Source organism: Amborella trichopoda, chromosome 8, assembly GCF_054954075.1.
Source record: "Amborella trichopoda isolate Santa Cruz 75 chromosome 8, AtrichopodaSantaCruz75HAP2 v2.0, whole genome shotgun sequence".
In the NCBI taxonomy this organism is placed as follows: domain Eukaryota; kingdom Viridiplantae; phylum Streptophyta; class Magnoliopsida; order Amborellales; family Amborellaceae; genus Amborella; species Amborella trichopoda.
In genome coordinates, this window is record NC_142343.1 from 31,462,497 (window position 1) to 31,534,585 (window position 72,089).

Consider the following 72,089-nt stretch of genomic DNA (forward strand, 5'->3'; position numbering starts at 1 on the left):
TCTGGTCTTGTACATCTTATTGCATATACCAAGCTACCAATAGCTTGTGCATAGGGAACATTAGGTTTTTTTTGTTCTTCTACTAGACAGTCATTCCTAGACAATTTTGCTCCCTTTTCAACAGGAGTAGACAATGGCTTACAATTTTTCATTTTAAATCTTTTGAAAACAGAGTCAAGGTATCTCTTTTGGCTCAATCACAACATTGTTTATTTTCTATTTTTAGTTATTTTTATACCTAGGAAATAAGATGCTTCTCTCATATCCTTCATTTCAAACCAAGCAGAAAGTTATGACTTAGTCTTATCAATCATTTCTAAGTCATTTCCAGCTATTAGGATATCATCTACATATAATGAGAGTATTGTGAATTTACTCTCACTCTTAAAGACCCAATCTATTTATTTCATATCCCATATGTAGGATGACATCATGAAATGTTAAGTACCATTGTCATGAAGGTTGCTTTAAACCATATAAAGACTTCTTTAATTTGTGTACTTTATTTTCTTGGACTTTAATTATAAAGCCCTTAGGTTGTTTCATGTCGTTGGTTTCCTCTAGTTCACCATTCAGGAATGCAGTCTTTACATCTATTTGGTAAAGTTCTAGGTCATAATATACAACGATTGCTAAAATTATTCTAATGGATATAAACGTTGCAACTGAGAAATAAGTGTCAACATAGTTGACTCTCTTTCTTTGGGTAAAACCCTTGGCTACTAACCTAGCTTTAAATTTATCAAGTGATCCATCAGATTTTAATTTCCTTTTAAGTACTTATTTAGAACCTATCGGTTTCCTATCTGATGGCAAAACACATAGATCCCAAACTTTATTTTTTCTATAGAATCTAATTCTTCTCTCATGGAATTAAGTCATTCTTGATATTCTTGTGACTTTATAGCATCATTGAAGTCAAAAGGGTCATAAATTTCATCTAGGTCAATAAGGTTATATGTCTCCTCCCTCATATAGGCATAGAAATCATCAAGGTATGATGGAGGAGCTCTTGACGTCTTTTGACCACTTAACAATGGATGTGTAGGTACTTCAACATCATGTTGATTAGGGCTATCCATATCCACTGTAGGTAGTGGTTCTAAGTTATCTATGATATTAAGTGAATTATCATCATTCACTACATGTAGGTTTTCTTCAATGAAATCTTCTAAGAACTTAGCATCTCTACTTTCAATGAGTCCCTTATCTTTATGATAAAATCAATATCATTTTGATCCTTCGAGGTATCCGATAAAATTACAAATTAAAGTTTTGTTTTCCAACAAATTTCTGTGTTGATAGGGAATTAGGACATGGGCAGTCAACCCCCACTTTTTTAAGTTGGATAAATCAGGTTTTTTACCTGTCCACAGTTCATAAAACGTAGAATAAATTGCCTTAATTGGAACCCTATTAAGAATGTACATGGATGTGCTTATTGCTTCTTCCCAAAAGGTCTTAGGCATATTAGCATGAGCCATAATGGATCTAGTCATTTCTAAAAGGGTTCAATTACGCCTTTCAGCTATTCCATTTTGTTATGGTGTATAAGACATAATAGTATGTCTTTTAATACCATATTCTTGACAATAAGTATTGAAAGCTCCATGTATATTCACCTCCCCTATCAGTTCTAAAAACTTTGATGTTCCTATCCAATTCGTTTTCTACTTCCTTTTTTATATATTTTTAATTTTTTTAAAGCTTCTGATTTATAGTAGATTAGATGAACATATCCAAATTTAGAAAAATCATTGATAAAAGTGATGAAGTATGACATCTCTCTATGAGTTATAATATTGAGGGGTCCACAAATGTCTGAGTGGATCACATTCAATAACTCATTACCTCTCTCCCCTTTACTGAATGATTTCCTAGTCATTTTTTCGGACAAGCAGTGCTGACAAGTTGGAAATTCGACATCATTTAGATTTGGAATAAGACATTTCTTTATTAATCTATTTATTTTATCTTTTCTTAGGTGGCCAAACCTAAGATGCCAAGTATATGCATCAACAACCATTACACAATCAATATAACCAGAATAAGTTAAAATTTTATTATCACCTTTCTCATTTATATGAAAAAGGAACAAGTTTTGGTCATCAACCAAGTGTTCCCAACCATAAATGTTTTCCATGATTTCTGATTGATACTTTCAATGATCGAAAACGGACTTCATAACCCTTTCTAATGAGTAAGGGGACATATACAATATTTCGTCTTATACAAGGGATGAAATATACATCAATTAATACAAGGTCGATTGTCCCTACATACAACCTACAAATTCCTATACCTAATACATCAGAATAAGTGTTGTTTCCCATGTAAATGCGTTTTTCCCCATCTCTTATTTCTTTAAAGTCCTTGAAGAAGCCTTTTGAGCTTGTGATATGCCAATTAGCACCTGCGTCTACCCACCACCCTTTGATGTCATGGTCTGCCATCAAACACTCAGAAACCATACAAACAATTTCACGCCTCTTGTTTCCATTTATGCTATTCTTTGGATTTTGCGGGTTTCTATTCCATTGGCAGAGGTGCTTGAAGTGACCTGGCTAACCACATAAGAAGCATTTTGGTGGTCCAGTTTAGATTCTTGGTTGTCGGGCTTAGTTCTTATGTTTTTTAACCTATTTTTTATTTAATTAAACTTCCCTTGAAATTTCTGGTTGTTAGGTTTGAATTGGCTAGATTTGGGAGGTCCATGAGCAAGCATGAGATCACTTCTTTTATCTTTGTTTAGATGCTCTTGCTCTAAGGCTAATTGCATAAGTAGGTCTCCTAAAGTAAGAGATTTTGCATTCAACCTAAGTGCAATTATTACCATCCTCCATGAAGGTGGAAGGCTATTTAAGATTGTGGAAACTTGCATACGCTCAGTGAGTTCATTCCCAATAATGGCTAAGTCCTTAGCCATAACAAGCATTTTGTTTATATGTTCCACTACATTATTACCATCTTTCATCTTAAATGAGTTATATTGCTCTAATAGCAATTGGAGGTGTGTTTCAGAGGTTGAGTCATATTTAGTTTTTATTGCCTCCAGCATGCTCTTTGATGTTTCATGATGTTCTAAAACCTTAATAAGGTCATATTGCATAAAAGTTAACATAAATTTTTTTGCTATGAGGTCATCTTCTAAAATTTTTTCTACCTTTTTCTTTTCTTCTTTTGTTAGTTTATCACTAGTGGATCTTTTCTTAGTACATATATTATTCTATCTTGGATGAGGAGATATTTCATCTTTCTCTTCCACATGCCAAAATTATTTCCTTTCAATTTTTCAACTCTAGAAAATTTAGCCATTACAACTGCCCATTTGCTAAGTTATGTGTGAGATAGTTCTAAAGAAGCTAAATAGGCCATCAAAATATTTGTTATGTGGTCAATGTATGTATAGAGAGAGCTGCAAATATTTCATAAATAATATCAGCTATTAAGTGATGGCTAAAAAAAAAATTGATGAAATAAGCAAGCTTCCAAACACTACAGTTATCAAAGACAATATAAATTCCCCTATCATTTTATTTGTTTGGGGTGCATGACCAATATCATGGGTGTGTGAGCCCTTATAATAAAACGGAAAATATCAGGTATGTGATTCGACAAATCAATTTCTATGTCCCACCAAGACAGTAAGGGCATTTAAATATCAACAATACTAAAAATGAGCAAAATAAATCTTCTTTTTTTTCTTTCTTTTTTTACAATAGAGATATAAGCAATATATAAGACAACAAAATATATATTCAAAGATGCGATATATGTTCAGAGTGATTGTATCTCTATAACAGATAATCCACCAAAAGTTAATTACATTCGTAGATAAAAAGATACGGCTGCTGCCTGTCGTCTTATATCTTTATGTAATTATAAGCAATCTCTTAAATTAAAATATATATGCTATTAACAGAATATATATATATATATATATAGAAAAAGTTGGGGTTAGCCTACTAGCTCATATGAACATATGAGCCCAATGGCCCAGATTGAATCTGGGCCGATCTGACGATCACGGAAGTCCGATAGTGTTTGAATTTTATTTTATTTTTTATAAATCCAAATCACATGAAATTTTAAGCGTGTGTTTATAAAAAATAGGTAAAACTTCAAAAAATATCAAAAACATATTTTAAAAAAATATTAATAGAGAAAACCAAAGTAACCTTTTGAAAACATTGATGGAAACAAGAGCCTAAAGGGTTTTTCTGGTGCATGAATTATAGACACAATGCAAAGGTTGGACTAATATAAGCAATTGCCAATTTTCAAATTGCAACTCTCAAGCCAAGGGGAACGCCCAAGTAAACTCTCTCTCAAACCAAAGGGCACGTCCAAGTAATAACTCTCAAGCCAAGGGGCACGCCCAAGTAATCTCTCACTTAGGCCAAGTAAGTCAAGGGGCACGTGATAAAGACGCAATAAACTACTTGGGGGGGCCACGAGGCTAGCATGATGATGACGTAATGTGGTGGACCTACTTTTAGATAAGCACACATCAAGGTTAAAAAATATATATAAAAAAGTCTTCTTAGAGACTTGCTTTGTGGCCTTGATAGAATAAGCTTTAGCAACAAGTAGAGAAAACGAACTATACAAACAAAACAAAGATATTATCGATCAAGAAAGAAACCGTATCTTGAGCATGGATGGTCATGAATTTTGGATTCATCTCTTCCTATTTAATTTTTCATTTATTAACTAGAAAATAAAATTAAATAACCTGATCGCTCTGATACTAGTGATAATGAAAATAGATGAAATCAAACCCCAGATCAGAGAGGAGTACGATGAGTTTGGTGATCGCAGAGCCTAGATTTTTTATCCCTTCACTTTTTAGAGAGAGAGAAAAACTGTACGTAATTGTACATCTTTTCCTTGTTGTTCTCATCCTCTCTCTGGGTTCCCATTTTATAGGGAGAAGAAGGGGTAACCGTTGTATTTCTCCAACGGGTTTTTGATAAAAACGAGCGGTTCCCTGATCTCAGGGATATCCAACGTTCATATAGACCTTGGACCATATGACTTACAGTTGTTGTTGTTGTAAGGCCCATTGATCATCAATGCTAAAAAAAATGGTTATTTTTCCTTTATGATTCCTATGCTAAACGATGTAGCGATTTATATCATATCAAATTTTCCCTTTATATGTATTTAATGATAATTTTTATATTTTAAATTTTTTATGACTATTTGAAAATTAAATTACTTTTGTAACTACAATATTATATTTTTCGTAAAGGAATATGTGATGAACTATATATAAGATCTAAATCATTTTTTGGGAGATACTTGAGTAATTTTGATTTTCTAATTATAAATTTTGATCCCATGTCCTCTAGCTTTCTCTTACTATTTTTCATTTGTACTATATAAACCTTAATCCCTCTATTTAAAATAGCATTTAAAATTTTTTAGTCTCCCTATAATCGTATTTTATCACATATAGTATATTTTAATTATATATTTCTTACATGGTTTAAAAAGTTCATAATTATTTCATAACCTTATTCAATTTTGAGGATAAATTCAATAATCTCTAAGAACATTTTTTAGTGAAAATATTTTTCAATGATAATATGTTTCAGTGATTAATATAAAATATCACATGCAATGCATGTGCATATTACTAGTTATATATTAAGCGAGAATGATACCCCCTCTATTTTTGTACCATAGGGTTCCATTTTTTCTCTTTTTTAATAAATCTCTCCCTTTGCCTGGATGATTTTCTCTCTCCTTTCCCCTATTTTTGTACCATATATACCATTTTTTCTCTTTCTTAATAAATCTTTCCCCCCACCCACATGATTTTCTCTTCTCTCTCCCTCCCCTTACACCTTTTCTTAAATCTCTTACTCCTGTTTTGTGCCACGTGTCCTAACTTTCCTCATTGCTAATAAATCTCCCACCACACCAATGTTTTCTTTCTTAATAAAACTCCTCTCCCCTACCCCACACGATTCTCTTTGTCTCTCTCTTACATATTTCTTTAAATATCTTACATTACATCTTTTTTAAATTCTCTCTTGTCACTCTCTTATTTATATCCTCTATGGTTTTCGTTTTTACCCTTTCTATCTCTCTTTCCTTCTTTTCTAAAATCTCTCTCTCATTTATTTTCTTAAAATCTCTTTTCTCTCCTATATTTATATCATCTATCGTTTCCACTCTACCGTTTCTATCTCTCTCCCCCTCTTTCATAAAATCTTTCTCCTATTTATTTTCCTAAATCTCTCCCTCTCAAAGACCTCTCTCTCTCATCGGATTCTCTCTCTCTCTCTCTCTCTCTCTCTCTCTCTTTATTTTATCTATCTTGAAGTAACTCCAAAAAACATGTAATAAAGAAACTCATTATTTATCTTTTTCTACCATATTAACTCTTTTTTTATGTGCTACTCTTTTTTATTTTCTCTAACTTATACTACTTACAATTGGGAAAGGTTTCTATATTTTCCCTACGTCATAGAAGATCTATGCTTCCCCTACCATCTAGCCGTCCAATTTTGATCAAGAGAGTCACTCACCGTTTGATCTTAGATCCGACGTCTCAAAGTATTTTATTTTTAGCTTTTTTTATACAAATTTGATGAATATGAAATTTTGTACGTGTCATCTTATCATTGGGGCGCACCTATAAAAAATATTAAAAATAATTTTTCGATAAAATTAATGACCAAAATATCCTTTGAAACTTTCAGAGTTATTTCGGTCATTTTATTTATGTTTTTATATTTTTCATTAGTGCGAGTTTAATAGAAGATTCGGCGTACAAAATTTGGTGTTAAAATAGTTTATAGAAAAAACATTTAAAATATAATAGTATAGAGGCATTAATGCCTCCATGTGATAACTCCCATCTTAAATCCCTCCTATAATATTTCCTCTATTTCACTCATCTCTTTCTCCTTTAATCTATCTCTCAATCTCTCCTTCCCAAAATAACTTTTTAGAAAAAACCTCTTCCGTCCTCTCTTACCATAAACCGTCACGCCCATGTCCAAAAACTTCTCATGACCCACCTTATCTTATGAAAAAATAATGTATTTATCTCTCTCTGTCAAATTCATTTTTTTACTGATCTCTCACAAAGATTTTTTAGCTCAAAAATATTTTTCTAAGAGAAAAGTATAATATATGATGTCTGTCTCTATTTCTATGTAGTATTTTTCAAATTCTAATATGACTTTTTTACATATAAAAAATAAGTTGTTTGATCACTCTCTCACAAGTCGGGAAACTCAATTAGATTGAAAAACCTAGGATTTAGATTCTTGAATAGTTCTAATTTCTTATTATAAACTTGAACATAGTAACAAAATAGTAGTATATTTTCAAATTGTAATATGATATTTTTACATATAGAAAATAAGTGGTTTGATCGTGAAACTCAATTAGATTGAAAACAACTAAAGATTTAGAATCTTGAATAGTTCTAATTTTTTTTATTATAAACTTTGAACTAGTAATAAAATAGTAGTATATTTTTCCAATTGTAATATGATTTTTTTACATGTAAAAAATAATTGGTTTCATCATCTCTCACAGGTCATGAAACTCAATTAGATTGAAAAAGACTAAAGATTTAGATTCTTGAATAGTTTTAATTTTTTTATTATGAACTTGAACATAGGAATAAAATAATAAATATTATTACTTAATATTAATACTATTATTATTATTTTGATTGTATATAAGTTATTTATTTATGTTATTGTCTCTTCTAGCTGTCATATTACGTCTCTATTATGAAATAATATTTTAATTATTATTTTATAATTTATTTTTATTGTATTAGGTAAAGCCCATGGATCTTAAATGCTAATGGAAAAAAAGATTTTTTTTTCTGTTTTTTCAGGTAATTCAGTGGGATGATGAGGCCCTATCTGTTTTTTGAAATTGTTAGTGGTTTACTAATGTGTTAGGTGAGAATGGAAGCTTAGGCCTTAGCTAGGGCACAAGTGACGCTACCACCACGACCCCAACCCCAACTCCATTCTCATTTTTTTTACCTTCTTGATTCTTAAATTAGATTATATCAATTGTTTCTATCTAAATTTCACCCTTTATGATTTTAACTATATTTTGTTATAATTTAATTTTTTATGAATATTTTAACATTACATTAATTTTTTTATTACAATAATAGCTTTCTCTTGCTATTTTCTAGATTGTATTATTGCCTTTTTTTTAACTATTTATTATCAAACAAAATTACAGAGCAAATTTGAGATAGAAAAAAAATCAATTTATTATTTAACATAAGAATCACAAAGAATGATAATAATTTTTTTTTAGTATTCAATATCAATAGGCCTTACCTTATAATATAAAACTAAATAATAATAATAATAATTTAGTTTTATTATTATTATTATTATTATTTTATTTTTATTAAAATAAAATAATAATAATTTAATATTTTTATTAATATTATTTTATTTTAAAAATAAAATAATATTAATATTAATATTAATAATAGAAAAAAATAAAATGAATAAATTTTTGTATTTTAATTATAGTTTTTATAGTTTAAAAGTTTTTATGATTATTTTAACAGTGCATTAAGTTTTTTAATGACAATACTGCACTTTTTTTAATGTGATTTAGTATATATAAAATTTGATTTTTTGTTTTTCTTGATAATTGAATATCTATTATTTTATAATTATATATTTTGAATTATTAAAAATTATTCATAACTGATATACCGTGATTCCATCTCTTTTAATTTTTTCTTATTTTTCATTTGCACTATGTCCCTCTTGATTCATCTATTTAAAACAATATTGAAAATGTTTTGGTATTTTTTTATGACAAATAATTTATTTGAATTATTTATTCCATTCATGCTTTTTAAATAAATACATTTATTTCTCTCTATCAAAGACCATGTTTTATTGAAATTTTTTTAGTGATAAATATATTTCAGTGATTAATATTAAATATCACATACAACACATGTGCATATTACTAGTATATATATTTATATAGCGAGAGAGAGAAAGAGAGAGAGAAATTGTTAGGGTGCTCATACTATAGAGTATTATTATTTAAATTTTACCTTAATATTATTATTGAGAAAGTGGTTGAGGTCGTGGTAGTAGCACCAACTATACCCCTGCTGAGGCCTAGGCTTTCATTTTCACCTAACGCATAAAAAATCCACTAACGATTTAAAAAATGGGTAGGGGCTTGTCAAACCTACTAAATTATCCAAAAAAAAAACTTAATATTATTATTTTATTAGAATATTATAGTGATAGTTATATAAATTTACATATAACTATACTATTTTTTACAATGTAGTTTATTAATAATTGTTTAAACTAACTACTTTATTATAATAATTAATAGTAGTAGTAATGGTTATAATTTATTAACAATTGTTTAAACTAACTACTTTATTATAATAAAGTAATTGTTTTAATGCTCAGAATCGTGAGAAGTATAGATCAATATCTAAAAATTCGACGATTCTGATCGGAATCACCCAATCTAGAGCGAGAATCATCAACGACGTTCCGGATCCCACAATATATTGGGATCCAGACAAAAACCCCTTAGAACGGGCTGGTTCGAAACAATCCGTACCGATTCTCTGACAAGACTGGTATATCGGGATCCGGATAAACGCCCTTACTACAACGGGCCGGTTCGAACTAATCCATTCTGATTATTTGACAAAATTGATATATCAGCACCTGAAAATTGATATATCAGGACCTGGACAAACCTCCCTTAACTGATATATCGGGATACGGACGAACCTCCTTAACTGGTATATCGACATCAGGACGAACCTCCTTAGAACGTGCCGGTTCGAACTAGTCCATACCAACGGGCATGTTCGAACCAATCGCTACCGATTCTCTAATAAAACTGGTGCATACCGATTATGTAACAAAATTGGTATATCGGGATCGAGACGAACCAACCTTAGAACGAACAAAACTGCCCTGTCAGATTCTCTGACAAAACTAGTATATCGGGATCGGGACAAACTCCCTTAGAATGGACAAAACTGGCATGTCTGTCAAAAGAACCAAATAGAACCATCCAAAACCAGTTTAAATTTTGAATTTTTTGTTTTTCAAGATACAGCGAACCATCCAAAACCTGTTTAAATATTGAAGCTTTTCTTTTTTAAGAGGCATGTGTAGGGCTAGCTGGACCCAATGTCTGGGGATGGGTCCAAAGTGTTCCAAACTTTGGGTCTGGATCCTTCATAATGGACTCAAAGATTTTCGGGTATGGGTCTAAATATTAGTGCACCCGCCCCATACCCAACTCTAAACACGAAGTTTATAACAAACCTATTTACTCTACTTACTCTTCATTTTATAGAACCATCCTCACATTGCCTTCCTAATTTTTTGGATATAAGATTAAAAGATTTTCCCATAGCAATTGCAGCCTCTCACTCGAATTCCAGCGAGAAAGAAACGAAGCTCGAGGAAGGAGGACCTTTTCTCTATGCAGCCCTTTCCCCTTATTATATTAACAAAACAAATATAAAATAGAGAAATAAATATCTAGCGAGAGAGAAAGGAACCTTTTTACATGTAGGGTTTTTTGGTATTATAATAAAAAACCAAATAAAAAATAAAAGAATGAGCGATTAAAACAATCATAGAACAAATAAAAAATAAAAGAATAACTGATTGAAACGTCACAAAGCAGTCCGAATTCCATTAGTGGAAAGTTTTTACCAAATAAAAAATAAAAGAATAAGTGATTAAAACAATCATAGAACAAATAAACAATAAAAGAATAACTGATTGAAACGTCACAGAGCAGTCAAAATTCCATTAGTGGAAAGTTAAAAACTCATTGAGAGAACAGGAAAATGAAGGACTCTCACCATTAGTGAAAAGTTAAAAACTCATTGAGAGAACAGTAAATTGAGGGACTCAGATAAATAAGAGGCAATATAAATGAGGGGCAAAATTCGCATCAAAACTGTCTCCAATGGAGGATTAATATACAGAGAGCGCCATGCAGCCAGAAACTGCTCTACCATCTCATAATACTCATTATCCTCTAAACAAACACAGTTAGAAACTACTCCTCCATTGACCTATAAAATGCTTTGATTTCAGGTTTATAATATTCAGTATCAACACGCAGCCATATTTCAAGCTGATAATAGTCAGTATCAAAGAGGATGAATTCTATAGATACAGGTTAAACAGTATTCAGTATCAGATTTTATAAGATCTCCAACTGGAAGGGTGATGAACTACATTGATACAGCTCTCCAACTGGAAGGGTGATGAACTGGATTGATACAGGTCTCCAACTGGAAGGGTGATGAACTGGATTGATACAGGTCTCCAACTGGAAGGGTGATGAACTGCATAGATACATCTCCAACTGGAAGGGTGATGAACTGCATAGATACAGGTTACGCACATAAATGTTACTCTTGTTAGGTTTATGTGGCGAGAGACTGTATAAAACGTATTTAATAAATGAAATATAAACTCAGTAGCAGTGTGGTCCTTTGTGGACCATTATAGGCAAATGTTATTCACTGATACTTGGATTAGGCTCGACGAGCTATGCCAACCTAGATTCAGAAAAACCGAAGATACCTGAGCATAGGGATCTAACCGAGAAGGGTTTAGTGGGTTAGCTCTTGATGAGTTCGGTGTATGCCTAAGTGAGAGTCGAGGGACCGTGTGGCCCTTGCGTGTGATGAATAGCCTTTAGAGACAAGCTAAAACATCATCGTTATATCATCACCCGACATGTACATAGCCATTCACCAATGAGGGAGAAGCGTGTACATGTGTGAGAGATTACATCTATGTACCGTAGAGTCATGGTTACATCATGGTCTGGAGGACCATGATTTTTGTCTCTAGGGGAGAACCTAAAATCCATAAACTGGGATTGCGTCCCTTAAGCTATTGGGTAACTTTGATAGTCCAATCATGAACCCTGCAGTGGACTGTGGGTCATGGGAACTGCTGGGTCAGTTTGAGAAAGCTACGCGGAAGGTGGAGTGCTCCCATGTATTGATAATTTACTATCAAAATTAATTAATTTTATATTATGTGATTTTTATAATGTTTATTTGAATTTTTGTGAGTCTTCTGATATTTTATTTTTGTAATTTGGATTTATAAATTAAGAGATTAATTTTTCAATGTTTTAAATAAAATATAAGATTTTAAAAATTCTAAATATGAAATAAAATATTTTTTAAAAATATTTGGGACCGTCATAAAATATGGACCCAAAATTTAAAAAGATGTGAATTAGGTGGGGCCCACTCGCTGGCCACCAAAGGGTGGCACGCCCCCACCCATTCGCGAATTTTCTTATGAAGAAGGTTTATCCTCTTGATGGACTTATCTTTCTAGGTATAGTGAACTTATGTGATAAGGTTGAATATTTGAGATATTTATTAATTCTTTGAATCAAGATTAATTAATCAAATAATTAAGGTTGAGATATATTAAAATATAAACTTTTATTATTTGATGGAATAGATTTAGGTAAGGGTCTCTTCGAATCTTGATGGTGGATGAAAGAGATTGATGGCTGAAATCCCTTACTCACCCATCTCCCTAGATCGACGGTTGATATTTGATCATAAGAATTGAGCCAAAATACATAGAAAAGCTATAAAATGAGGTGTCCCCCTTTGAATAGATTTAGGAAATAGAAGATAAAGCTCTAGCTCATTTCTTCGAATATTGATGGTGGATTAAGGAGATTGATGACTCAAATCACTCACCCATTGAGATTGGACATTCGTCTCCCTAAATCGATGGTTGAGATTTGATCTTAAGAATTGAGTCAAAATCTACGACATAGAAAATCTATAAAAGAGGTGTCTCCTTTTATAAAATTAGGTATGTATTCTCTCCTCAGTCTACCTACCTAAATTTAGTTCTCTTTGGATTATCAAAGAGGAGGCATGCCCCAAGTTTTATTATCTCTCTCCAAGTTGTTTCGGGTCTTACGAACTACCTCTTTTCTTTTGGGTACTTCTCTTTGCTTAGGTGGTGTTTTTCTTTTGGGTACTTCTTTGGGTACTTTTCTTTGCGTAGGTGGTATTTTTATTTGTGGGTGGCAAAGGGGCAGAACCCCTTGCTAGCAGATCTCTCCCTCTTGATATCCATCTCTCATCTCTCTAAAATCAAGTTTTTATAAGGCTTGATCAAGATTAAGCTATTGAGTAGATTTTTGCCATAATAGGGAAATCAACATACCGATCACAAATCCCGATTACCATAGGAAGAAGGAGAGTTGGCGTGCGGTGTACTAAGCCCAGTTGAGGTAATTTTCGGCAATTTTATATTTTTAAATATTTATTTATGTTTTGATTTTCTTTTTCCATAAAGCAATAAAAGTTTAGTTTTGTTTGTTGAAAAAATAATTGTAGTTGAAGAGGTAGCAATTGAAAACCGATTTTATTTATTTATTTTCAAGACTGGTTTGATTGTAATTAGGGATTGTAAGTGATATTGCCGGTGTAGGAATAAAGAATTTTTTTTAAAATATATACACCGTGCCTTATCATAATGTCCTTTCAATTGTTTCTATAATTTTTTTTTAACACAACCCCATTGGTGCATAACAAAGTGTCTAAATTGACTTCCTTTACTGAGGTGACCACAAACTGGGGGATTTATTGGAATATTTTTCGAATATTTTTTGATGAAGTTCTCATTTTGAAGAAACGAAAAACTATTTGCGACTACAGAACGAAAAGTGATGGCGACAATATACCAAGGCAAAGGTTTCTAAAGGCATGGTGGGCAAGTGAGAGTGTGTTTTGGTAAATTCTATAGAAAAGAGAAGTTGTGCAATTGGTTTCCTTTACCGAGGTGACCACAAACAGGGGATTTATTGGAATATTTTTCGAATAAATTGTTTTTGATGAAATTCTGAAAGCTTTGAATAGTTTTTTTTTTTTTTGTAATGAAATTCTCAAAGCTTTGAATGGTTTTTTTTTACGAAGTTCTTAAAGCTTTAAAGAAAGGAAAAGCTATTTGCGACTATAGAACCAAAAGCTATTTGCGCCTATATACCAAGGCAAAAGGTGGGTTTCTAAAGGTAGGGTGGACCTATACACCAAGGCAAAAGGTAGGTTTCTAAAGGCAGGGTGAGGGAGTGAGAGTGTATTTTGGTAAATTCTCTAGTAAAGAGCAGTGCTTTTAAACCTGAAGATCATGAAGATCGTTTCTCTAAAAGTATTAGAAGGATAACATCATTAGGAATATTAGAAGTTTCTTTATTTTCGTTTCTTTAAAAGTATTAAGTGGATAACATCATTAGGAATAGGAATAACATCATTAGGAATATCATAAGAACAATCCTAAGTTTCTTGATTTTTAACGAAATGATTCTTTCTTAATTTCCTCCTTTTGATGAGGCTGATTTTTCAGGGGAATGCTGCTTTCTTCATTTTCTAATTTTCTTTTTGTATATATTTATACATTTTGATGTCAAGATGATCAATTAGAACGTTTTTTAACATTAAAACAACTTTTTGCGATGGATTTTTGAAGTGCGTCTGTAATTCTATATTTAAAATTTGTAACCTTATAAAAAACTTTTTCCTTTACTAGCTTTACAATGGATCAAAGCCGAATTATTAGTATGGAAGTAAATCAATATCGTTAATGAATAAAAAATTGTGTTCTAATTTATAAAATGACCAAATCTCTTTCTAATTTATAAAATCACAAAAAATGCATATCCTAATTTATAAGACCACTAATTTATAAGACCAGTAATTATAGAATTTATCACAATTGGAGGCTTACCTGTAGTGTTGGTCTCCTCCGTTACCCTAATTTAATTTAAGACTGATTCATGATCCTCGAATTTCACACCTATTTCAATTTTTTTTTCTTACTCTGCTGAAATATTTTCATCTCAATAACAACGTATGTTACAAGAGTGGGTATGTAGTTATGTAGGATTCATGACATATTCATGAGAACCAAATCATGTAAAAGGCATGTGAATGCCACAAGGCCTAAAATGTGAAACTCCAAAGTGAACATCACAAATTGTTCTCGACATTGAAGAATCTCAAAAAAAAAAAAAACATGTTTTCCTTCAACGAGCAACATATTTAGGTGATAATTGGCATGTGATCTATAAATAAAGAGCAAAAATACATTTAAATTGTTTATATGTGAAAATCTAGAAGTGAGATGCTTGGAATCTATTCCATCTCAATTTGCATTAATTAAAATCAAATTAAAATGTTAGAAGAGAAAGTGGGTTTTGTTGAAAATTACAGATTACAAGAAGTAGGCCTGACGACTTTCCTTTCGTACTTAGTACTTACAATCCATGTGTCGACACCCTACTCTGGCTAAGAGAATTCTCTGACATCCAAAACCCCAAAACCATAGAAGCCAGACTTGTTTTTGCCCCATCCAAATGCCCCTTTCCTAACATAAATAAATTGAACTAGAGGCCATACTAGCGCAGTACACCTTATTACACCATAGTCCCATGTTCCATACACCTCATTAGGCCCCTTGAGCTCTACTGGATTAGCTTAACCCACATCAGTTAACCCTAAAACATATTTAGGAGCCCCTGACCTTTCCTAATCAGTCCCGTTAGCTAAACCTGCTTAATTAGGCTAACCTTGCGTAGAATTTGTCTAGTTAGGTTACCCCACCCATTAAACACATCCTAAATTTTCCTAACCCCATTAAACCCTAATCAACCTTATTACCCAATGGAAAAAGTTCATGTAAGGTTGCAACCTTAAAATGTAGAATTAAGGTGTACCTCAAAAATCTATCATGGAAGGTGGTTTTGATGTTAGAAACCCTCTAATTGATCATCTTGACATGGAGATGTATGAATATGAAAAGAAAAAAAACTTTGAGACCTAAAAATGATGTCTTGCAACGCATTATCTAGACCATCCATTTTCAAGATTTTTAATTTTATAATTAGAGAGAATCTCAAGCCATCCTAAGAATTTTTTACACCAAAATTATATTTATGAAAAAATTTGGAGGTGTGCCTTAATTTGATTGAGCCTAAATCCTAGTTGACCCATAAAAATATATAAAAAAAAATAAAGATTATCAAGTGGGTCATAAGTTCACCTAAAACCCCTAAAGTTGAGCTCAAACCGCCGCAAACAATCACCAGGGGACGTGGGAGATAGGTGGCTGGAAACTACCACATTTGTGGGGTCCCCCAAGGGGCGTCGTTGGAGGATGGACGACTTAGATTGAGCCGCCATCTCCCCGTCGTTGTTATCCCTCCATGTCTATAAATAGGTCGTTTCAAGACCTGCTTCAAAGTGGAATTTGATCTATCTACACCAAATGCCTGTTGGACCAGAAACTCAATCTTTGACCCAAGGTTTTAACAAACACATCGTCGACTTGGATCGGTCATCCAAAAAAATCGGGTCGGATCGGCTAATCGATGATCCGGATAGAAGAATTTGCCAAATCAGTCCGTTTCACCCTAAAAAGCTTCAAAAAAAATAAAATAAATTAAAATCTAGTTTCTTATGTTTCCAAAATAAAAATTGAGGTGTTGCATTATGGTTTTTTATTATTTTAATGAAAATGCATAAATACTGAAAAACGTGTCAAATGTTTGGGCATTTGGTGTTCATTACATTCATTTCACAAATTTGTTGGCATTTCTATAGAAAAAATACCATATTTAATAAAAAGAAAACATTATAGTATATAAATAGTTCCTAGTGAATCCTCTTGTTTTTTCCATTAATTCTCCTTTTATTATTTTCGCTTTTTAATGTTCTCTCTTTTTTTTATAGATTGAACGTTGATGAACCATGCTATTATGTTTTTTGTAAAACTAAAAAAAAAAATCTAGATAAATTATTCTCAAACGAGTGATTCACAATCGGTCCTTGATGATGATTTGGAGTATTTTTTGAGCTCTAGTATTGGTTTGTTTTTAAATTAATTGCGGTGATTACAAATGTTCCGAAAATCTCTTTTGGAAAAGAAATAATCATGAAGCTTATACAATTGAGTCTACTTAAGAATAAATGGGCAAAAAATAACAACTGTTTTAGAACCTTATATGGTTCGCCGTTTTTCGTTCACAAATAAATATCCCACGGGGCAGGCCCTTACAAAAGGGCATATAAGTTGGAAGTCTTTGTTCCTATTCATGTGAAACACGAGGCCCAATCCTCTTAAAGAGGGGGTAATCCCCTAACATTATATATATATATATATATAAAGGTGGTGGGACCACTTTTATATAATAAATATGTAGTAGGGAAAATGAAAACCAAAAATAAATGTGTTAACTAGTAAATATGGGCCGGCCCATTGTAGAACCTGTTGGGAATCGAGTTTTGGATGGAACCGGCCGGATCTCTATTTATGGGATTTGGATTGGCCTAGCTGATATCCGATCTGAATAAGCCGATTCTATGGATCATCGATTTTAAAACATTGCTTTGACCTATTGTCAACTCTCCAGCACTAACCTAGGGCATTGTGTTGAATTTAGTGCTACCCAAAATCACCAACATATAGAAATCCCATACTTTGTGGGATTGATTAAGATTCATCAAATGGGATTAAGATATTGGGATTGATATTAACCAATTAGATAATCTTTAGGAGTTGCTTATTGTGATAAGTTCTATTTGGATTTGGATGACTTGAAGACCCATATTTTGGTTATTGAGATATGTTTTATTTGGAGATGGCCCATATTTAAAGAGATAAAGATTTGTTTCCCATAAAAGAAGGAACACAAGAGGCATCACGTGAGCCTTTTTGGCGAGTCTCCTTTTTCTATATAATGAGATATTTTTAGAGAGAGAATTGTGGTTCCTTTGAAGAGAGATTGTTGAAAAACTTGACGGAAGAGATGGACCCACTCTTAGGATTGGGATCGTGAGACTATCGATTGCAAAGATCAGACAGATCGCAAAGATCAGACAGATCGCAAAGATCAGACAGATCGCAAAGATCAGACAGATCGCAAAGATCAGACAGATCGCAAAGATCAGGCAGATCGCAAAGATCAGGCAGATCGCAAAGATCAGGCAGATCGCAAAGATCAGGCTTTACAAGATTAGGGTCGTGAGACTATCGCAAAGATTAGGTAGATCGCAAAGATCAGGCAAATCGCAAAGATCAGGCAGATCGCAAAGATCGGGCATTACAAGACCTGTGAGAACTCTGTAAATTTCTTTGTACGTCGCCATGGCCATGAAACCTTTATTAAAGAGGGATGGAGGAGGTCGTTCTCCAACGTTCGGCTTCCTCTTGAAATCTTCTTTTTGAAATCTCTGAGAACGTGGGTGGTTATTTTCTAACCGTTAGATAACGACACTTTCTTAAACGTGTGGCTCTGTAATCCTGGGACGTAGGTGGTTATTTTTTAGCTGTTAGATAACGACATTTTCTCTTTCTAAGAAGCCTCATTTTCTTAGTGATAAGCATTAAATTATAAGAAGTGGGTAGTTATTTTCTAGCAGTTAGATAACGACACTTTCTCTCTCTAAGAAGCCTCCCTGTTTTAGTGATAAGCATTCAATTTAAGAGAGAGAAATATTGCACGTTTAAAGGCCCCATGACCATACACACGAACCAACATCTCCTACTTGGCCATGAGGGCCAAATATATTGAGATATCATAAAGTCTTTACCACTTAATGAATTTAACATTTATGTACATATTTTTGTCATGAGGCTTTCACGTAAGTGCGGTTATATATCTCATAACTAAAAATATCCAAAGTCATGTCATGGTTTTTCACGCTAATGAGGTTTTTTTTCTTATAACCAAGACATTAAAAAATATCTTATTTGGGAGTTCCTGACTTAACTATTTGTAAGTCTTATCAAAGCTATATGCTTTGAAAATATTTATGCACTCAATCCCTTTGTTAAAAGGTCTGCAATCATATATGAAGATGGCTAGTAACTTACAATTATTTCATTCTTTCCAATAATATCATAAATATAATGATAATCAATTTCAATGTGCTTACCCTTGAAACTATAAGCTTCATTTCTAATTGATGAAATAGCAGCATGATTATCACAAAAAATTTTAACAGGTTCGTCGGCTATATCCAGCTTCAAATCATTTATGAAGCGTTTAATCTTGACAGCGTAAGTTGTAGCAATGCTACAACCAATATACTCGGCTTCCATAGTATACATAGCTACACAACCTTGTTTCTTACTAGACCAAGAAACACATCCACCTCCAAAAAGGAATACAATTCTTGAGGTTGATTTTCTATCATCTGGGTCTCTTGCAAAATCTGCATCAGAGTACCTAGTAACCTCTAAGTTGTCAGCTTGGAAGCACAACTTGTAATTTTTAGTTTTCTGAATATATCTTAGTATCCTTTTTATAGCATGCTAATGAACCATCCCATGATTACTCTGAAATCTACTTACAAGACCATATGCATGACTCAAATCAAGTCTTGTACACAACATGACATAATTTATGCATCCTACAGCTTGAGCATATGGAATTCTTTCCATTTAAGCTTTGTCAATATCATTTAATGAACATAATTTCTTTGATAATTTTAAGGTGTATCTATGGACTTGCAATTTTTCATCTTAAATATCTTTAAAACACTTTCTAAATAATTTTCTTGAGATAAACATAGAAGTCTTGAACTTCTATCTCCTGTTATCTTAATGCCCAATACATATGAGGCTTTTCCCATATCTTTCATCTCAAAATGGAAACTTGGTCATGATTTAGTATGGTTAATCATGCCAATATCATTATCGGCTATCAAACTATCATCCGCATATAGTAACAATATAATAAAATTGCTCCCACTATTCCAGACATATACACAATGGTCTTAACCTATTGGCTATATAACCAATTTCAGTGATTGCATTATGAAAAGTAAAGTACCATTGCTTAAAAGACTGTTTTAGACTATATAAAGATTTCTTAAGTTTATATATTTTGTCTTCTTGGCCTTTAATTACGTAACCTTCTGGTTGTTTCATGTATATATCTTCTTTTAGTTCTCCACTTAAAAAAGTTGTTTTGACATCCATCTGAAATAATTCTAGATCATAATATGCAACTAATGCAAGGATGATTCTAATAGATGAAAATTTGGTTACTGGAGAGTAAGTTTCCACATAATCTATGCCCTCCCTTTGGGTAAATGCTTTAGTTACCAACATAGCTTTATATTTATCAATGGATCTATTTGCATTAAGCTTTTTCTTTAGGACCCATTTGCAACCGATGACTTTTCTATCTTTAGGGAGGGCAACCAACTCCTAGACTTGATTTCTTTTAATAGAATTAAGTTCATCATCCATGGCTTGAGTCCACTCAGCTGAGTCATGTAAGCTAATAGCTTCACTGTAGCTTCGAGGTTCATCTATTGTATCCTCACTTATTGAGGAGTAATTATGTTCATTCATAAATACATAAAATTCTTTTAAAGTCATAGGTGGGGCTCTAGTTCTTTTTGGCTATACTTGATTCAATTGAATCATTCTCATCAAATATAGAGGGAGTCTAAGAAACAGGGTTTTTCAAACCCTTATCTTTATCAATTTCATGTAAGTCAATAGGTTTATTTAAAATATTTTTATCATCTATATTTTTTAAGAAATGAGCATCACGACTCTTTACTAATGATCTAGTATCATAGTTATAGAATCTATAAAAGAGCATTTTATAGTTTTACTTTGTAATTTATCTCTATTTTGTGGTAGTATAAGTACATAGTAACGTCAGGTTTCCTACCTGTCCATAATTCATATGGGGTTAAGTCTATAGATTTAGTAGGAACATGATTAATAATATATATTGCAGTGTTGAGAGCCTCGTCCCAAAAATGAGACGATAAATTTAAATGGCTCATCATGGACCTAACCATGTCCTTTAGAGTTCTATTTCTCCTTTCAGCTGCACCATTTTGTTGTGGTGAATATGACATAGTTGTTTGGTGAATTATATCATACTCTTTACAAAATTCAGAAAATAAGGCGGAGCAATATTCACCTCCCCTATCTGTTCGAAGAATTTTAATATGTCTACCTAACTGACTTTCTACCTCAGCTTTATATTCTTTAAATGTTTCTAATACATCTGATTTCTTACTAATTAGGTATACATATCCATAACGTGAATAATCGTCTATAAATGTTATGAAATACTTTATACCTCTATGTGTTTTCACATTTAATAGGCCACATATATCAGAGTGAACAATATTAAGTAGTTCACTAGACATTTTTTTTTTAGGGAAATACTTATTAGTTAATTTACCAGAAATACATGACTCGCATGTTTTTAACACAATTTCTCCTAAATTGAAGAGCAAGCCTCTTTTAACCATTTGATTCATTTTGTCTTTATTTATATATCTTAATCTTAAGTGCCATAAATATGGATCATCCATACACATAAAAGCATCAATATAACAAGAAAATGATAAACTTTCATTAATAAGAGATTTGTTCTTCCCGGTAAACACAGCTTGAAAGTATCAACATCTAGTACATCGCAGTTGGTGTCATTTCCCATGTAAATCTGCTGGTTACCAACTGCAATCTCTTCCAATTCTGTGAATCCGTCCTTGGTCCTCGAGACATGTCGAGTGGAGGCTGAGTCAACCCATCAATTTCTCAGGTCATGATCGGCAACTATTGATTCTAGGACTACGCAGATCACGTCATTTATCTTATTTTGATTATTTTGAGCATGGTAGTTATTTTGGTTCATATTTTTATTTTTTAGCTTAGGACAATTAAACTTGATATGTCCAATTTCTTTACAATAAAAACAAGTCTTCTCAACCTTATTCTTTTGATTTTTAAAATTTCTCTCATTTCCCTTATACCTATTATTTTTTTGATAATTGAAAGGTTTCTTGAGGATCTGAGAAGATAAACTTTGGGCAAAGTGGAGGTCATTTGACTTCTTCCTCATTTTTCTATCAGCTTCAATACTAAGATGCATGGGAATATTTAACATGGTTATCCCTTGTGCAGAATGTTTCAATGCAATTACAACAGACTCCCAAGATGGAGGAAGACTGTTAAGGACAATGGACACTTGCATGCAATAGGGGACTGGATTTCCAGTTGCAGCAAGGTCCTTTGCGGGCACTGTCATTTTATTGACATGCTCGGTCATTGAGCCCGTTTCTTTCATTCTGTAAGAATTGTATTTTTTTAACAATATCTGTACATGGGTCTCAGAAGTGGTCCCATAATTTTTAGATAGGGCGCCCATCATACTTTGACTTGTGGTGTAATCCTCAAAGACTTTGATTAAATCATCTTCCATAAAGCTGAACATAGTAGTCCTAGCTATTTTGTCATCTTCTAACTATTTTTCAAATCGCCTTTTGGCTTGACCATTGGCATTAGGCACTAAAACTGGTGGTTTTGTTTCTAGGACATAATCTACCCTATCTTGAAAAAGAATATATCAAAATTTTCTTTTTTACGTAGAAAAATTGTTCCCATTGAGTTTTTGAAGTTTGGATAGTTCTGATATGACTAGCTTAGATGCTATTTTAAATTTTTAGATAATACCTAAAAGTTCAAAAAAAAGTTAATTGTGTTTAAGAAAGGGTTGTCTGTTAGTTAACTCAATAGGTTTGCCGACTCTTTGTGAGCAGAGACCTCAAAAAAAAAAAAAAAAATTTGAACAGTTTATGTTCACATTGCTGTGATGCAACAAAATATTAATAAAGTAAGGCAACAACTACGTTATATCAAATCTTGCATAAAAAGAAGTTTCATAAATATATGAATATGTTTTAGCACAAGAGAGAGGGTCTACAATGATATTTTGATATTTTCAACAAAAATATAGCATTGTATAATCATAAAAATAATGAATTCACAAAATCAAGATCATGAAATTTTCTAACTTAAGAAAGACCCAAGTATCGGATAATTATGCAGTGCAATGACAATTATTATGCAAATAAAATATGCAGTAAATCCCTAAATTATAAGCCACAAAAAAAAATGCATGCAATTGATATTACAACATTTACTTGAATAGTTGTTATGTGCATAACAATTTTCAATAATCCAATAAAATTATGAACTAATTTTCAGCAATAAAATATGGAAGAAAGAAAGGTGCATGCCAACTGATTTTCAGCAATTATGTGTGTATTTATCTTTCTCTCTTTAAAATTTCAGCAACCTTTTATTTATTTATTTATTTTAATTTTTAATTTTTATAACCATCAACAACGATTTCTATTGAAAAAGTTTGCCTCAAAAAAAAGTATTGGTTACACAGCGGCGCACAAAAAAAAAAATCAGCATTAAAAAAAAAATGTTACCTTGATGTTGAGCAAGAAATAAAGGCCAAGAGAGAATAAAAAATATGTGATTTGTTTCTCTCTACCTTTCGATAGAAATCTCCTATTTACAAAGTGAGCTTATCAAAAAGTGCAGATCGTTTAAATCAAAGTGCGTCTACTTTTGTTGCTTTAACAAACTACGTCTATTAACTTGCAAAAGGTATAATAATTTATGAGAGAAAATAGCAACAGATTGATATCAAAGGATTTCAGCTAATTTTACAACAATAAGATAAACCCAACAATGGAACAATTATCTTAGAGATAATAACGAATAAATAATAAATTGACTCACGGTTTATGAAATCAACTTTCTCAGAGATGACAAATTTCCACAGAGTAAATAGAAAATTGATAATAAAAAAAAGTTAAGAGAGATATTGTTCAACAAAATACAAACTCACAGGAAACCAAATAATCGATTTCGATCCTGGGACCTGTGGGCTATGAGCAAGAATTAAATAAAAAATAAAAAAATAAATAATGGAACCTGGGAACCGTAAGTTACGAGCCCACCACGGTTCCACAACCCGCTCTGATACCAATGTTGAAAAACTTGAGCGAAGTGATGGACCCACTCCTAGGATTAGGAGCAGTGTTGTGAGACTATCGATCGCAAATATCAAGCTTTTACCAGAACTGTGAGAACTCTGTAAATTTATGTGCACCTCTCCATGGCCATGAAACCTTCTTAAAGAGGGATAGAGGAGGTCGTTCTCCAACTTTCGGTTTCCTCCTAAAATCTCTGAGAAAATGTAGCCCTGTAATCTTGGGAAGTGAGTGGTTACTTTCTAGCCGTTAAATAACAACACTTTTTCTCTCTAAGGAGCCTCCTTTTTTTAGTGATAAACATTAAATTATAAAATAGAGAGAAATATTGCACATTTAAAGACCCCATGGCCACACATACCAATAGGGAGCTAAAGCCTCCTGTGGATAAGATGCAATTTCTTCTTACAGAGAAGAAAGCTTCATTTGGATAGTAACATTGTGATGTGCCTCTTTTAGACTCCCGGATATTGAGAGCGTTTCTTTATTTTTGGTAATGAAGCGGTTCCCATAGAGATTTTGGGTTGTTCCCCTTTTAGTTAGAGAGAAAGTAAGTTTCTCCTTACTCTTGCGTCTGTATTTGGTGTTGTTGGTAATGGTTCTCAGAAGTAAAGAGAAATAAGGAAGAGTGATTTAAAAGGGTTTGCTTGATTGTATTTTTGTGGAGGTTTGTTCTAAAATATTTGATTAACTTTCATTGGTATAGTAAATTTTTGTCTGTGGTGCCCGTCGATGTAGGCTCCTCTTGGGTGAACCACGTAAATCTTTATGTTCTTGTGGTGTGTATTTCGTGTCCAGATGGTGGGCATGTGGCCGGGCTTACAAGTAGGCCTATAAGATTTTCTATATTTATTTTACATTATTTTTCCTTTACTTTTGTTAATTCCTTCGTGACAAGTGGTGTGTGTGGGAAAGGCCTTATCTACGAATATTTTTCCGAAGATACCCTTGTTTACAAATATTTTACATAATCTCTTGCTTGTAGTACGGTATTTCTGATTTTCTTCTTAGCCAAAAAAAAAATAAAAACCCACATTTTGAATGTGGGTTGTTAAATGATCTCATGCTTCTATTACATAATTTCTGATTTTCTTCTTTGCTAAGAAAAAAAAGAAAAATACTGGTAATTCCTCACACTTTCATCATCTTTGTTAAATATCATATTCTTTGCGTCCTTAAAAAAGGAACATAGGAAATTGTTACTTTATTTGCATCTTGTCGGTACTCTAGAACCTTGCATGTTATTACCTGCCCACTAAAAACAAAAAAATTAAGTAACCAAATTTATGGATACTTTTGCACTTTAAGTATATTTGTTGGCAGCACTTTGATTCGTTTTCCGTGTTTAAGCGAGAGAGAGAGAGAGAGAGAGTCTTTTATGTTCTTTAGGAGGTAGGACTTTTGGTAAACACCTTTGCTTTTTCTCTAAGAAAAGGAACTATTTTATTATTTAGCATGGTCAACCATATTTAACGTCTGTTTCATTTTCCAATAAACAAATCATTCAAATAAATCTATTTTAAGGCAATTTTGTTTCCGAAAAAAGATGTCAAAATGTTAAGGCCATCTTTGTCTTAAAAAAAAAAAAAGACAGCTCGCATTTTAGGGTAACTTGTCTTTAACAAAAAAAAGAAGAAATCACCTTTAATGCCATCTTAGTTTTTAAAATAAACATTTCTATTTTTTGCATTCTAAGGCCAACTTATGAAAAAGACGTTGTGCGCTCAGGTGCGTACTGCTACATTAAACGCCCACGACCCAAATTGAATTTGAGCCGATCTGACTCTCACGAATTTCCGATAGTGTTTGAATTTTAATTTTTTTCTACAAATCCAAATCACTTGAAATTTTATGCGTATGTTCTTCTCATCAATGTGCACCTAATAAAATATAAAACAAATAATTCACGAAAAATAAATTGACCAAAATACACCCAAAATATTAAGATTTACGGTCAAGACCTTTAATAGGTTCGGATCTGTTAAGGCCACCGAGAAATTTAGAAAACAATTGAAATAAATGGGGCCGTTACAGAGACTGGATTCTACTATTCCTAACAAGGAATCAGTGAATCGCTTATGTCTGCTGTCTCTTAGACAGAGCAGAACACAATTATTTAATCATGTTCTTGTCAGAGGGTTAACACATATTTGTACAAGACCGATATGTAAATACTTGTAATCTTTCTTTTTATGATCTTTAATCATTCTTGGCGAAAGTAATTGGAATTTATCCTGAGTTTTCATGACAGAAATACTTTGTTCAATATATGGATTTGTCTTAGTAGTTCGGGGATATAATCATATATGTCCATATCATCTGCTGAGACTTGGTACTCCAATTTTAAAATCCATGGAACCTGATATAAGGCCATAAAATATAAGTGAGTTTCTTTTTAAACTCTTCTTATTATAGTTAGAGAATTTTCTCTGTGATATTTGTAGTTCATTTGGGAGTATTTGGTCTGTGGATCCCCATATGGAGAACCAAATTTTAAACCAATTTAAAAAATCATTTGGTTCAGTTATTTTGAACTGAATATACCAGCTATGGGAATTTTTTGTATTCTAGTATACAAAGACTTCATCTCAAGCCTTTATATATTCGTAGTAGTGGTAGGATCTAATTTTAAATCCTGTTGTATTTATGATCCTTGGTTGTATTTGTCGATGATGGTGACTGGGCTAGGACACGTGTCCCAGATGGATTGGAGTCATTCTGGACCCCCCTAAATTTTATTTAGTTTGAAAAAAATTTAATGTTGTCACAATCATCTCTATTCGTTGGGCTGTAATCTTCGGGTTCCTCACTTTGAGAGGAAGTGGACATTTGTTCTTCTATATTTTCTAAGGCTTCCTAGAGCTTTACTTTAAGCTCTTCTTTAGTCATTTTGGGGTTTTGTTGCTGTAGAATTGCAACATAATCTGAGATATCTATCTTATGAGGTGGTGTGGAAGATATGGATTTCATTTTGATTTTATTTGGATTTAAGGAGTCATTTTTGTAACTATCCCACCATTTGATATGGATTTGTCTTAGTAGTTCAGGGATATAATCATATCTGTCCATATCATCTGCTGAGACTTGGTACTCCCATTTTAAAATCTACGGGACCTGATATAAGGCCATAAAATATAAGTGAAAGTTTCTTTTTAAACTCTTCTTATTATAGTCAGAGAATTTTCTCTGTGATATTTGTAGTTCATTTGGGAGTATTTGGTCTGTGGATCCCCATATGGAGAATCAAGTTTTAAATCAATTTGAAAAATCATTTGGTTCAGTTATTTTGAACTGAATATACCAGCTATAGGAATTTTTTGTATTCTGATATGCAAAGACTTCATCCCAAGCCTATATATATTCGTAGTAGTGGTAGGATCTAATTTTAATTCCTTTTGTATTTATGATCCTTGGCTTTAAAGGATCGAATCCCCATTCTTTGTGGGTAATAACCTTTTTGATTTGAAATTTTAAATATGTTATTTCATTATCGTTATTTTAGAATGGTGAACTATAAAAACTGATCCGGATTCTATCAGGATACATTCATACCATTCTCTGCATCTGCCTCCATTAGTAGGATGTATATGCTGCCTGGGGTATAAAGCAGCTATTTCAGTCGGAGTTTTTGACTGATGCTCATTTTCAATGATCAGCATGGCAATATGTGCTGTCTCTAAATATATTGACTTTGCATTAGGACTTTGAGTGCTTGTTGGAGTTTGGAGAGGAGATATATCAATATCTAGTATTTGCCTCCTTATTAAAGAATTTGGTGTTGATGGGGATGCCAGGGACGATCTTGGACTAGGGACTATTTCCATCATCTGGTTTTGTTGAATCCTTCTTACATCCTTGCAAAAATTCTCGGGTCAATAAGTCATAATTGGTATTACCATTAATGTGTTCAATAGTAAATTCAAAAGCAGAACGAATACCTTGCCATCGCGCGAAGATTTGTTTGGCTACAAGATTTTTGACATCCTTTTGGAGGATATCTTTGGCTGCTTTACAATCAGTTCTTATAAGAAATGTTTGGTTAAGCAAATCACTTTGGAATTTTGTGATAGCATGAACAATTGCCAATATTTCTTTTTTTACTGTTGAATAATTTTGTTGAGCAGGGTTCCAAATTTTAGAGGTAAAACAGACCAATTGCTCTTGATTATTAACCTTTTGTTTTAACACAACACCAAGTCTTATTTCTGAGGCATCAATTTCTACTATTTTAAATGTTGTTGGGCTTGAGAGGGCTAGACATGACAGTTCTTCAGCTTTCATATTAATTTTTCTGATTGCCTAGGTATGGTCTTTCGTCCATTATGAAGGATTCTTTTTTAACCTCTGAAATAGGGGCTTGCATCTAAAGCCAGATCTTTATAAAAATCCGAAATATAATTTAAACAACCAAGGAATCTTTGTAGTTCTATTTTTTCTATAATTATATTTGGAAATTTGGATGCAAACTCTATAGCTCTATCAATTGGAACAATCCTTCCCTGAAAAATATTGTGCCCTAAAAACCTAATTTTTGTTTGGCAAAAATTTATTTTTCTTGCCGAAACTACAAGGCCAACATTTTTAATTGCTTTGATAAATATACTTAAATGTTTCCAATGTTGATCAAATGATTCAGAGAAAACAAGAACATCATCAATATAAACTATTATGAATTTAGTATAGGGATTAAATATTTCACTCATAATGTTTTGAAATTCTGATGATACATTTTTTAATCCAAATGGCATAACATTCCATTCGAATTGTCCTAATGGGACATTAAAGGCAGTTTTGTATTTATCTTTTTCGGCGATTTTTGCCAATAACTTAATTTGAGATCAAATTTTTAGAATATACAGGCATTGACTAATCTATCCAAAAGATCTCTCTTATTTGATATTGGATATCTATTTTAGAGGCCTTTTCAACATAAAAGGCCGAACAACTCCATGGTGAAGAAGATTTTCTGATGAGTTTTTTGTCTAACAATTCTTTTATCTCTTTTTTGCAGATTTCAAGCAACCTATTATTCATTTGAATAGGCTTGACTTTAGTATGTATTTTCCTTCTCGAAAATCTGGTTTATATGGAAGTTCAACTATGTGTTGCTTTCTATCCCAAAAGGCATTGGAGATATCTGCATATATATCTCTTTCCGTATCAATTTTTAAAGATTTAATTTTATTTTGAACTTCTGGAAGAGATAATTTTCCATCAATGTTTTATATTTTATTTCTTCTTTCGAATGATATAAAAATTTTTCTTTAGAAGAAATTTTATTTTTAATATTATTGATTTCATGGACTCTGGGCTCTTTTATAAAGATAAATTTGACCTTATGCCCCTCAATACTGGCCCTGTATCATCATTCGTGATTGGATAGAGCATATTTAGAAATGGAATCCCTAAAATAACAGGTTGACTTAAACCTTTTACCATTATGAAGGGAAACTTAAAGCAAGCTCCATTATTACATACTGCAGTATCTGTTAATTTATAATTTATTAGCATTTTGCTGCCATCTGCGGTATTAAGAATTTGGGTAGTCTTACAGAAGTATTTAGTTGGTACTAATCCTTCATTAATACAGTTTAGGTCTGCTCCTGAATCAATCAGGGCGGTAGTTTGGAAACTGTATTCTTTTTGGACTACGATTTTGGTATTTATAAACCATTTTTGAGTTATGATTTTGTCTACAAGGTCTACATATTTACAATTTTGGACTTTGTTAATGATATTCATTCCATCTTTGGAAGTTTCAGGTTTAGGAAGAGTGACTTCAACCTCAGGTGGTATAGGAATATTATACTTAGTGATCAAATTATAAAATTCACCTTTGATATTTTCTTCTTCAATTGCTTCGTTGATAGGATTCTAGGTTAATTCTAAAATTTGTACCCTAGATTTCAGAGCTATCAACTCATTTATGACTTCATTGATTTCACATTTAAGTTCAGATATTGAAGGTTCCTTTTCTGTACATGTTTTATTTGGTACCCTTTTCAAAATATCTTGAAAACTATAATCTTCTTTTGTTGGGACAAGAGAAGACTTAGATTTTCTAGAAGGGGTTTTGGACATATTGATGTACTGGATTAAGGCTTCTTTTTTAGCATCTAGGTCAGAAATTTTGTCAATGAGGTCTATGATTAGGTCTTCTTCTTTGGTGAGGGTATTAATGCTTAACCCATTCATATCCATTATTGCCTTATAAAAATCACATTGGCAATTTTCTCTTTCTTTCTCTGGGCTATTTTCAATATCAGAGTCTGAATCAGAACTGTTGATAATGATATCCTCATCATTTATCTCCCCAATCAGCATTTCTTCTTTGGATTCAGTGGAATCAGAGGTCTCATCCTCAATTTGGAGTATTTCAAATAATTGCTTTTTGATATTATCATCTATTTCTAAAGAGTTAATTTTCTTTGAACCCTACATTTGTTTTTGTAATGGCCAAACTTACCACTATTATAACAGACAGAGATTTTTCTTTTTCCCCTATGCTTAAAAGATGGTTTATCTTGTAAGAGTTTTTTGAAAAAAAAAATTTTTGCCTTTGAATAATGTTTAACTTTTCTTTTTCTAAATTTTTCATGTTTTCTATTCTGGAAATGCTTTGAAGGGGGTAGAGTATTAAAACCAATTTGTTCACAAAAGTCTCCTAATTCTTCTCTGCTTGTTATTCTCTTCTTTTCTAGCTGTCTTATAAATTTCAGGTCTGTACTTAAAGCTAATGCTTCAATACAGATCAGTGCTGATAATTCCCCTAATGTATATAGAGAATATGGAATAATTCCACCATGCCTATTTTTAAGCCTTGGTTTTACCTTTTCTGCAAAAAGGTGTGGTAGACCAGCTATGAATTTTTCCTTCTAATGGTCTGACTTACTATCCTCTCTTGATAGTAGTCTTGAGAAAAACACATCTTTATACCATTTTTAATGAGAGAGTGTTACGCATCTTAGGTTTAATAATAAATCTTCAAACCTTACTGCTAATAGAGTAGTAATTCCTACAAACTGGAGGGTAATTGTATAGATCAATGTATTAACTGCATCTCCTTCTTGTACTATATTATCTTAGCCATCTTCTTTCTTAACTATCCATTGTTTTGAGGCATTTAATATTTGATTTTTTGATTCTTTATTCATATGGAAATCCCACCATCCTCTCAACCATCCTATAAATCTACATATTATGGCCCTAGCTATCTCATGGTCTTGGTTTCCACTTGCCTTGCAGGCGGTGGCATACATGGTCATATGTTTCATGAGATCTAGGATCTCATTTCCTGCCATGCCATCTATGTTCCAATTTACTATGGATTTTCCTGAATAGGTGGCCGAGGTGGAGATTAGATCTTCCTCTATCTGTAGATCTATTGGTGTAGGTCCAGGATAGTACATTCGAGTTTGGGACACTGGTCTTACTTTTCTTCTATAATCAATTCTATTTATATCTAAGCTTTTAGTTTTAAAAGCTTTTTCCATGTCTTCAATTTTCTTTTCAGGTGTCTTTTGCAAAACCTGAACATTTCTTTTTTTGGTGCCAGAAGGTTGTCCCTTTCCCTTTTCATTGATATTTATTTTTTTTAATATTTTAACCAGCTCATCAATTAACTCACTGTTTTCTTCTTTCTTCTTTATCCCTTGCAGGCTGAAGGTTTGAATAGAACGGCTTCCTTTTGATTATCCAGACTTTTGGGTTCAAGAGTTGGCTTTAATTTGTTTACTACATTTTCTATCCTTGTAGTTTGCTTTCCTATTGTTTGGAGGAAAATATTTGTATAATTATTTTGTTCAATAATGTGAGGTATTCCAACTTTGCCCTACTTTGATCATTTTCTTTAGGTTCTATTTTGAGAGGTGATGCTCTAATTTCAATTTTCTCCCCTAATTTTTCTCCTTTAATCTGTAAACTAGTTTCAGGGGGATGAATGGACTCAACTGTTTCTCCTTTAGTGGTTTGAAAGGTTTGAAAAGATTTTTCCAACATGTTTACCTCAAATTTTGGAACTTTTATGTTATAATCTTTTGCTATGTATTTTAACCATTTTAAAAACTTGACAGTTGCCTTATGTTTTATCATGAAGCGATTAAACTTAAAATGAAAGATATCTCTCAGAGGTTCTTTAAATTCTTTGAAGAACCATTATCTTATTAGTCTGTTCTCTTCAAAGTAGAAGTCTTTTCTGATCCATTCTTTGTCAATTTTAAATTCTTCTTTTTGGATAACATTTATATCAAAGTCTAGATCAGAGGGTGTTGGTACTTGTTCTTCAATTCCTGAAGAACCTGGAGTTTCTACCCTATAAATTGGTTGTTGAACTTGATTAGGAGTTCTATTGAGTCTTTCGATAATAGTTCTCCTATGATTGGATGATCTTTCATGTTCAGACTGTGGGATCGAAGAGGTAGAGCTTCTGGGAGGATCCTTGATGCTAGGTTCAACAATCCTTAAGGTTGTCCTTTTAGAGGATGGGAATCTAATTTATATTTCTCCATCGAAATATTCTATTATTTGTTCAAGGTCTTTATTCTCAGGGGTTTTAATTTGGGATTCAGTTTATAAAGACCATCTTTAAGGTAGTTTTGCTTGAGACCATACTACAGACTTGGGTATGACAAGATTTGATTTTTCCATGTTTGTTTGGAAAAATATTGTTTGTCCTTTTGGATCCATTTGCCTAGCATTTGGACATAAAGTATTCATTACCTTGTAACATATTCGGTAGACAAATTGTAAATTTTGGGAACTTGAGTCCATATCAAAACCTTGAGTTTTAAGATTTAGGGTCAAGACCTTTAATAGGTTCGGATCTGTTAAGGCCACCGAGAAATTTGGAAAACAATTGAAATAAATGGGGTCGTTACAGAGACTGGATTCTACTATTCCTAACAAGGAATCAGTGAATCGCTTATGTCTGGTGTCTCTTAGACAGTGCAGAACAAAATTATTTAATCCTATTCTTGTCAGAGGTTTGACAGCTATTTGTGCAAGACCGATATGTAAATACTTGTAATCATTCCTTTTATGATCTTTAATCATTCTTGGGAAAAGTAATTAGAATTTATCATGAGTTTTCATGACAGAAATACTTTGTTCAATAGTTTTAATAGAAAAACTAGTTTTAAATTCAAATGTTCCTTTACTATAGACATCTGAAACAGGTACCTTAGGTATGTTCCAGTTTTGAATTTGTTTCTCTATATTATCTATTATTATTTCCTCACAGTTATTCACGCGTAGGGTATTACTAGTAGTAGCTGACCTATTAGATAGAGTTTTGATAAAGTTTGCCATTGTAATTCGAGTCAATCGGAAACAGACCTTACACTTTTCTGGCTCTTTCCTTGCCTTAGTGATCTTTGGGTCATGACGACTTTGAACTTACTACTGCAAACTGTTCTCAGAATTTTATTCAATAGTTTAGTTTTCTACTAATGATACAGTTAAACCACTGTAATATAAACCTGGCTCTAATACCATCAAGTGGAACTAAAACAAATGTAGCATATCACATGGAGCATAGCAGGAAATAACTACAAAATACTAATATCAGAGTATTAAAACTTTAACAATTAAAATACACTTACATTTGACAAATATAGAAGCTGGTGAATAGTTTCAGTTGCTCCAGAATATAAGCAGGAACTTCGTCCCAAAAACAATCACACATAACACTCACACTTTTCTAAAAGAACTAAATGAACTAAATGGCTTGATACGCCACCAGATATACAGAAAAAGAACTATAGAAAGTTATAGAGAGAATACTGTAGAAAGTTGCAGAGAGAACACTGTAGAAAGTTACAGAGAGAACACTATAGAAAGTTGCAGAGAGAATACTGTAGAAAGTTGCAGAGAGAACACTATAGAAAGTTGCAGAGAGAACACTGTAGAAAGTTGCAGAGAGAACATTGTAGAAAGTTGCAAAGAGAACACTGTGGAAAGCTGCAGAGAGAACACTTTGGAGAGAGCACAAGGGAGACTGTAGAGAGAGAGAGGGCTGTAGATAGTAGAACTCTTCGGAGAGAGCTCAAGGGAGACTGTAGAGTGAGAGAGGGCTGCAGATATTAAAGCACTTTAGAGAGAGCAGAAGGGAGACTGTAGAAAGAAAGCGTTGCAGAGAGCAGAACACTTTGGAGAGAGCACAAGGGAGACTGTAGAGAGAGAGAGGGCTGCAGAGAGCAGAACACTTAGGAAAACGAAATATCAGCCTGCAAGGGATTTGTCTTAGTAGTTCGGGGATATAATCATTTTCTTTAGTGATAATCTGATCACTGAGTATAATATTCCTATACCACCTGAGGTTGAAGACACTCTTCCTAAACCTGAAACTTCCAAAGATGGTATGAATATAATTGAAAAAGTCCAAAATATAATTTAAACAACCAAGGAATCTTTTTAGTTCTGTTTTTTCTGTAATTATATTAGGAAATTTGGATGCAAACTCTATAGCTCTATCAATTGGAACAATCATTCCCTGAAAAATATTGTGCCCTAAAAACCTAAGTTTTGTCCAGTAAAGATTTATTTTTCTTGCCCAAACTATAAGGTCAGCATTTTTAATTGCTTTGATAAATATACTTAAATGTTTCCAATGTTGATCAAATGATTCAAAGAAAACAAGAACATCATCAATATAAACTATCATGAATTTAGTATAGGGATTAAATATTTCATTCATAATATTTGGAAATTCTGATGGTGCAGTTTTTAATCCAAATGGCATAACATTCCATTCGAATTGTCCGAATGGGACAATAAAGGCAGTTTTGTATTTATCTTTTTTTACAATTTGTATTTGCCAATAACCTGATTTAAGATCAAATTTTGAGAATATACAGGCATTGACTAATCTATCTAAAAGATCTCTCTTATTTGGTATTGGATATCTAATCCACCTTAAAACTTTGTTAAGTGGTTTGTAATTTATAACCAATCTTGGAGCCCTTATTTCTATTTCAGAGGCCTTTTCAACATAAAAGGCCGAACAACTCCATGGTGAAGAACTTTTTCTGATGAGTTTTTTGTCTAACAATTCTTTTATCTTTTTTTTACAGATTTCAAGTAACCTGTTATTCATTTGAATAGGCTTGGCTTTAATAGGTATTTTGCCTTCTCGGAAGTCTTGTTCATATGGAAGTTCAACTATGTGTTGCTTTCTATCCCAAAAGGCATTGGGGATATCTGCACATATATCTCTTTCCGTATCAATTTTTAAAGATTTAATTTTATTTTGAACTTCTGGAAGAGATAATTTTCCATCAATGTTTTATATTTTATTTCTTCTTTCGAATGATATAAAATTTTTTTTTAGAAGAAATTTTATTTTTAATATTATTGATTTCATGGACTCTGGGCTCTTCTATAAAGATAAATTTGACCTTATGCCCCTCAATACTGGCTTCTATCCCTGTATCATCAATCGTGATTGGATAGAGCATATTTAGAAATGAAGTCCCGAAAATAACAGGTTGGCTTAAACCTTTTACCATTATGAAGGGAAAATTGAAGCAAGCTCTATTATTGCATACTACAGTATCTGTTAATTTATAATTTATTAGCATTTTGCTGCCATCTGCAGCATTTAGAATTCGGATAGTCTTGCTGAAGTATTTAGTTAGTACTAATCCTTCATTAATAATGTTTAGGTTTGCTCCTGAATCAATCAGGGCGATAGTTTGGAAACTGTATTCCTTTTGGACTACGATTTTGATATTTGTAAACCATTTTTGAGTTATAATTTTGTCTACTGGGTTTACATATTTACAATTTTTTACTTTTTCAATTATATTCATTCCATCTTTGGAAGTTTCAGGTTTAGGAAGAGTTTCTTCAACATCAGGTGGTACAGGAATATTATACTTAGTGATCAGATTATCAAATTCACCTTCGATATTTTCTTCTTCAATTGCTTCGTTGATAGGATTCTGGGTTAATTCTAAAATTTGTACCCTAGATTTCAGAGCTATCAACTCATTTATGACTTCATTGATTTCACATTTATTCAGATATTGAAGGTTCCTTTTCTGTACATGTTTTATTTTGTACCCTTTTCAAAATATCTTGAAAACTATAACCTTCTTTGGTTGGGACAAGAGATGACTTAGGTTTTCTAGAAGAGTGGACATATTGATGTACTGGATTAAGGCTTCTTTTTTAGCCTCTAGGTCAGAAATTTTGTCGATGAAGTCTATGATTAGGTCCTCTTCTTTGGTGAGGGTATTAATGCTTAACCCATTCATATCCATTATTGCCTTTTAAAAATCACATTGGCAATTTTCTCTTTCTTTCTCTGGGCTATTTTCAGTATCAGGTCTGAATCAGAATTGCTGATAATGATATCCTCATCATTTATCTCCCCAATTAGCATTTCTTCTTTTGATTCAGTGGAATCAGAGGTCTCATCCACAATTTGGAGTATCTCAAATAATTGCTTTTTGATATTATCATCTATTTCTAAGGAGTTAATTTTTCTTTGAACCCTACATTCGTTTTTGTAATGGCCAACCTTGCCACAATTATAACAGACCGGGATTTTTCTTTTTCCCCTATGCTTAAAAGATGGTTTATCTTGTAAGAATTTTTTGGAGAATTTTTCTTTTGCCTTTGAATAATGTTTAAATTTTCTTTTTCTAAATTTTTCATTTTTTCTATTATGGAAAGGCTTTGAAGGGGGTAGAGTATTAAAACCAAATTGTTTACAGAAGTCTTTTAATTCTTTTCTGCCTGTTATTCTCTGCTTTTCTAATTGTCTTTTAAATGTCTGGTCTGTACATAAAGATAATCCTTCAGCACAGATCTCCGCTGATAATTCCCCTAATGTATATAGAGAATATGGAAGAATTCTACCATTCATATTTTTAAGCTTTGTTTTTACCTTTTCTGCAAAAAGGTGTGGTAGACCGGTTATAAATTTTTCCTTCCAATGGTATGATTTACTATCCTCTCTTGATTGTATTCTTGAGAAAAATACATCTTTATACCATTTGTAATGAGTGAGTGTTGGGCATCTTAGGTTTAATGATAAATCTTCAAACCTTGCTGCCAACAGAGCAGTACTTCCTACAAAATTGAGGGTAATTGTATAGATCATTGTATTAACTGCATCTCTTTCTTTTACTATATTATCTTGGCCATCTTCTCTCTTAACTATCCATTGTTTTGATGTATTTAATATTTGATTTTTTGATTCTTCATCTCTATGAAAATCCCACCATTCTCTCAACTATCCTGTAAATCCACATATTATGGCCTTAGCTATCTCATGGTCTTGGTTTCTACTTGCCTTGCAGGCGGTGGCATACATAGTTTTATGTTTCATGAGATCTAAGATTTGATTTTCTGCCATGCCATCTATGTTCCAATTTACTATGGATTTTCCTGAATTAGAGACCGAAGTGGAGATTAGTTCTTCCTCTATCTGTAGATTTACTGGTGTAGGTCTAGGATAGTACATTTGAGTTTGGGACGCTGGTCTTACTTTCCTTCCATAATCAATTCTATTTATATCTAAGCTTTCAGTTTTGAAAGCTTTTTCCATGTCTTCAATTTTCTTTTCAGGTGTCTTTTGCAAAACCTGAATATTTCCTTCTTTGGTGCCAGATGGCTGTCCCTTTCCCTTTTCATTGATATTTAATTTTTTTAATCTTCTGATCAGCTCATCAATTAACTCTCTATTTTTTTCTCTCTTCTTTACCCCTTGCAGGCTGAATTTTCCTGCTTCAATAGTTGGAGGAGGTTTGAATAGGACGGCTTCCTTTGAATTATGAATTTTTTGTATTACTAGTAGTAGCTGACCTATTAGATAGTGTTTTGATAAAGTTTGCAGATAAAAATACCCCCATAATATTTTGGGGGTATTTTGGTCAATTTATTTCATGCAATTTTTTTATTATATTTTTCGTAAATTCGTTTATTTTCAAAGAACACATGCCTAAAATTTGAAGTGATTTAGATTTGTAGAAAAACAATTAAAATTCATACACTATCAGACATCCGTGAGAGTTAGATCGGTCACATAATGGCCCAGATTTAATCTGGGCCATTCACGTATGAGCGTATGGGCATACAACAGTGAATATATATATATATATATATATATATATATATATATATATATATATATATATATATATATATATATATATATATATATATTGCAAAAAATAAATTTACTGGGAAAAAAAATCTAAGGCTAACTTTGGCCTTCAAAATTTTTTATCACATTTAACTTAAAAACCTTTTGTTACTTAAGATTTGCTAAACCAAATCTTTTTAAATTTGAACCAAATAAAAAATTGTGCCAAGTTGGATGTGCTCTAGGGCATATCTAGCAAGATATCTTGGTCATTAAACTCAAGATATATTAAGTAAACAAAGTAATATATGCAATAAATCAGCTTCTTAATATGGGTACACATAAAAGGAAGGAAATAGCCCAAAACTAAGTGTAGACACTCCCCCTCAAACTCAAGATGTGTTAAGAGAGAACAACTTGAGTTTGGACAACTGGAGGTTGGCCTAAGTAATAAAGCAAGAAAAAGAAACTTGAGTTACAAATTAGCGATCATCAGAAATCACGCCTCGAACAGAGCTGTCTCACATAACAACAAATCAACAGGCCTTTGGAACAGACAGGATCGAGTAAGGAAAACTCCATCTTCCAATAGGATTGAGTGACAGAAATCAGTGGCAGAGCATAGTTGGACTTTAAATTCGGAGTTGAGAATAGTAAGATCCAAATCAGATCAGAGAGTCGAAGCACGACTCGGCAGAGAGACTGATCAGAGAGTCGAAAACATGAAACACGACTCAACGACTGTTTTGCAAAGAGTCGAAATACGACTTGGTAGAGAGTCGAAAGATGACTCGATAGAGAGGCTCACTAAGGGTCTAACGTACAGTAGCAATGGTTTACTTAAAGCAATAGTTAATAAAGTATGACTTACATATCTGTTGGGTTTATGTGGCATTTAAAGGCCTTATGAGTGTGTATTGAAATGCTTTCATTATAGTGAAACATAAACTAAGTGGAAGTGTGGTCCCTCGAGGACCATACTAAGAGAATGATGTTTGTTTATACGAAATTGTGCTTATCGATCTAGACCTGACTGTTGGAAAACCCAAGGTACCTGTGCATAAAGAATTACCTGATGAGGGTTTTGGGTTAGCCCTTGATGAGGTCGGAGCTTATGCTTAGATGAGAGAGCCGAGGGACTGTGTGACCCTTGTGTGTGATGGTAGGCCTACTGAGACGGGGGTCAAAACCTCATTCATGTTCCATCACACGCCATGCATATCGATAGATCATTCGGGATAGCCAGATATCCACCTTTGGGTGAAGCGTATGCATGTGCGAGAGATACCCCTATGCACTATAGAGCTGTGGTTGCATCAGGTCGTGGTAACCTTGACTCGTCTCTACGGGAGGACCTGTAATCCACAGACTGGGATTGTGACCTCTTGATTCATCAACCTGACTTTAATGACCCACTAATGAGCCCCTGCTTGGACTGTGGGTTATGGGAAATACTGGGTCGGTTCGATAAAGCTAGTATGGTCTGCAGTCTACATGTAGAGATGGAGTACCCCATATTTACAGATTGAATTCCTAAAACCATATGGATCCTTTTCCCATCATATTAATTTAGTTGTGTTTATTTTATTATTAAAATGAAATTAGTTTTTTTAATTGAATTTTTATGAATCTCTCAATATTTTATTTGTAATTTTTTGTCTTATAGAAATACAGTTACTGATTTTACAAAGTTATAAAAAAAATTCAAATATATGTTAATTTGTTTTAATTTAATTTTAATACTTTTTATAATATTCCATGGGGGCCCAAAGTGCACATGGGCCCACCATGTGGCATGTGGGTGTGGGCCCACATGTGCCACAGAAGGGTAGCACGCCCACCCTCTTTGGATTCTCTTGTTTGCTTTATGTTCAAGTTTTTAAGTTAAGGTAAGTTTGATTCGTGGTATATGGTTAAATCTTGGAAGGGAAATATTGACCATGGCTTTATTTGTTTTATAGCAAGTTTGTTTTAAAGAGATATGTTTAATTTGAATAGATAGTAAATATTGATCTTATCTTATTTATATTTGGTAGTACTTATTTACTTGATAATATTTGACATATTCTTATAGAATATGTGTCATGGATCATACAATTTTATGGAATGTATGATATTTATTTTATTTAAATATATTGATGGAAAAATGATTTAAGGAAAGGAGGATAATATTTTCAAGCATATTCCATAATGTTGATGGCCCATCTATGGAATGGATGACTCAGATCTCTCACCCCACAAGTCACCTTGATCAACGGTCTAGATTCTATCTCATGAAAGAGACAGATTATAGGAAAACTTTAAGAAACCCTAAACATAAATGTACACTATAAATATGGGTGCTCTTCCTCAATCTTTACACACACAACCTCTCTTCTCTCTCTCTCACCTCTCTCTCTACTAGAGGGGCATGCCCCTCTGTCTCTCCTCCATCTTTCTCTCTCTAATTTTATCCCTCCAAATTTTAGGTGGTACTCTCTCTCCTCTCTATACCTAATTTAATTTTGGGGGTTAAAGTTTTAAAAGAGATTTAAGGGGTGGTTACCTAGTTTGGCAGAAATCAGTTATCCCGATTTGAGATTGAAGCTAGACCATAGATCCCGTGTCATGGATGTGATGACTCGGTGTGGGGTATAAAAAGCTCGGTAGAAGTAATCTCCCACATCTTTTATTTTATTTGTTAGTTCTTTTATTTTATATTCTCAAGCACCGTATTAGGTTATATGAATGACATCAAGTAGTTGAGATTTATTTGATGTGTTATTTATTTTTGGAATTTATATTGTTTGTAATAAGACCATATGTGAGTGATCTTGTTGCCAAAATTACAAGGGGTGATTATTATTAAAAAACAAAAAATTCTATTTCCCCGGCAAAAGATCACATAGGTCTTTCTTTCATTGGTATCAGAGCTAGTTTTACTTGATTACCATTAGGATTCTTTTTTTATTTTTTGCTTGAGAATATAATGGTTACTCATACCTTCATCTCTGAAATCCTAAAAACCAAAAGGTTTGATGGGATCAACTTTGCTTCATGGAAAAGGAAAATCAAATTTGTGCTCTATGTAGAAAACTTGCATGAGGTACTCTTTGAAGATCGACCTCGTCGTCCAACTGACGACTCATCTCAAATAATCAAATATGAGTAGGCCAATTGGAAGAAGAGGAACTTGAGATGCAAACACATTCTTTTATGTGCCATGACTGACTCGTATGCTTCTGAGTATGAGTCAATCTATACTGCAAGTGAGATTTTTGATAAACTTGAAAGATAGTATGCTGAACCCTATCTCATGATGCAAACTATAGCCATGAGAAGGTGAAATAATTTAAAAATGACAAAAGGTACCAAGTTTGCAGATCATGTGCACGTGTTTCGTACGCTAGTTAGAGATTGGAAGATACATGTATGAAGCCCAATGAATCTATGCAAGTGATTCATTTAATGAATTTTCTTTTCTAATTCATGGGAGACTTTCATAACTTCCATCTCTGCAAGAAGAAAGGTACCGAAATTGGAGGAACTCATCACGACCATCAAATCTGAATAAGAAAGCAGGAGTTCAAGGCAACCCCCAAGGGATGTTGTGCATATGGTAAAATCTCAACCATATTTTAAATTTAAGAAAGGAAATGGAAGAAATACTTTTGAGAAGAAAAGATATTTCAAAAGAAGAGATTTTGGAAATAAGGGAGCAAAGCGAGAGACTCGAACTTGTTTTATTTACAAGAAGATCGGCCACATAACCAATAGTTGCCGGTTCAACAAATATAGTGGAATTAACAAGGAATTGGCATGTGTGGTTTCTGAGTCCTTGCTAACTGACCCGAAGGGAGCTTCTTGGTGTCTTGACTCGGGGGCTATGGCCCATGTCACAAACACCAAGGAAGGTTATCGTTGGCCAAGACAACAACATATTTGTATGGGAGGAAATCAAAAGACTGATGTACTTGGAGTTGGAGATTTTAATTTGAAACTGAAGAGTGAGAGCACCTTTATCCTAAAGCAAGCACTTTATGCTCCTGATATGAGAAAGTGCTTGGTTTTTGTTCATAAGATGTCTATGGTTGGAATCATAACCACTTTCATTGGGGAGAAAGTGATGGTCAAGAAGAGAAAATATGTGATCATGACTGGACCACTTGTAGATGGGCTATTTTACTATTGAAATAAAAGAGAACGTTGCTTATGTCTCGCTCCCTAATGAATTAGATGCTACCTTATGGCATTTGAGGTTAGGATACATTAATATCAAACGAATGGAAAGATTAAAAAGGGACGTGATTCTTCAAAATTATAAGGGAGATTTATCGAAAGTCTGTGAGCCTAATGTGCAAGGACAACTAATATGGAAAAATACCACCAGGGTAAAAAGAGCTACTAGCACATTGAAAATCATTTATAGTGACATATATGAACCTATGAATATGACCACCAAAAGTGGAAAAAAATATTTTATCTCTTTTATAGACGACCACTCACGATATGGCCATGTGTACCTTATTCATGCAAAATTAGAACCCCTAGAAAAATTCAAAGAATATAAGGCCCAGGTAGATAATCAAACTAACCTGAAAATTAAAGTCCTTAGAACCGATAGAGGGAAGGAATATTCATCTAACCTTTTCAAAGAATTATGCATTGAAAATGGGGATCATCCATCAGTACACCATGCCTTATACTCTTGAAAAAAATGGTGTAGCTGAGAGAAGGAATAAGACCTAGTGGAAATGGTAAGGAGCATGATGGGTTATGCAAATCTCTAATTGGAGTTTTGGGGAGAAGCCATATTAACGGTATGTTACATCCTTAATCGGACTCCCAATAAAGCTGCCCCACTTACTCTTCGCGAAATTTTCACAGGCCGTACTCTATCCCTTGAACACCTGAAAGTTTGGGGTTGCTTAGCCCATGTCCTTATCCCACATCAAAATAGAACCAAATTGCAATCCAAAACTGTCAAATCCATTTTCATTGGTTACTCAGATCATGGTAAGAGGTATCAATTCTACAACCTTGAAACATGTGCGGTTATTGAAAGTCGTGATACTCACTTCTTCGAGGAAGAGTTCCTTGAAGCAATGGTGTGTAGAAAACAAGCTGACTTTTATGAGAAGGCCTAAAACAAAGATGTAGTTCAAGACCCTGAACCTGAAACTTTTAAACCAACCTAACTTGATTCTGAACTCCCTATAGAAAGTGAACCTTTATCTAAACCAAGACGAAGTAACCGAGTTAGTAGACCACCCCTTTACTTAGAACATTTTGTCTACCTTGGAGAACATTTTGATAAGGTTGGGAACGATCTAGATTCAGAACCATAACTCACCATGAAGCCTTGACCTGTTCTGAAAAGGAATTCTAGGTAGAAGCCATGAAAGATGAGTATGCTTCCGTTAACCAAAACCATGTATGGGAATTAGTACCCGTACCTGAAAAACGCAAGGCCATTGGTTGTAAGTGGATTTTCAAGAAAAAGTTGAACTCTAAAGGGAAAATAAAAAAATGCAAAGCTAGGTTGGTTGCAAAGGGTTTCACCCAGAAAGAATGGATAGATTATGAGGAAACCTTTTCCTCTATTGCCAAATTTCCATCCATCCGAATCCTTATAGCTATAGCAGTTTATTTTGACTTTGAGGTTCATCAAATAGATGTCAAAACAACCTTTTTAAATGGGGATTTAAAAGAAGAAATTTACATGACCCAACCTGAGAGATTTGAAGAAAAAGGAAAAGAAAATTTAGTATGCAAATTAAATAAATCCCTTTATGACCTGAAACAAGCAACGCGACAGTGGTATATAAAATTCCAGGAGACCCTTGCTCTTGCAGGGTTCTCCACAAATAATGAGGATTATTGCATATATCAAAAGGTCAGTGGGAGTGATGTGGGTGGATGATATACTAATTGTTAGTAACTCAATTGCCCTAGTAGTAGAAGCGAAAAAATTCCTTGCATAACACTTTGATATGAAGGATCTCTTATGTGTTGGGCATCAAGATAATAAGAAACAAGAGACAGAAGACTATCGAACTTTTCCAAGCAACCTACTGTAAGAGGATTATGGAAAAGTTTGATAAGAGTATGTGTAAGCCCATGTCTACCCCAATTGACAAAAAGATGAAGCTTAACAATAAGATGTGTCCTACCGAAGACAAAGATATAAGAGCCATGGAGAGAGTGCCATACAAGAGCGCAGTTGGGTCCCTTATGTATGCCATGACGGGAACAAGGTCTAACTTGTCATTCGTCATGAGTCTGGTGAGCCGTTTCCAAAGTAATGAAAAGCTGTAAAAAGAATTCTCAGATATTTAAAGGGGACCATGAACTAAGCGCTCACATATAAGGGGGGAACTGAAATAGCAATAGAGGGATATTCAAATGCAAGCTATCTCGCGGATCCAAATGATATGAAGTCTACATCTGGGTATGTGTTTATGCTTGAAGGGGGTGTAGTTTCTTGGAAGTCAAAGAAACAAGATATTGTGGCCTTGTCTACCATGGAATTCGAGTATGTGGCATGCTGTCTAGCAGTCAAGGAGGCCGTGTGGATTAAGAAGTTTCTTAATCAACTTAATTTTCATCCTGTACATTGTGAGACAGTGCAAATTTTCTGTGACAACACTATGGCTATTTGTGTCTATAAGGAGCCTCAGTTTCACAAGAACTCCAAACATATTAAGCCTTATTTTTATCACCTGAGAAATAAGGTAAGATTGAAAGAGATCGAGATTAGCTACATATCTACAGATTTGATGATTGCAGACCCTCTGACTAAGGGAATTGTCTCTAATGTTTTTGTAAGACATGTGAGAGAGATGGGGATGAACGAAAGCAAGGAAGAGAGAATGTAAGGCCTTCAAAAGCCAAGTGGGAGATGTTGGGTTTATGTGGCCTTTAAAGATCTTATGAGTGTGTATTGAAATACTTTCATTATAGTGAAATATAAACTCAGTGGGAGTGTGGTCTCTCGAGGACCATACTAAGCAAATTATGTTTGCTTATACCGACTGTACTTATCGATCTAGGCCAGACGGTTGGAAAACCCACAGTACCTGGGCATAAAGAATTAACCGATGAGTGAGTCAGCCCTTGATGAAGTTGTAGCTTATGCCTAGATGAGAGAGCCGAAGGACTGTGTGACCCTTGTGTGTGATGGTAGGCCTATTGAGACATGGGCCAAAACCTCATCCATGTTCCATCACACGGCATGCATATCGATAGATCATTCGGGATAGCCAGATATCCACCTTTGGGTGAAGCGTAATGTAACAATCCTAAAATTTCAAAAAAAAAAAAAAAAGGAGAAAATATACTTATAAATAGGTGATGTTCTGTTTGAGTATGATGGTCCTTGGGGACCATCACTGTTTTCAAAAAATTTTGCTTTGGATTAACTTTTGCTTTGCCTTTACTTTTTTTCCTTTGCCCGCTTTTGCCTCCTGCTGCTTGCAGCTGGCAGCGTCCTTTAGCGGACGTGGTTTTCGTACGATAAAAGTCTGCTTTTAACGCGACACCTCAAGTATGAGGTAGAGCGTAAGAAAATAATATAATAATATGTTATAAGAATTTAAATAGGGGATGTGAGCACTCCCACCCTAAAACAAAATTTTGAGATCTCTCTTTCTGGTCGAAACATAGTGAACTTCTCTGTCGAACCGAAATTTTTTATCGAAGCTCCCTCTCAAATAATTGTGGGTAAGTGAGATCGTCTTTCTGAAAAATAGTCTATTTTTAATAAATAGTGATATTTCCGTCCAGGATCTTTATTTTATAAGTTTTGTGTGTAAGTGACATCGTCTTTCTGAAAAATAGCCTATTTTTAATAAATAGTGATATTTCCGTCTAGGATCTTTATTTTATCAGTTTTGTGTGTAAGTGACATCGTCTTTCTGAAAAATAGTCTATTTTTAATAAATAGTGATATTTCCGTCTAGGATCTTTATTTTATCAGTTTTATGTGTAAGTGACCTCATTGTCTCGAAAAATAATCCATTCTTTTTAAAAATGAAATAAAATAATTATTTCTGCTTATTATCATGAATTTTAGGCGCGATAAATTTTATGCGCACGTGAACTCATTATCATGAAAAGTAATCTTTTTAATAAAAATTGTGATATTTTATCTATGTTAGAAATTTTGAATGCTGTAAATTAGAAAAATAAATTTATTTTATTTTCTTGTTTATTGTTAGAAATAAATGTGATATTTCTGCTTTTAGTAAAATTGTGATATTTCTTTCTACTGTTTTGAGTATTTAGACATTGTAAAATTCGTGTGCAAATAACTGCCATATTATTTAAAAATTGACATTTTGACAATTGATTATAGTATTGTTGTGAAATGTTTATTTGCAAATTAACATCCCATAAATTGTGATAATTCTGTATTCTTGAATTTTTATAAGAGTTTTTCTATACATATTAAATTGGCAATTATGCTAGAATGCCTTTACAAACTGCTACCTTTCTAAATTTGAGCCCAAGATATTTGATTGGTTATTTTTGAAATGTTATATAGAGTGATTGTTATTAATGGTTTAAGTGAAATTCATATTATAGATTTTAGTGATATGTTGAGTACATGATATTGCTGCTTTCAAATGTTTAAAGAGATTTAGAAATAATTTAAGTATGCAAGTGGACTCATCTGGTTCGCCGGTGAGGTATAAGTGGACCTATCTGGGACGCCGGTAGGGATTAAGTGGACTCATTCGATACGCCGATGAGGTATAAGTGGACCTGCAGGGATTAAGTGGACCTATCTGGGACGCCGATAGGGATTAAGTGGACCCATCAAGACGCTGATGGGGTATATAGGTGACCTACTTGGGATGCCAGTAGGGTATTTTTTGAAATCCTTTGAATTATGTACTGTAGTTAAAAGTGTTATAAACATTTCAATTACTCGGATTATACTTAATTATGAAATTATTGAAAGTGAAATTGTTGATGCATTTCTATTAATAGATCTCATTTTGGAAAATATTGATATCTTTCAATCATGATTATTTTTAGGATTATGATGATCACTTACTGAGTAGCCAAACTCATCAAACTATGGTAAACTTTTTTTTCAGGATAACTACGGATTCATTTTGAGTGCTAGTCAAGATCAACCTTGGAAGACTTTCTTTACTTACTATGTAAGACCTCGCCACTGTAAATTTGTCTTATCAATAGATGTATATATGTTTTGTCTGTCACATCTCAGGAATAACAGTACTGTAAATTCTTGGGGTGTGACAATTATGGTATCAGAGCAATAGGTTTAAGATCCTTAGGAAATTTAAAAAGAATATACTTAAAAATCACATTTATTGTGTGTACAGACCGGGATAAAGTCAAGATCCAGAATAGCTGAAGCCAATATGGAAGGAATTCACAAAACCTTGGAAAATATGGTTGCTTTAATGCAACATCATATGGAAAACAACAATCCATCCAAACAGTCAGTTACAGGAAATGGTGGGAGCAATATAGAACAATTTAAGAAATTAAACCCACCTTCTTTTAAGGGTGCTGTAAACCCACTGGAAGCCGAGGGATGGATTATGCAACTGGAAAAAATATTCGAGGTTATGGAATGTCCTGATGATAGGAAGGTGGCCTTGGCAGTTTTTATGTTAGAAGGTGAGGCACAACACTGGTGGCAATGGCAAAAGGAGTATTGGTAAAAGAAAATAAAACCTTGACTTGGGAAGTATTTCTAGAGGCATTTAATGAAAAAATTTCCCAGATTTTATTTGAGACCAAAAAGAAATGGAATTTCTAGAATTAATCCAAGGAAATAAGACAGTAGCATAGTACGAGGCCAAGTTTACTGAATTGGCCAGGTTTGCACCGCATATGATTAATAATGAGGCAAGAAAGGTGAAGAAATTTGAAAGGGGTCTCAGGCCAGCTATTAGAAGCAGAATATCACTCTTGAAATTAAGAACTTATGCTGAAATAGTGGATCGTGCCCAAATTGTCGAAAAAGATTTTGAAGATTACCAAAAGACGAAAAATCAGAACAGTCATGTTAGACCTACATCATCTAATCGACAACAGTTTGAAAGGCCAAACAAGAAGCCAAGGCCCTCGCCATTTCAAAGCCCAATAGAAACATGTAGAAAATGTGGGAAAAATCATGGATCAAGCCCTTGTTATTGGAATACCGGAGCCTGTTTTAAATGTGGAAAATTGGGACACCAGATTAAACAATGTCCTAACTTACAGACACAACAGCTTCCAAAGCAGGGAGAGATAGCTCCAAAGCCTCAAATGAAGGGAAGAGTATTTGCGATTACCGAGCAAGACGCTCAGGCCTCAAAATCAGTGATCCAAGGTACTCTTACTATCTTCCAAAAAGTAGCTCCTGTTTTGATTGATCCTGGATCTACTCATTCATTTGTGTCATAACACTTTGCATGCCACTTAAAGGTAGAACCAGAACAATTAGAATACATTCTAGAGGTAGCCACACCGATGGGAGATTCAATTAACACCAATATAGTGTACAAATCATGTGTAATAAAGATAGAAGAAAATGAACTGTTGGTTGATTTAATACTCCTGAAAATTCAAGATTTTGATGTAATCTTAGGCATGGATTGGCTTTCTGCATACCATGCAAGTATTGATTGTTATAAGAAAATTGTTACCTTTAGTATTCCGAATCAACCAGTATTTTACTTCAATGGTGTCAAAGAAGACTCCCCATCATATTTAATCTCTTGTATTCGAGCTAATCGCCTCCTTCGAAAAGGGTGTCAAAGCTTTCTTGCCTATATCAAAGAAGATAGGAAGGAAGAAATAAATTTGGATACCACTCCGGTTATCCGAGAATTTCCCGACGTTTTTCCTGAAGAATTGCCAGGATTACCACCTGACAGGGAAATTGAATTCTCCATTGAATTATTGCCAGGGGTAGCACCAATTTCTAAGGCACCTTACAGAATGGATCCTGCAGAACTTAAAGAACTGAAACAACAATTGGAAGAATTATTAGATAAAGGTTTTATCAGGCCCAGTGTGTCACCTTGGGGTGCTCCAGTACTGTTTGTCAAAAAGAGAGATGGGACTATGAGATTGTGTATTGATTATAGGCAGTTGAACCAAGTGACAGTGAAAAATAAGTATCCATTACCTAGGATTGATGATTTATTTGATCAATTACAAGGATCACAAGTGTTTTCAAAAATTGATCTTAGATCTAGATACCATCAGCTTAAGATTAAAAGTGAAGATGTACTCAAGACAGCTTTTAGAACAAGGTATGGCCATTATGAATTTTTAGTTATGCCTTTTGGATTAACTAATGCACCGGCTGCATTTATGGATTTGATGAATCGAATCTTTAGGCCCTTTTTGGATAAATTTATTGTGGTATTCATAGATGATATTTTAATTTATTCCAAGAATCAGAAGGAACATGAGCAGCATGTAAGAATGGTATTGCAAATATTAAGAGAAAATAAATTGTATGCCAAACTTAGTAAATGTGAATTTTGGCTTGAACAAGTGACATTTTTAGGACATGTCATATCAAAGGAAGGTCTATCAGTTGATCCTTCAAAGGTTGAAGCCGTTGTTAATTGGAAACAACTAAGTAATGTGACTGAAGTTCGAAGCTTTTTGGGATTGGCAGGATATTACAGAAAATTTGTAGAAGGATTTTCTCGAATCGCAATCCCATTGACTCGATTGACACAGAAAAATGTCAAATTTGAGTGGACTAGTGAGTGTGAGGAGAGTTTTCAAGAACTAAACGTTCGATTAACTTCCGCACCTATTTTAACTATTCCTGAGGGGAGTGGGGGATTTGTGATTTATAGTGATGCTTCACATAAAGGTTTGGGCTGTGTATTAATGCAATATGGGAAAGTAGTGGCATATGCATCTAGACAGTTGAAGAATATGAGAAAAAATATCCAATTCATGATTTGGAGCTAGCTGCAATAGTATTCGCTTTGAAAATATGGAGGCATTATCTATATGGTGAACAATTTGTAATATACACGGATCATAAGAGTTTGAAATACCTTTTCTCTCAGAAGGATTTAAATATGCGGCAGATAAGATGGATGGATTTCTTAAAAGATTATGATTGTACAATCCATTATCATTCAGGAAAAGCTAACGTTGTGGCCGATGCTCTAAGTAGAAAATCTACGGGAGTCTTAGCTCATCTAATGATTCAAGAAATGCGATTGTTAGAGGAAATAGTGGATTGGCATCCAACTTCGTCCATAAATGGTGTGGTAAGTATGATTGCCAACATTAAGGAGGAACCCCAATTAATCCAACAGATTCGATTGGCACAAAAGAAAGACCCTCAGCTTATAACAATTATAGAAGAGGTGAAGCAAGGAAAGAGAGATGAATTCTCTATATGTAGTGAGGATTTGCTAAGATTCAAAGGTCGGGTTTGTGTCCCGAATGATGAGAGTGTAAAGAAAGCTATCTTAAAAGAAGCACATCATTCTCGTTATACGATACATCCCGGAAGTATTAAAATGTATCAGGACCTGAAGAAAACCTTTTGGTGGAATAATATGAAAAAAGAGGTAGCACTATTTGTGTCTACATGCCTAACATGCCAGCAAGTAAAAGCTGAACATCAAAGGCCCGCTGGGTTGTTGCAGCCTTTACCGGTGCCAGAATGAAAATGGGAGCACATCTCTATGGATTTTGTCTCTGGCTTGCCTAGAACAATTCAGGACATGATAGCATTTGGGTTGTTGTGGACTGGTTAACCAAAGCTGCCCACTTTCTACCGATTCGCACGACGTACACTTTGGATCGACTGGCTCAGCTGTACATTAAGGAAATAGTACGGTTGCATGGAGTTCCTGTCAGTATTGTATCGGACAGGGATACTCGGTTTACTTCTAAATTTTGGGCTAGACTACAGTCAGCCATGGGGACGAGACTCGCCTTTAGTACTGCCTTTCACCCCCAAACTGATGGACAATCGGAGAGGACCATCCAAACCTTGGAAAGTTATGCTGAGGGCCTGTGTTATTGACCTTACAGGAAGCTGGGATGACCATTTACCCCTGATTGTGTTTGCTTATAATAATAGCTTCCAAGCCAGTATTCAAATGGCACCATATGAAGCCCTGTATGGAAGAAAATGCAGGTCACCCATATGTTGGGACGAGGTTGGTGAAAGAAAGCTTTTGGGGCTAGAAATTGTCCAGATAACCACAGATAAAATAACATTAATTCGTGAAAGGCTCAGGACAACTCAATGTCGGCAAAAGAGTTATGTCGATAACCGAAGGAGAGATCTTGAATTTGAGGAAAGTGATCGAGTTTTCCTAAAAATCTCACCAATAAAGGGCATTATGAGATTCGGCAAGAAAGGAAAGTTGAGCCCACGTTACATCGGACCATTTGAAATCCTGGAAAGAATCGGAGGTGTCGCTTATAGACTTGCCTTACCACCCGAATTGGCAAATGTCCATAATGTCTTTCATGTATCTTCACTACGAAAATATCAGCCCGATCCATCCCATATCTTAAAATATGAACCTTTACCGATCAGGAAGGACCTATCCTTCATTGAGCAGCCAATTTTGATACTGGATAGAAGGGTGCAAGTGTTGCGTAACAAGGAGATTCCTTTAGTCCGTGTATTATGGCAGTACCATTCAAGAGAAGAGTCGACTTGGGAACGAGAAGACGAAATCAGAGAAAAATACCCCTATCTTTTTCAGTAATCAGGTACACAAATTTAGAGGACTAAATTTCTTTAAGGAGGGAAGAATGTAACAATCCTAAAATTTCAAAAAAAAAAAAAAAGGAGAAAATATACTTATAAATAGGTGATGTTCTGTTTGAGTATGATGGTCCTTGGGGACCATCACTGTTTTCAAAAACTTTTGCTTTGGATTAACTTTTGCTTTGCCTTTACTTTTTTTCCTTTGCCCGCTTTTGCCTCCTGCTGCTTGCAGCTGGCAGCGTCCTTTAGCGGACGTGGTTTTCGTACGATAAAAGTCTGCTTTTAACGCGACACCTCAGGTATGAGGTAGAGCGTAAGAAAATAATATAATAATACGTTATAAGAATTTAAATAGGGGATGTGAGCACTCCCACCCTAAAACAAAATTTTGAGATCTCTCTCTCTGGTCGAAACACAGTGAACTTCTCTCTCGAACCGAAATTTTTTATCGAAGCTCCCTCTCAAATAATTGTGGGTAAGTGACATCGTCTTCTTGAAAAATAGTCTATTTTTAATAAATAGTGATATTTCCGTCCAGGATCTTTATTTTATAAGTTTTGTGTGTAAGTGACATCGTCTTTCTGAAAAATAGTCTATTTTTAATAAATAGTGATATTTCCGTCTAGGATCTTTATTTTATCAGTTTTGTGTGTAAGTGACATCGTCTTTCTGAAAAATAGTCTATTTTTAATAAATAGTGATATTTCTGTCTAGGATCTTTATTTTATCAGTTTTATGTGTAAGTGACCTCATTGTCTCGAAAAATAATCCATTCTTTTTAAAAATGAAATGAAATAATTATTTCTGCTTATTATCATGAATTTTAGGCGCGATAAATTTTATGCGCGCGTGACCTCATTATCATGAAAAGTAATCTTTTTAATAAAAATTGTGATATTTTACCTATGTTAGAAATTTTGAATGCTGTAAATTAGAAAAATAAATTTATTTATTTTTCTTATTTATTGTTAGAAATAAATGTGATATTTCTGCTTTTAGTAAAATTGTGATATTTCTTTCTACTGTTTTGAATATTTAGACATTGTAAAATTCGTGTGCAAATAACTGCCGTATTATTTAAAAATTGACATTTTTGCAATTGATTATAGTATTGTTGTGAAATGTTTATTTGCAAATTAACATCCCATAAATTGTGATAATTATGTATTCTTGAATTTTTATAAGAGTTTTTCTATACATATTAAATTGGCAATTATGCTAGAATTCCTTTACAAACTGCTACCTTTCTAAATTTGAGCCCAAGATATTTGATTGGTTATTTTTGAAATGTTATATAGAGTGATTGTTATTAATGGTTTAAGTGAAATTCATATTAATGATTTTAGTGATATGTTAAGTACATGATATTGCTGCTTTCGAATGTTTAAAGAGATTTAGAAATAATTTAAGTATGCAAGTGGACTCATCCGGTTCGCCGGTGAGGTATAAGTGGACCTATCTGGGACGCCGGTAGGGATTAAGTGGACTCATTCGGTACGCCGGTGAGGTATAAGTGGACCTGCAGGGATTAAGTGGACCTATCTGGGACGCCGATAGGGATTAAGTGGACCCATCAGGACGCTGATGGGGTATATAGGTGACCTACTTGGGACGCCAGTAGGGTATTTTGTGAAATCCTTTGAATTATGTACTGTCGTTAAAAGTGTTATAAGCATTTCAATTACTCGGATTATACTTAATTATGAAATTATTGAAAGTGAAATTGTTGATGCATTTCTATTAATAGATCTCATTTTGGAAAATATTGATATCTTTCAATCATGATTATTTTTAGGATTATGATGATCACTTACTGAGTAGCCAAACTCATCAAACTATGGTAAACATTTTTTTCAGGATAACTACGGATTCATTTTGAGTGCTAGTCAAGATCAACCTTGGAAGATACTGTTGTTGTGCTAGCTTTCTTTACTTACTATGTAAGACCTCGCCACTGTAAATTTGTCCTATCAATAGATGTATATATGTTTTGTCTGTCACATCTCAGGAATAACAGTACTGTAAATTCTTGGGGTGTGACACGTATGCATGCGCGAGAGATACCCCTATGCATCATAGAGCTGTGGTTGCATCAGGTCGTTGTAACCTTGACTCGTCTCTAGGGGAGGACTTGTAATCCACAGACTGGGATTGTGACCTCTTGATTCATCGACCTGACTTTAATGACCCACTAATGAGCCCCTGCTTGGACTGTGGGTTATGGGAAACACTGGGTCGGTTCGATAAAGCTAGTATGGTCTGTAGTCCACAGTTGGAGATGGAGTACCCCATATTTACAGATTGAATTCCTAAAATCATATGGATCATTTTCCCATCATATTAATTTAATTGTGTTCATTTTATTATTAAAATGAATTTAGTTTTATTATTTGAATTTTTATGAATCTCTCAATATTTTATTTGTAATTTTTGGTTTTTATAAATTATAGTTATTGATTTTACAAAGTTATAAAAAAAATTTAAATATATATTAATTCATTTTAATTTAATTTTAATACTTTTTATAAAATTCCATAGGGGCCCAAAGTGCACATGGGCGCACCATGTAGCATGTGGGTGGGGGACCCACATGTGCCACAAAAGGGTGGCACACCCCACCCTCTTTGGATTCTCTTGTTTGCTTTATGTTTAAGTTTTTAAGTTAAGGTAAGTTTGATTTGTGGCATGTGGTCAAATCTGGAAGGGAAATATTGACCATGGCTTTATTTGTTTTATAGCAAGTTTGTTTTAAAGAGATATGGGCAATTTAAATAGATAGTAAATATTGATCTTATCTTATTTATACTTGATAGTACTTATTTACTTCTTAATATTTGACATATCCTTATGGAATATGTGACATGGATCATGCAATTTTATAGAATGCATGAGATTTATTTTATTTAAATATATTAATGGAAAATTGGTTTAAAGAAAGGGGGATAATGGTTCAAGCACCTTCCATAATGTTGTTGACCCATCTATGAAATGAATGGCTCAGATCTCTCACCCCAGAAGTCACCTTGATCAACGGTCTAGATTCAATCTCATGAAAGAAGCAAATTATGAGAAAGGCTTAAGAAACCTTAAACCTAAATGTACACTATAAATAAGGGTGCTCTTCCCCAATCTTTACACCCACAACCTCTCTTCTCTCTCTCTCTACTAGAGGGGCACACCCCTCTCTCTCTCCTCCATCTTTCTCTCTCTAATTTTCTCTCTCCAATTCTTAGGTGGTACTCTCTCTCCTCTCTAGACCTAAGTTAATTTTTGGGGTTAACGTTTTAGTAGAGATTTTAAAGGGTGGTTATCTAGTTTGGCCGAAATCAGTTATCCCAGTTTGTGAATGAAGGTAGACCACAGATGACGCATCATTGGATGTGGTGATTCAGTGTGGGGTGTAAAAATCTCGGTTAAGGTAATCTCCGACATCTTTTCTTTTATTTGTTACTTCTTTTATTTTATATTCTCAAGTACTGTATTAGGTTGTATGAATGACATCAAGTAGTTGAGATTTATTTGATGGGTTATTTATTTTTAGAATTTCTAGTATTTATAATAAGACCATCTGTGAGTGATCTTGTTGCCAAAATTACAAGGGTTGATTATTATTACCTAAAGCAGTAGTTAGTAATGTGACTTACATATCACCTTCAACGCTGTAACTCAAAGCCTAGCCCTTACACTTTCTGCTATTTGAAGCTTCCTTATCGCCTTGCAGTCAACGTGCTGAAAGATGCTGAGAAAGGAAGAAAGATAAACATGCATGAGAGAGGACAGATATTGGCAGGGGACAAGATAACATTAGCACTATCAATCACCAATGTAACAATATTATCTGAAACAGAAGTTACCCAGTTGATATAATAACTTGCGACCTTTGCTGACAAAGTCCACAAAATCAGAGGCAATGGCTTCTGGGGTCCCAGCAAAATTTACCCTATCTCTTTTTCTTTTTTCTTTTTTGGTATCTCAATTCTCTTCTCAAACATCCATTATAGGAAGCTCCACCACACCCAAATTGCCATCGCACATGCTCACAGCTAAACTGTTGGGTTTATGTGGTTTTAAAGGCCTTATGAGTTCTTGTAAAAATGAAATGATACAGTGGAATATGAACTCAGTGGGAGTGTGGTCCCTCGTGGACCATACTAAGCAAACGATGTTTGCTGATACCGGACTGTGCTTGACGATCTAGGTCAGTTGGTTGGGAAAAATCCATTTTACCTGGGCATAAAGAACAAACCGAGAAGGGTTTTAATGGTTTAGCTCTTTATGAGGTCGACGAATATGCCCGGATGAGTGAATTAAGGGACTGTGTGACCCTTGTATGTGATGTGACCTACAGAGACAGGGGCCAAAGCCTCATCCATATGACATCATACGATATGCATATCGATAGATCGTTCAAGAAAGCTAAAAATTCACCTTTTAGGGTGAAGCGTATGCATGTGTGAGAGATATCCTTATTCATCATATGAGTTGTGGTGGCATCAGGTCTTAGTGACCTTCTAGGGGAGGACCTGAAATCCACAGACTGTGATTGCGACCCCTTGGCTCATCGACCGGACTTTAGTGACCCGCTAATAAGCCTCTGCTTGGATTGTGGGTCATAAGAAACATTGGGTGGGTCTGATAAAGCAAATGTGGTCTGTAATCCACAGTTGAAGGTGGAGTGCCCCATGATTGTTGATTCCTAAACCATTTGGATCATTTTCCCATCAAATTAATTGTATTTTTTTTATGATAGAAATTATTTTACGATTATTATTTGAATTTTTATGAACCCCTGGATATTTTATTTATAATTTTTGGATTTATAAAATTAAAGATATTGAGTTTACAATGGTTTAAATATTCAAATAATATTATAAAATTCTTTTTTATTAATTTTAAATATATAAAAATATCATTGGAGCCCATTGTGCACATGGGCCGACCATATTTCTAGAAGGTGGGGCCCATGAGTGTCTCCCTTGGGTGGCACGCCCCACCCTTATTCTCTTTCTTATTTTTTGGTGATATGGCATGTGGTCATATGGTTGGAAGATATTATCTAAATATTGACTTGATATATTTTTGAAAGATTTTGTGGAACGATTGAGTAGACTTGTGCTATTTTATGCTATGCACAATATTTTGATTAGAATTAATTTATTTAATTTATATTGAAGGGAAAATGGTTTAGGAAAAGGGGATAATGGTTCATGTACCTTCCATAATATTAATAGCCCATCTATGGAATGGATGGCTTAAAATATCTCACCCCACAAGTCACCCAAGATCAATGGTTTATATTCAATTTCACAAGAAGAGACAAGCCAAAGAAAACCCTAAGAAACCCTAATCTTATTCAAAGCCTATAAAAAGATAGTCTTCATCCAAAAATCTCTACACCTTATCTCTTGTACCAATTCTCATATTTCTCTCTCATATCCCACAAAGGGGCACGCCCCACTTAGAATTTCTCTCTCTCTCTTAAGAAACGCTTCTCTCTCTCATGAAAGCTAAAGGGGAACACGCATCACTCTTTCATCTTTGATCTCTCTCTCCCACATTGTGAAAGAACCTAAGGGTTTGGGTTATGCAGTTCTTCTCTCTCTTATCTCTCAACTATGGATTTATGGTTTGGGGTTTTAGGGTTTAGCGAAAAGATACTCCATTTCTCTGAAATTAGGTTGCTGAGAAAATTCACCTAAGGTTTGATTTTGTAATTAAAGGGGTTCATGTTCTATTGGTGTGGCTTGGCTTAAACTTGCTTTCCCGGATGAGATTGAAGGTTGATCATTGATCCCGCGTCATCGGATGGTGGTGACTCGATGTGGGGTGTAATAATATCACAACCTAAGAATTTACAATACAGATAATCTTGAGATGTGACAGTCCAAAACATATATACATCTCTTGATAGGACAAATTTACAGTGGCGAGGTCTTACAAAGTAAATAAAGAAAGCTAGCACAACAACAATATCTTCTAAGGTTGATCTTGACTAGCACTCAAAATGAATCCGCAGTTATCCTGAAAAAATGTTTACCATAGTTTGATGAGTTTGGCTACTCAGTAAGTGATCATCATAGTCCTAAAAATAATCATGGTTGAAAGATATCAATATTTTCAAAAGGAAGATCTATTAACCGAAATGCATCAACAGTTTCACTTTCAATAAATGCATAATTAAGTATAATCCGAATAATTGAAATGCATATAACACTTTAACGGTAGTGCATAATTCAAAAGATTTCACAAAATACCCTACTGGCGTCCCAAGTAGGTCACCTATATACCCCATCAGCGTCCTGATGGATCCACTTAATCCCTACCAGCGTCCCAGATAGGTCCACTTAATCCCTGCAGGTCCACTTATACCTCACCGGCGTACCAAATGAGTCCACTTAATCCCTACTGGCGTCTCGGATAGGTCCACTTATACCTCACCGACGAATCGGATGAGTCCACTTGCATACTTAAAGTATTTCTAAATCTCTTTAAACATTCGGAAGCTGTAATATCATGTACTCAACATATCACTGAAATCATTAATATGAATTTCACTGAAACCATTAATAACAGTCACTTTCAATAACATTTCAAAAATAACCAATCAAATATTTTGGGCTCAAATTTAGAAAGGTAGCAGTTCATAAAGACATTCTAGCATAATTGCCAGTTTAATATGTATAGGAAAAATTCTTATAGAATTTCAAGAATACGGAATTATCACAATTTATGGGATATCAATTTACAAATAAACATTTCACAACAATACTATAATCAATTGCAAAAATATCAATTTTTAAATAATAAGGCAGTCATTTGCACATGAATTTTACAATATCTAAATATTCAAAAACAGTAGAAAGAAATATCACAATTTTACTAAAAGCAGAAATATCACATTTATTTCTAATAATTTTACAGTATCTAAAATTTTCTAACAATAGACAAGAAAAATAAATAAATTTATTTCTAATAATTTACAGCATTCAAAATTTCTAACATAGATAAAAAATCACAATTTTTATTAAAAAGGTTATGTTTCAAAATAATGAGGTAGCGTGCGCATAAAATTTATCGCACCTAAAATTCATGATAATAAGCAGGAATAATTATTTCATTTCATTTTTTAAAAAGAATGGATTATTTTCCAAGATAATAATGTCACTTACACACAAAACTTATAAAATAAAGATCCTGAACGGAAATATCACTATATTTGTTAAAAACAGACTATTTTTCAAAAAGACAATGTCACTTAACTCCGAAACTGGGGAAGCATCAATTTTGGATGTGGGCTTATCATATGTGTCATCGTAGTCTCATGTGTACGGTTCATAGGCCATGGTTAGAGAGTGAGGTTATAGATGCAGAAGGTCCAGTACAGAGAGTAGAGATAGGAAAGGTTTTGAGATGAAGGTCTTATAGAGAGAAAAAGATGAGGAAGTTGTGTAAATACAAGAGAGAGTAACATAGGCCTCTTCGTGAGAGAAGAGAAATGTGAAAAATGCGTTGATGAGTGAGGGATGGATGAGCCGTTGGTGAGAGAGAAAGAGAAGCCTCTTTACCTAAAAACGTAGAGAGAGAGAAATAGAGTCAGACGAGTAAAAGGGAAACACCTCAGATGCAAGGTGTTGTACAAGAAATGTTAACATAAAGCTTTAAGATGGTAGACCTAAGGTCCACCCAAATAAACTTGAACCCTCAAGTATATTAACAATAATATCGTTTATTTGTTGTTAATATAAAAGCAACAATATCCTAACAGTATATTAATATTATTATGATTATTATCATTACTAATATATACTTATTATTTTATATATTTATTTGTATTTATTTCTATTAATACTATTAATATTATATATATATATATATATATTTTTAAAAAAATTTTAGGATTGTTACAAATAAGCCCAGTTGAGGTAATCTCCGACACTCTTCCTTTTGTTTCTTGTAATCTTATCTTTTATTCTCAAGCATAGTGCATAGTTGTTTCAATGACATCACGTTGTTAAGATCTTGGTTTATTGTTATGTTGATTTTATTTGAAATTTATATTATTGTAATAAAGACCACTTGTAAGTTATGTTTTGCCAAAAAAAAGGGGTGAAGAAAAAAAAAAATATATTGTATTCTCTGGTAAAAGACCACATAGGTCGTTCTTTCATAAACAACTCTTGGGATCCTTACAAAAGAAAGTCTGCTCGTGAACAAAGTACAGATACTTCAAGTTGAAGAGAGAGAAAGGAGATGGAACAAAACTTAGGAGGTGGAATGAAACTTCTACTCAAAACCACCCGAAAAACTCAAATCCCGGCCAAAACCAGCCCGATAACCTCCAAATCCAATGTTCTCAGGCAGGAAAAACCACCACAATCAGCCAAGCCCAAAAAAAATAAAAACACTTGCAGCAAAACAGAAACTTACGAGGGGAAGCAAGATCGGGCAAGGTCAACAACAATAATAATAATATAAAAAATATATGTAATTGTAAAAAAAAAACAAATGATAGTTTATTATGCTATGTATACATCATGAGACTATTTTAAACTTTCATTACCCATGTTTTTCCATAAAAATAAAAATATTAATTAATAAAATTAGTTATGATAATTATAAGGAAAGTATGAAGTGATGCGTCAATTATTAAACACTCATTTAACACATAAAGCATGTGATGGTGTACATTTTGATCATGTGTCATTATAAGATGATTATGAGTCATAAGATGACACATGTTTAAGTAAGGAGTTAACATAAGAAAGACACATAAATGGACATGTGTCAAATGGAGAAGTGTCAAATGGAGAATTGTCGTCCCTCACTTTTTAAAACCTATAAATACCTCTTCTCCCCTCATAAGTTCATCATTAAGCTCATCATATTTTTTTGTTCTCTCTTCCAATATGTAAGTTCTATTTTTCTCTCTCTCATGACAATTTCATAATAATTATTTCTCTCTTTCTCTCTTAACAATGACATAATGATTCTTTCTCTCTCACTCTCATAACAATCTCATAATGATTCTTTCTCTCTCATAACAATCTCATAGTGATTCTTTCTCTCTCTCATCATACTCTCATAAAAATAATAATAATTTTTTTTGTCTCTCATAATATTTTTTTGGAAAAATATCTCCATACCCCCATTTTTAAGTTTTATATCTCACTAGATTCAAGGTTTCAGAACATATCTCGAGTCATAAAAATTTTAAGTTTTATATCTTTTAACACCCTAAACTAACTTTATCATCTTTAAAACTATTTTTTTATTTCAAATAAATATAAAAAAGACATATCATTTATAAACATCATCATTTCTCTCTCTTCGCATAACTTTTCCCAAAATCTCTCTACTTATTTTCCCATTCTCCCCCAGTGTCTCTCACTCTCTCACTCCCCATTAGAGAGACATAGAGGGTGAATGTTAGAGAGAGAAATTTGGGAGGAATATATCAGGTAAAGAGATGAAAGGTTTAGCATGACCATGTATGTTTTATATTTGTTAAGGCTAAAAAAATAGTTAAAAGTAGGTAAAATTTGTCAGGGGGTTAAGAAATATATTTTGAATATTTGGGTTTATTGAGATATAAACCCCGAAAATAGGGGGTACGAGGATATTTCCCCTACTTTTTTCTCTCTCTCATAATATTTTTCTCTCTTATAATGAATTCTCATAACATCCACTCTCTCTCTCTCTTCATGCTCCCTCCCTCCATATATAAAACTCATTTGTTCCCTTTCTTCATACATAAGCTCTAGCTAAATGCCATTGACCTTGGTCTCACTCTTGCAACGGTAGCAACATATCCATTTCAAAGTGACGTGTTGAGCCTATAAGTTTTACGCGTAAATGAAATTATTTTTTTGTGACATGATTATTTGAAAATTGGTATTTTCCCATTTAATAAAATTGTAAAATTTCCATCTATCATTAAGGAATTTAGATAATTGAAAATTTAGTATTTAACTCTTGATTTCAATAGAATTCTTCTATTGTCAATAAACTGTGTTAGATTTCAATTTTTAAGAATGTCTCTCATAACTATTACCTTTATGAAGCTATTAAGCCCAAAGTATTTGACTGGCTATTTATAAAAATATCAGTGAAAGTGTTTGCAAAAAATTACTTCATGTGAATTCATGCTAATGATTCCAAAGATATTTTGAATATACGATATTGTTGTTTTCTTCTGATTAATGATAAAGAGTTTCAGAGATACTTTAAGTATACAAGTGGAATTACCCAGTACACCAGTAGGGATTATATAAACTCATCCTGTAGGTCGGTGAGATATGAGTGGACCTACCTAGTACACTGGTGGAGATTATTTGGACCCATCCATAACGTTGGTGGGGTATATGAGTAGACCTACCCAATACACCGATAGAAATTATGTGAACCCATCCAGGACGTTGGTGGGGTATATGAGTGGACTTACCCGGTACGCCGGTAGGCATTATGTAGACCCATCCAGGACGCTAGTGGGGTATATAAGTGGACCTACCTGATATGCCGGTAGGGATTATGTGGACCCATCCAAAATGCCGACCTACTTGGGACGTCGCTAGGGTATTTATAAAATCGTTTGGATTATGTTAAATTGTGTACTTCTGTTAAAAATTTTGAACAGTTCTCCATGTATGATTTTCGTCATATTGTTTCAATATGCATTGTTTAATAAAATATTTACATTTTCTACCCATGATTTTTAAGAATTATGATGGTCACTTACTGAGTAGTCAAACCTCATCAAACTATTATAAATTCTTTTCAGAATTACAGTCTTATTGTTCGAATGAACAATAGGATTTGTGGTTAAATTCACATTTGTAACTTTTATTCTATCAAAATTGTATATATATAGACCTTCATGTTATTATAAGTTGTGAGTAGACTTTGTATCAGTTTGAAAATTCATGAATGGAAAATCAGTTCTAGTAGAAATTTCAATTTATTCTATTTATACAATGAGAATAGACTGTTACACCTCGAAAATATTATAAAACTTGGGGTGTGACAATAAATTAGGGCAACTGAGAGGGAATTAGCAAAAAGGACACATTCCTAATTAAGGATAGAACCTAAATCAAATAGATTATGATCCAGAGATGAATTCCTCCATGAATTTGCCTCAACTACTGTGGAAATTCAAGTCCCAACCAGATACGGAAAATACAATGTTCTCAACTAGAAACCCTTGAACATACCAATTTTGCTTGTGGTTTAAAAAGGATCAAAACCTGACACTAAACCCTAACCAGATGAAGAGAACACAACTATTAGCAAAAGCAAAACCCTAATTCGAGGACTTGAGAAACCAAAAAATAAGTGGAAGACGTAGAGAGAGCATTGTTTGTAAAATCGCCTGATTTAAACGCTAACCGCTAGGTTACCGGTCAGTTTCAGCTTTGGGCGGTTAGGGTAATCAACTGGTATTTAAAAAAATAAAAAATAAAAAAAATGTATATAAATTCTAAAAAATAAAGAATTTGATTTGTAACATATTTTTAAATATTCTTTACATAATGGTAAAGATTAAAAATTGCTTTGGTCATTAATACTCAATTTTATAGTTTCCTATCTTTTTTAGAAAATTTTAAAATAGCCATTGAAATAAATAAAATAGGTTAAAATCCATTTTTTTCATTAATTTTTAACTTCATTTGAATGTGTTTTGTTTTAATCATTCTTTATATGATTTTCATATTTTAGTATATTTTTTTTTATATGTATTTATTTTTTTCACACTTTTTTGACCGCCCAGGACTTACCCGGTTAGAGTGGTTGAATCGGCCGGTTAAACCATTTCCAAGCCCATGTCCGGTAAACTGTTCTGGCTTAATTTTTGCTAACAGAGAGAGAGAGAGAGAGAGAGAGAGAGAGAGAGAGAGAGAGAGAGAGAGAGAGAGAGAGAGAGAGAGAGAGAGAGAGTAGCTACAACTTCAAAAGCTACAATAAGAAGACATTGAGAGAGATGGCCGATGCAAGAAGATGAGAAAAAAAAAAAAAACGTAGGAAAAAAATAACAGATTTGTGCAAGATTGCAGGTTCATGAAAACTGTTTATAGAGTCATAGAAAAATCGATCGAGACAGAACCTTGCTCTGATACTAAGTGAAAAACTATATTTTTGTATATTTGGGTCTTAAGCTCCCATGAGGATGTATTTCACAGAGCTTATCGAAAATATGAGTAAGCTCCCCAATTTAAAGGGTTATAAAGTTATGTACTACTAAAAAAAATAATATATGCAATGAATCACCTTCCTAATATGTATACACATAAAAAGAAGGAAAATATTGTACCAAAAAATAAATACAGATTTCTATAATTTCTACAGTATCGTGGGGCATTCTCTCCACAACGAAATTGTGCCCTGGATTTTGCATGTAAAGGCATTAAATATCTCAAATATAGAAAATTACACAAATATTTGTTATTTTAAGTGTTATTATAATTTTATCTAAACTTTTCACTATAAATATCAAGAGAAAGATCAAGTGCCACTAAGAATTTAGGCAACTAAGAATTCAGTGCGATATTCGAATTTTTGGATTTGATTAAGCATTTTATTGCATTTTATATGAATAGAGAAGTTTGATTGATTTCATGTTTTTATTTTTTTTATTTTTTTTTCTGCTAATATATTTCTGTAGCATTTTGGATGGATCACTATTTGACATAATTGGGTCTTTGTGTTTTGTTTTGGTTAAACAATCCTATACTGAGTGTCTTTTATGTTTTTCTTTCTTTCACCAATAATTCTACAACGTGAGTTACAATGATTGTTATTCACTGATGTAATTCTTGTGTTTAGTATTGTTGTTATTGTTTCATTGTATGCTCCTAATAAATCTTTGATATGTTCTGTATTGCGATTGTTGTTATTGTTTCATTGTATGCTCCTAATAAATCTTTGTTTCGTTGTATGCTCCTAATAGATCTTTGATATGTCTTGTATTCACCATTATTGGTTTTATTGAAAATTTAGACAACATTTGTCAAACATTACTCTAGTGATGTGGGGTGAGGACATAAAATTATTATTAATTGGCTTTAATGTATATATATAGTTACAAATGATATCCCATATTGTGTCATCTTTACATATCCGATTTTTTCACACTGTTTCTTGGAGCCAAATCTAAAATATTCACAATTATTTAACTTGCCCTATCTTTTGGTGATATGTATTTTTGAACAACTTTTTTGGCTTTGACTTTTTGAAATAAAACCAATTTATTTCTTATAAGGTGGACATAATTACTTTTAGCCATTAGTGTTGAATTGCATGGCTTTAAAGCGTCTCACAAAGTTAAAAAAAAAAAAAAGGTTTAAACCTAGAGATAGAACATCATGCTTGCACAAAGTTTAGCACCAGAAAGGCATGACTGGCACTCAAGAATATGTAATTTTTTACCTGTAGATTATTAATTTGTAAAAATAAATAAATTTTAAAAACTAAAAATGATATTTTTTGAAAAAAAATTTGAATAGTTGATTTTACTTTTTCCTTGAAGGACTATTATTTATGATGTAGATCTACAGTTTTTTTGGTGGATAGTGTAGATGTCCAAGCTCGCAGGTGTGGGCATGGATGCACGAAAACAATTCCCCTTTTATTTAACAATTAACATGGCCTGGCTCTTTCATTCATAAATTTCACGGTATTAAATGGATAGATTTGGGAAAAGTTTATATAGAGTCGAGGCTCTAAACAATCAAATTAGAGCCCACCTCAAAAATTTCACTAGAAGATGTTGTTTTGATGTCCAAATATCCTCAAATTGAAATGAAGATTCATGGACTTGAGAAAAAAATGGATTTCAACATTTGGAAATAGTGTATCCTATAATGTATTTTTGGACTGTCAATTTTCAAGATTTTTTAGTTTTTATAGATCTATTCGATCTATACTATTTTTTAAGCTTTAAATTTTATAATTAAAGATGGAAATATATTTTAAGGCTATCACAAAGTTTTTCAGTATTAAAACAATATTTCTCGGCACTATTTGAAGGTGTGCTTTACTTTGATTATGTAGAGCATCGGCTCAATACAAACCGCACCCTTAGAAAAATGGCCATCACTTCTAATAGGAAATATGTCAAGTCTGCCATAACTTTCCAGTTAGAAGTAGGTTCTCTAGTTTCGGTAGATTTTTCTGCACTTTAATTTGCAGAATCCCTCCCTCTCTCTCTCTCTTTATCTCTCGCTTTCTCTCTCTAACTCTCACTAATGGGAGGCCACTAATCAATAAGGAGTGTGAGCAAATGTGTTTCTCTTTCTTCTTCTATAAATTTGAAACCAATGAAGATCTCCTCTAAAAACTTAGCATTTGCACTTCAATTCAACCTCGATGGCCTCTTCTTCTTCTTGCTTGAATTTCTTTCTCCTCCTAATTTTCTCTCTCTGTAGTTGCACCATTGCATCTAAGGTCCATTCCAAGAAAGGGAACTATTCTGCTCTCTTTAGCTTTGGTGATTCACTTGCTGATACAGGGAACCTTCTCCTCTCGGGGCACAGCTCCTTCATAGGGATAGCCCACCCTCCCTTTGGAGAGACATTCTTCCACAAACCCACCCGTTGATGCTCCGATGACCGCTTAGTTGTCGATTTCGTCTGTATTTTCTCTCTCCTCTCTTTTCTTTGTTTTCGTATTCATTAAAATATTCAAAAGGATAAAACAAAGAAAAGTCTTAAGTCATGGTTCATATCTTACTGTTCGGATATTCTCATGTTGACAAATAGAACAAATTAAGTACGGATATTATTGGGGAGGGTTAATTTTCAAATAGGTACTCATTTGTTCAAAATTACGAGCATTACTTTCTTCCTAAAGCAATTTTTTTCCCTAAATTGCCGCGTGTCTGGGTTATGTAATGCAAGTATCAGACAGACGACATTTGTTTAAATTTGATGAATTTGTTGTCTGGTTTTTGAAATACGTTGTTTGGCTTTTCAAAACCTGTGAACCATCTCTCTCTCCTCTCTCTTCCCGCTAGATCTCTCTAAAGGCATTATGTTAGAAGCTTCTACATCTCTCAATCAAGGCCCTTCAATGAAAGAGAAGCCACTCGAAATTGCATAGGCTTTTCATGGGGAAGGGGGCAAAAGAGATCGCAGAAGTTATGGCGAAAGTGAAGCTTGAACCAACAAAAAATGGATTCTCTAGAAAAATGGAGGAAGATGTGGAATTGAAGGTTAAAAAGGGTTCAATGGAAGAGGATATGGAGGAAGCAAAGGTGGATTTGGAGATAGAAAGTGAGGTGTTGGGATTGAACGATTCTTCATCGAAAGGAGGGGAAGATAGATTGGTGAGAACAATTGATTTGTTTATGGTTCCTTCGCCTATTGATCCTCATACACAGGTCGGCTTTTGCTTCTTTGAATATCGTTTTTTCTCTTTCTTTATTTGGTAGAAGAGGCGAACTGTGTGTGAAGCAGGAGGTTTATTGATTAACGTAGTTTCAGGTTTCTATTTCTATAAACGTCGGTTTATGGTTTTTGAGTTGCTGTTTTTTTTTCGGTTTGCTACCTTAAAACTTTATTTATTTTGTTCAGGTGAGAATAGGGCCTGAACAATCCAAGGTGGAATTTGAGTGGACGAGTCCAGGTTTTGGGAGAGCGAGAGGAAGGAAGAGGAGAGAGAGAGAGTGGGAAGAGAGAGGAGAGGAGAGAGGGGCTCACATGTTTTGAAAACTAAATAGTTCTTTGATATTCACTCGATTTAAACGGTTGCCTCATTTCCGGTATTTGTATTGTTGAATAAAGATAACTTAGAAAAAAAAATTGCCGTACTAAAGGAAGTAGTCTTCGTAATTTTTGAGTGTTCATCCGGTAATCGATTCCCCAATAGTATCCGTATGTAATTTGCTACAAATAATTATTACCGTCTCCCAGGAGTTCCCATGCTCATTTTATTTCATTTCACATGCAACCATTTTCTAGCATACTTTAGAAGTTCGTTTCAGAGCTTTTTCAATAACTTAGAAAAACATTTTCGCACTTAAATAGGCATGGAGGAGTTTTCCGATTAAAATACATAGAGCACTGGAGGAGATTCCCGATTAAGCCTTCTTCCGCATTAACTACCACTTTTCAAGATTTAGAATAAAACAAAAGAAAAAGTTTAAATAGAGTTGAGGCTCTAAACAATCAAATTAGAGCCCACATCAAAAAATTTACTAGAAGATGTTGTTTTGATGCTCAAATATCCTCAAATTGATCATCTCGACGTCAATATGCATGGACATAAGAATAAATATATTTCAATTTTTGGAAATAGTGCATCTTGTAACGTATTTTTTTACCCTCAATTTTCAAGATTTTCAACTTTTTGAATATATGTTCGATCTACACTATTTTTGAAACTTTGAATTTTATAATTAAAAATAAAAGTACATTTTAATGTATCACAAAGATTTCCAGTATTAAAACCATATTTTTGAAATCCATTTTAGGGTGCACTTTACTTTGATTGTTTAGAGCCTCGGCTCCACAGAAACCGCTTGAAAAGTTGAAACTTCTAATCGACATGCGGTTCAAACTGCAAGCTTTGAACTTTCAAACTGCAAACTTTCAAGCTACCCTTTTGGGTTCAAAAGGGCAATTGGTTCAGTCAGATGACCATTGGCCCTTGTTGTGGGGCATTTGAAAGTTCAAATTCAAATTGCTCCGTATTCCGTACTATATATATATATATATATATATATATATATATATATATATATATATATATATATATATATTGTGACTCTTTTAGGACGTGTTTGTTTTTTTGAAAATATTTTTTCAGAGTTTAAAAAAGTTTCGCGTTTGTTTCACACTTTACATAAAAAGTTTATAAACTAAGCTTTCAACAAAAGTTCACATTCCTTTGTTAAAAAGTAAAAGATTAAGTGCTTTCAAAACTTTATTGTTGAAGACTATTCACTATGCATAATATAAATACATAATATTAGTATTATTAATATGATATAATGTAATATAATATTATCTTTATAATATTATATTATATAATATATATATATAATATTTATATTATTAAATAAATATTATATATAATATAATAAATAATAATATAAGTATTGTATACATAATATACAAATATCTTATACTATACTATATATTATATTATATTATGTTATATATGTTATATATTTATATTTTTATGGTTAATATGTATATGTTAGCAAATACAGTACCCGGAATTTTCTTAACATTCCTGTAGGTTATCAAACACAATATCCAGAACGTATTTAAACTTTTAATAACAAAACATTCAACTTCCCAGAAGATTTAAAAATATATAAGTTTCCAGAATATATCTTTCAAAATAACAAACGCGCACTTAAGTTCCCCAACCTAGAATTCTCTCTCAAAGAAATTTTATTTAACTTTTGAGTGAAGCTCAAAAGTGCACATTTTGAATGGCATTCTAATTTTCATCAAATTCACACAAAGATTCGAAACTCACACTTTCGAAATGCTCTAAACTTAAAGTTTTTTTTTTGGATTGTCAAGAAAGAGACCATTCATTTTTTGTATAATGAGATCATAACTATTCCCACTCATTAGACGTCGAATTGGATGGCTTGGGGTGAATCATGAAGTCCGAAAAACGTTTTTTTTGAACTGTGTCTAATTAATGATACTCTCACAACCACCCATTTTGAAGTTTAAGAGACAAGAATAATTGTGACCTGATACAAAAAGTAAATAGTATCTTTGTAGACAATCATTCCCCCCCCCCCCCCCCCACAGAAAATATTGGATCGTCAAAATAAGTTAGGACTCTGGAACTTCAAAAGCTCCTACAATTAGGGGTGGCAATGGACCTGGGACCCACCGGGTATACCTGACAGGATCAGGGTATGGGTCCAGCATTTGGACCTGATGGGTCGGGTTTGGGTCCAAAACCTAGACCCGAAAACTCTTCGGGTCTAGGTCTAGGTCCGGTTGAACCCGACCTATACCCATAAATTGTTCAAGATAAAATAATTCAAGCCCCATTCGTTTGGGTGTATTAAGAATTATATACAATAAAAACTCATAATCATCTTTAACTATTAAACAGCAAATAAGATAGCTTGAAATCTAATGAAGGGTGATTGTGACCTTTTGCCAATAATTTGGATATATGATAGTCAAGAAAGGGTAAAAAATAAAGAAGTTCATAGTAAGGGTGGCAATGGACCTGCCCAAACCCGAGACCTGACAGGATAGACCCGAGACCTGATGGGTACGGGTATGGGTAACAGGTAAGGTCCGGGTCAAAAACCTAGACTTGGATACCTTCGGGTCTGGGTCTGGGCCTAGACGGACCCGACCCGTTGCCAACCCTACCCCCAATAAGGGCCAACCCTACCCCCAATAAGGGCCAACATGCATTTGGATGACCATAGTGCCCCTTGGACAGTTCAAAAGTACCAATCCCGAACTCAAAGTTTCTACTTTCCAACCCACGGTAGAATTGGAATAAAACTTCAACAATTTAGGACCTGAACTAGAGAAAGAACATGATCATTTTTAATTCCAAAAAATACTTCATGTCCGTACATAAATTTCTCAATTTCATACCTAAAAGTCAACTTATCGGGACAAAGCAATAAAATTCGAGCCTACCTCAAAATTTCATTAGAAGAGGTTGTTTTGAGGTTCAAATATCTTCAAATTGATCATCTCGACATCAAGATGCATGGACAGGAGAAAAAAATGGATTTCAAATTTTGGAAATAGTGTATTTTGTAATGCATTTTTGGACCGTCAATTTTCAAGATTTTCAAGTTTTCATAGATCTGTCGATCTATACTATTTGTTAAGCTTTAAATTTTATAAATAAAAATATATTTTAAGGCTATCACAAAAATTTTCAATATTAAAACCACATTTCTCGATACTATTTGAAGGTATGCTCTAATTTGATTGTTTAGAGCCTAGGCTCTATGCAAACCACACCTAAGCAAGTGTATCATATGTTCTGATTCAAGGATGGAAACTTGATAAAATTCATTATTTCCTTAGCGAGAAAAGAGATATGGGAAGGCAGAGAGCTAATTAAAACTTCTCAACAACTTGCATTTTTGGATTAATGGAAAGCTTTTAAGGGGTGGATTAATGAAACCATTGATTTACCAAAGTATTTAGTGATTTTATACTATGAAACCATTTACTAATATTATAAAAAGATCACAGTCACTCAGCCTTTAGATGTAAAATTGGGTGGCTTGGAGTGCGTTACGACATAAAATGAATTTTTTTGAACTTCGAGTCTAGTCAATAACATTACTCACAATCATCCAATTTAAAATTTGACAGACGAGATTGATTATGAGTTTCTTGTACTAAAAATAAACGATCTTTTTGTATGCTTTTCATAATATTTATTTGGTAAGTAAAAGAGTTGCATACCTATATTGCATTCATGATGGCTATAACGACATCCGGCACGTAAGTCCGAACTTCCTCAATACTCATTTTTGGTGCAAAGGCATAGTTGTCGTCATTGCCTCCAAGCTCGCCAACCAAGAACAATGACTTGTTCAAGAACTTTTTACAATCTGCTGCATCAAAAGATATTAATAAGCAAGCAGTCAGGCGGACCAGATCAACTGGTCAGACCGGCTGGGCTGATGCTCAGTACTCTAAAAGTTTTGTCTAGAACAAAAATAAAGTTTAGTCGAAAATTATATGAAATTAATTATCGACCAATTTTGGTTGGTTGGATCTGCTGATCTTGACTCATTAGATTAATCAATCAAAATTGTCACATTTTCTAATACATTTCAGACTTTTTAGTACTATTTTTTTTTGTTTCTAATTTATACATTTTCTAATACATTTCAGATTTTTTAATACAATTTTTTTTTTTTTTTGTTTCTAATTTATATTTTGAGATCCGGGCCCAATGTCATAGTGAGCCGGTTCTGACTTGACCAAGCCTAAAAACAATTTATGGTTATAATAACAGTTGTCAAAGGGAAATGGGACATATGAAGTGGGCATCATCAAATGGAGGGGGAAGAGAGAGATACCGGCATCATTCAGTAATAGGGACGGCAGGAGATGGTAAAACCACCCCAACTGGACATTAAGGGAGCTGTTTGCCCAATGTTTTTCTTCGCAAAATAAGGGGAATCGAGTGCTGCTGCACCGGCCATTGCAAAGTTCGCGACCTTTCAAAAATCCGGCAAACCTTTCAGCTTAGAGAGATAAGGAGGCAGCAGAGAGAGCGTTAATGCCTCGGCTACACATTCATCAAACAAAAAATATGCCAAAAATTACAAACTTTATGTAAATATCCATGCCAATTATCATGGATACGAAAATGAAGAAGAGAGAAAATACCAATGAAATCGACGACTAAGCGGCCATTAGAGAATGGAC

General features: G+C 33.5%; 1 long non-coding RNA gene across 2 annotated transcripts; it reads right to left on the reverse strand.

Annotated features, from left to right (window-relative positions):
- Positions 1 to 11,069: 11,069 nt before the first annotated feature.
- Positions 11,070 to 24,548, reverse strand: LOC148781011 (uncharacterized). Of its 2 annotated transcripts, XR_016061174.1 has the most exons (3): positions 24,258 to 24,525; positions 23,838 to 24,108; positions 11,070 to 11,404 (listed from the first exon to the last, which is right to left on the reverse strand). It is a non-coding gene; the product is annotated as an uncharacterized LOC148781011 (long non-coding RNA). The 2 variants fall into 2 exon arrangements; XR_016061173.1 differs by having other exon boundaries at positions 23,838 to 24,548.
- Positions 24,549 to 72,089: the final 47,541 nt, after the last annotated feature.